Source organism: Oncorhynchus mykiss, chromosome 9, assembly GCF_013265735.2.
Source record: "Oncorhynchus mykiss isolate Arlee chromosome 9, USDA_OmykA_1.1, whole genome shotgun sequence".
Lineage (NCBI taxonomy): Eukaryota > Metazoa > Chordata > Actinopteri > Salmoniformes > Salmonidae > Oncorhynchus > Oncorhynchus mykiss.
This window is the reverse complement of record NC_048573.1, coordinates 78,342,443-78,414,531: the sequence shown is the minus strand read 5'-3', so window position 1 is coordinate 78,414,531 and position 72,089 is coordinate 78,342,443. Positions and strand designations below refer to the sequence as shown.

Here is a 72,089-nt window from a genome sequence, read left to right as displayed (position 1 = left end):
TCAGTCAGTGGGGACAGAGACAGGGTCAGTCAGCGGGGACAGAGACAGGGTCAGTCAGTAGAGACAGGGTCAGTCAGTGGGGACAGAGACAGGGTCAGTCAGTGGGGACAGAGACAGGGTCAGGCAGCGGGGACAGAGACAGGGTCAGTCAGTGGGGACAGAGACAGGGTCAGCTCAGTGGGGACAGAGACAGGGTCAGTCAGTGGGGACAGAGACAGGGTCAGTCAGCGGGGACAGAGACAGGGTCAGTCAGTGGGGACAGAGACAGGGTCAGTCAGTGGGGACAGAGACAGGGTCAGTCAGTGGGGACAGAGACAGGGTCAGTCAGTGGGGACAGAGACAGGGTCAGTCAGTGGGGACAGAGACAGGGTCAGTCAGCGGGGACAGAGACAGGGTCAGTCAGTAGAGACAGGGTCAGTCAGTGGGGACAGAGACAGGGTCAGTCAGTGGGGACAGAGACAGGGTCAGTCAGCGGGGACAGAGACAGGGTCAGTCAGTGGGGACAGAGACAGGGTCAGCTCAGTGGGGACAGAGACAGGGTCAGTCAGTAGAGACAGGGTCAGTCAGCGGGGACAGAGACAGGGTCAGTCAGTGGGGACAGAGACAGGGTCAGTCAGTGGGGACAGAGACAGGGGAAAGAGACAGGGTCAGTCAGTGGGGACAGAGACAGGGTCAGTCAGTGGGGACAGAGACAGGGTCAGTCAGTGGGGACAGAGACAGGGTCAGTCAGTGGGGACAGAGACAGGGTCAGTCAGCGGGGACAGAGACAGGGTCAGTCAGTAGAGACAGGGTCAGTCAGTGGGGACAGAGACAGGGTCAGTCAGTGGGGACAGAGACAGGGTCAGTCAGCGGGGACAGAGACAGGGTCAGTCAGTGGGGACAGAGACAGGGTCAGCTCAGTGGGGACAGAGACAGGGTCAGTCAGTGGGGACAGAGACAGGGTCAGTCAGCGGGGACAGAGACAGGGTCAGTCAGTGGGGACAGAGACAGGGTCAGTCAGTGGGGACAGAGACAGGGTCAGTCAGTGGGGACAGAGACAGGGTCAGTCAGTGGGGACAGAGACAGGGTCAGTCAGTGGGGACAGAGACAGGGTCAGTCAGCGGGGACAGAGACAGGGTCAGTCAGTAGAGACAGGGTCAGTCAGTGGGGACAGAGACAGGGTCAGTCAGTGGGGACAGAGACAGGGTAAGTCAGCGGGGACAGAGACAGGGTCAGTCAGTGGGGACAGAGACAGGGTCAGCTCAGTGGGGACAGAGACAGGGTCAGTCAGTGGGGACAGAGACAGGGTCAGTCAGTGGGGAGAGAGACAGGGTCAGTCAGTGGGGACAGAGACAGGGTCAGTCAGTGGGGACAGAGACAGGGTCAGTCAGTGGGGACAGAGACAGGGTCAGTCAGTGGGGACAGAGACAGGGTCAGTCAGCGGGGACAGAGACAGGGTCAGTCAGTAGAGACAGGGTCAGTCAGTAGAGACAGGGTCAGTCAGTGGGGACAGAGACAGGGTCAGTCAGTGGGGACAGAGACAGGGTCAGTCAGTGGGGACAGAGACAGGGTCAGTCAGCGGGGACAGAGACTGGGTCAGTCAGCGGGACAGAGACAGGGTCAGTCAGTGGGGACAGAGACAGGGTCAGTCAGTGGGGACAGAGACAGGGTCAGTCAGTGGGGACAGAGACAGGGTCAGTCAGCGGGGACAGAGACAGGGTCAGTCAGTAGAGACAGGGTCAGTCAGTAGAGACAGGGTCAGTCAGTGGGGACAGAGACAGGGTCAGTCAGTGGGGACAGAGACAGGGTCAGTCAGTGGGGACAGAGACAGGGTCAGTCAGTGGGGACAGAGACAGGGTCAGTCAGTGGGGACAGAGACAGGGTCAGTCAGTGGGGACAGAGACAGGGTCAGTCAGCGGGGACAGAGACAGGGTCAGTCAGCGGGACAGAGACAGGGTCAGTCAGTGGGGACAGAGACAGGGTCAGTCAGTGGGGACAGAGACAGGGTCAGTCAGTGGGGACAGAGACAGGGTCAGTCAGTGGGGACAGAGACAGGGTCAGTCAGTGGGGACAGAGACAGGGTCAGTCAGTGGGGACAGAGACAGGGTCAGTCAGTAGAGACAGGGTCAGTCAGTGGGGACAGAGACAGGGTCAGTCAGTGGGGACAGAGACAGGGTCAGTCAGCGGGGACAGAGACAGGGTCAGTCAGCGGGACAGAGACAGGGTCAGTCAGTGGGGACAGAGACAGGGTCAGTCAGTGGGGACAGAGACAGGGTCAGTCAGTGGGGACAGAGACAGGGTCAGTCAGTGGGGACAGAGACAGGGTCAGTCAGTGGGGACAGAGACAGGGTCAGTCAGTGGGGACAGAGACAGGGTCAGTCAGCGGGGACAGAGACAGGGTCAGTCAGTAGAGACAGGGTCAGTCAGTAGAGACAGGGTCAGTCAGTGGGGACAGAGACAGGGTCAGTCAGTGGGGACAGAGACAGGGCCAGTCAGTGGGGACAGAGACAGGGTCAGTCAGCGGGGACAGAGACAGGGTCAGTCAGCGGGACAGAGACAGGGTCAGTCAGTGGGGACAGAGACAATGTCAGTCAGTGGGGACAGAGACAGGGTCAGTCAGTGGGGACAGAGACAGGGTCAGTCAGTGGGGACAGAGACAGGGTCAGTCAGGGGGACAGAGACAGGGTCAGTCAGCGGGGACAGAGACAGGGTCAGTCAGTAGAGACAGGGTCAGTCAGTAGAGACAGGGTCAGTCAGTGGGGACAGAGACAGGGTCAGTCAGTGGGGACAGAGACAGGGTCAGTCAGTGGGGACAGAGACAGGGTCAGTCAGCGGGGACAGAGACAGGGTCAGTCAGCGGGACAGAGACAGGGTCAGTCAGTGGGGACAGAGACAGGGTCAGTCAGTGGGGACAGAGACAGGGTCAGTCAGTGGGGACAGAGACAGGGTCAGTCAGTGGGGACAGAGAAAGGGTCAGTCAGTGGGGACAGAGACAGGGTTAGTCAGTGGGGACAGAGACAGGGTCAGTCAGTGGGAACAGAGACAGGGTCGGTCAGCGGGGACAGAGACAGGGTCAGTCAGTAGAGACAGGGTCAGTCAGTGGGGACAGAGACAGGGTCAGTCAGTGGGGACAGAGACAGGGTCAGTCAGCGGGGACAGAGACAGGGTCAGTCAGCGGGGACAGAGACAGGGTCAGTCAGTGGGGACAGAGACAGGGTCAGTCAGTGGGGACAGAGACAGGGGAAAGAGACAGGGTCAGTCAGTGGGGACAGAGACAGGGTCAGTCAGTGGGGACAGAGACAGGGTCAGTCAGTGGGGACAGAGACAGGGTCAGTCAGTGGGGACAGAGACAGGGTCAGTCAGCGGGGACAGAGACAGGGTCAGTCAGTAGAGACAGGGTCAGTCATTGGGGACAGAGACAGTGTCAGTCAGTGGGGACAGAGACAGGGTCAGTCAGCGGGGACAGAGACAGGGTCAGTCAGTGGGGACAGAGACAGGGTCAGCTCAGTGGGGACAGAGACAGGGTCAGTCAGTGGGGACAGAGACAGGGTCAGTCAGTGGGGAGAGAGACAGGGTCAGTCAGTGGGGACAGAGACAGGGTCAGTCAGTGGGGACAGAGACAGGGTCAGTCAGTGGGGACAGAGACAGGGTCAGTCAGTGGGGACAGAGACAGGGTCAGTCAGCGGGGACAGAGACAGGGTCAGTCAGTAGAGACAGGGTCAGTCAGTAGAGACAGGGTCAGTCAGTGGGGACAGAGACAGGGTCAGTCAGTGGGGACAGAGACAGGGTCAGTCAGTGGGGACAGAGACAGGGTCAGTCAGCGGGGACAGAGACAGGGTCAGTCAGCGGGACAGAGACAGGGTCAGTCAGTGGGGACAGAGACAGGGTCAGTCAGTGGGGACAGAGACAGGGTCAGTCAGTGGGGACAGAGACAGGGTCAGTCAGTGGGGACAGAGACAGGGTCAGTCAGCGGGGACAGAGACAGGGTCAGTCAGTAGAGACAGGGTCAGTCAGTAGAGACAGGGTCAGTCAGTGGGGACAGAGACAGGGTCAGTCAGTGGGGACAGAGACAGGGTCAGTCAGTGGGGACAGAGACAGGGTCAGTCAGTGGGGACAGAGACAGGGTCAGTCAGTGGGGACAGAGACAGGGTCAGTCAGTGGGGACAGAGACAGGGTCAGTCAGCGGGGACAGAGACAGGGTCAGCTCAGTGGGGACAGAGACAGGGTCAGCTCAGTGGGGACAGAGACAGGGTCAGTCAGTGGGGACAGAGACAGGGTCAGTCAGTGGGGACAGAGACAGGGTCAGTAAGTGGGGACAGAGACAGGGTCAGTCAGTGGGGACAGAGACAGGGTCAGTCAGTGGGGACAGAGACAGGGTCAGTCAGCGGGGATAGAGACAGGGTCAGTCAGTAGAGACAGGGTCAGTCATTAGAGACAGGGTCAGTCAGTGGGGACAGAGACAGGGTCAGTCAGTGGGGACAGAGACAGGGTCAGTCAGCGGGGACAGAGACAGGGTCAGTCAGTGGGGACAGAGACAGGGTCAGCTCATTGGGGACAGAGACAGGGTCAGTCAGTGGGGACAGAGACAGGGTCAGTCAGTGGGGACAGAGACAGGGTCAGTCAGTGGGGACAGAGACAGGGTCAGTCAGTGGGGACAGAGACAGGGTCAGTCAGTGGGGACAGAGACAGGGTCAGTCAGCGGGGACAGAGACAGGGTCAGTCAGTAGAGACAGGGTCAGTCAGTAGAGACAGGGTCAGTCAGTGGGGACAGAGACAGGGTCAGTCAGTGGGGACAGAGACAGGGTCAGTCAGTGGGGACAGAGACAGGGTCAGTCAGCGGGGACAGAGACAGGGTCAGTCAGCGGGGACAGAGACAGGGTCAGTCAGCGGGGACAGAGACAGGGTCAGTCAGTGGGGACAGAGACAGGGTCAGCTCATTGGGGACAGAGACAGGGTCAGTCAGTGGGGACAGAGACAGGGTCAGTCAGTGGGGACAGAGACAGGGGAAAGAGACAGGGTCAGTCAGTGGGGACAGAGACAGGGTCAGTCAGTGGGGACAGAGACAGGGTCAGTCAGTGGGGACAGAGACAGGGTCAGTCAGTGGGGACAGAGACAGGGTCAGTCAGCGGGGACAGAGACAGGGTCAGTCAGTAGAGACAGGGTCAGTCAGTGGGGACAGAGACAGGGTCAGTCAGTGGGGACAGAGACAGGGTCAGTCAGTGGGGACAGAGACAGGGTCAGTCAGTGGGGACAGAGACAGGGTCAGTCAGTGGGGACAGAGACAGGGTCAGTCAGTGGGGACAGAGACAGGGTCAGTCAGTGGGGACAGAGACAGGGTCAGTCAGTGGGGACAGAGACAGGGTCAGTCAGTGGGGACAGAGACAGGGTCAGTCAGTGGGGACAGAGACAGGGTCAGTCAGCGGGGACAGAGACAGGGTCAGTCAGTAGAGACAGGGTCAGTCAGTAGAGACAGGGTCAGTCAGTGGGGACAGAGACAGGGTCAGTCAGTGGGGACAGAGACAGGGTCAGTCAGCGGGGACAGAGACAGGGTCAGTCAGTGGGGACAGAGACAGGGTCAGTCAGTGGGGACAGAGACAGGGTCAGTCAGTGGGGACAGAGACAGGGTCAGTCAGTGGGGACAGAGACAGGGTCAGTCAGTGGGGACAGAGACAGGGTCAGTCAGTAGAGACAGGGTCAGTCAGTGGGGACAGAGACAGGGTCAGTCAGTGGGGACAGAGACAAGGTCAGTCAGTGGGGACAGAGACAAGGTCAGTCAGTGTGGACAGAGACAGGGTCAGTCAGCGGGGACAGAGACAGGGTCAGTCAGTAGAGACAGGGTCAGTCAGTAGAGACAGGGTCAGTCAGTGGGGACAGAGACAGGGTCAGTCAGTGGGTACAGAGACAGGGTCAGTCAGTGGGGACAGAGACAGGGTCAGTCAGTGGGGACAGAGACAGGGTCAGTCAGTGGGGACAGAGACAGGGTCAGTCAGTGGGGACAGAGAAAGGTTCAGTCAGTGGGGACAGAGACAGGGTCAGTCAGTGGGGACAGAGACAGGGTCAGTCAGTGGGGACAGAGACAGGGTCAGTCAGCGGGGACAGAGACAGGGTCAGTCAGTGGGGACAGAGACAGGGTCAGTCAGTGGGGACAGAGACAGGGTCAGTCAGTGGGGACAGAGACAGGGTCAGTCAGCGGGGACAGAGACAGGGTCAGTCAGTAGAGACAGGGTCAGTCAGTAGAGACAGGGTCAGTCAGTGGGGACAGAGACAGGGTCAGTCAGTGGGGACAGAGACAGGGTCAGTCAGAAGGGGACAGAGACAGGGTCAGTCAGCGGGACAGAGACAGGGTCAGTCAGTGGGGACAGAGACAGGGTCAGTCAGTGGGGACAGAGACAGGGTCAGTCAGTGGGGACAGAGACAGGGTCAGTCAGTGGGGACAGAGACAGGGTCAGTCAGTGGGGACAGAGACAGGGTCAGTCAGCGGGGACAGAGACAGGGTCAGTCAGTAGAGACAGGGTCAGTCAGTAGAGACAGGGTCAGTCAGTGGGGACAGAGACAGGGTCAGTCAGTGGGGACAGAGACAGGGTCAGTCAGCGGGGACAGAGACAGGGTCAGTCAGTGGGGACAGAGACAGGGTCAGTCAGTGGGGACAGAGACAGGGTCAGTCAGTGGGGACAGAGACAGGGTCAGTCAGTGGGGACAGAGACAGGGTCAGTCAGTGGGGACAGAGACAGGGTCAGTCAGTAGAGACAGGGTCAGTCAGTGGGGACAGAGACAGGGTCAGTCAGTGGGGACAGAGACAAGGTCAGTCAGTGGGGACAGAGACAGGGTCAGTCAGTGGGGACAGAGACAGGGTCAGTCAGCGGGGACAGAGACAGGGTCAGTCAGTAGAGACAGGGTCAGTCAGTAGAGACAGGGTCAGTCAGTGGGGACAGAGACAGGGTCAGTCAGTGGGTACAGAGACAGGGTCAGTCAGTGGGGACAGAGACAGGGTCAGTCAGTGGGGACAGAGACAGGGTCAGTCAGTGGGGACAGAGACAGGGTCAGTCAGTGGGGACAGAGAAAGGGTCAGTCAGTGGGGACAGAGACAAGGTCAGTCAGTGGGGACAGAGACAGGGTCAGTCAGTGGGGACAGAGACAGGGTCAGTCAGCGGGGACAGAGACAGGGTCAGTCAGTAGAGACAGGGTCAGTCAGTAGAGACAGGGTCAGTCAGTGGGGACAGAGACAGGGTCAGTCAGTGGGTACAGAGACAGGGTCAGTCAGTGGGGACAGAGACAGGGTCAGTCAGTGGGGACAGAGACAGGGTCAGTCAGTGGGGACAGAGACAGGGTCAGTCAGTGGGGACAGAGAAAGGTTCAGTCAGTGGGGACAGAGACAGGGTCAGTCAGTGGGGACAGAGACAGGGTCAGTCAGTGGGGACAGAGACAGGGTCAGTCAGCGGGGACAGAGACAGGGTCAGTCAGTGGGGACAGAGACAGGGTCAGCTCATTGGGGACAGAGACAGGGTCAGTCAGTGGGGACAGAGACAGGGTCAGTCAGTGGGGACAGAGACAGGGTCAGTCAGTGGGGACAGAGACAGGGTCAGTCAGTGGGGACAGAGACAGGGTCAGTCAGTGGGGACAGAGACAGGGTCAGTCAGCGGGGACAGAGACAGGGTCAGTCAGTAGAGACAGGGTCAGTCAGTAGAGACAGGGTCAGTCAGTGGGGACAGAGACAGGGTCAGTCAGTGGGGACAGAGACAGGGTCAGTCAGCGGGGACAGAGACAGGGTCAGTCAGCGGGACAGAGACAGGGTCAGTCAGTGGGGACAGAGACAGGGTCAGTCAGTGGGGACAGAGACAGGGTCAGTCAGTGGGGACAGAGACAGGGTCAGTCAGTGGGGACAGAGACAGGGTCAGTCAGTGGGGACAGAGACAGGGTCAGTCAGCGGGGACAGAGACAGGGTCAGTCAGTAGAGACAGGGTCAGTCAGTAGAGACAGGGTCAGTCAGTGGGGACAGAGACAGGGTCAGTCAGTGGGGACAGAGACAGGGTCAGTCAGCGGGGACAGAGACAGGGTCAGTCAGTGGGGACAGAGACAGGGTCAGTCAGTGGGGACAGAGACAGGGTCAGTCAGTGGGGACAGAGACAGGGTCAGTCAGTGGGGACAGAGACAGGGTCAGTCAGTGGGGACAGAGACAGGGTCAGTCAGTAGAGACAGGGTCAGTCAGTGGGGACAGAGACAGGGTCAGTCAGTGGGGACAGAGACAAGGTCAGTCAGTGGGGACAGAGACAGGGTCAGTCAGTGGGGACAGAGACAGGGTCAGTCAGCGGGGACAGAGACAGGGTCAGTCAGTAGAGACAGGGTCAGTCAGTAGAGACAGGGTCAGTCAGTGGGGACAGAGACAGGGTCAGTCAGTGGGTACAGAGACAAGGTCAGTCAGTGGGGACAGAGACAGGGTCAGTCAGTGGGGACAGAGACAGGGTCAGTCAGTGGGGACAGAGACAGGGTCAGTCAGTGGGGACAGAGAAAGGGTCAGTCAGTGGGGACAGAGACAGGGTCAGTCAGTGGGGACAGAGACAGGGTCAGTCAGTGGGGACAGAGACAGGGTCAGTCAGCGGGGACAGAGACAGGGTCAGTCAGTAGAGACAGGGTCAGTCAGTGGGGACAGAGACAGGGTCAGTCAGTGGGGACAGAGACAGGGTCAGTCAGTGGGGACAGAGACAGGGTCAGTCAGTGGGGACAGAGACAGGGTCAGTCAACGGGAACAGAGACAGGGTCAGTCAGTAGAGACAGGGTCAGTCAGTAGAGACAGGGTCAGTCAGTGGGGACAGAGACAGGGTCAGTCAGTGGGGACAGAGACAAGGTCAGTCAGTGGGGACAGAGACAGGGTCAGTCAGTGGGGACAGAGACAGGGTCAGTCAGTGGGGACAGAGACAGGGTCAGTCAGCGGGGACAGAGACAGGGTCAGTCAGTAGAGACAGGGTCAGTCAGTAGAGACAGGGTCAGTCAGTGGGGACAGAGACAGGGTCAGTCAGTGGGGACAGAGACAGGGTCAGTCAGTGGGGACAGAGACAGGGTCAGTCAGCGGGGACAGAGACAGGGTCAGTCAGCGGGGACAGAGACAGGGTCAGTCAGTAGAGACAGGGTCAGTCAGTGGGGACAGAGACAGGGTCAGTCAGTGGGGACAGAGACATGGTCAGTCAGTGGGGACAGAGACAGGGTCAGTCAGTGGGGACAGAGACAGGGTCAGTCAACGGGGACAGAAACAGGGTCAGTCAGTAGAGACAGGGTCAGTCAGTAGAGACAGGGTCAGTCAGTGGGGACAGAGACAGGGTCAGTCAGTGGGGACAGAGACAAGGTCAGTCAGTGGGGACAGAGACAGGGTCAGTCAGTGGGGACAGAGACAGGGTCAGTCAGTGGGGACAGAGACAGGGTCAGTCAGTGGGGACAGAGACAGGGTCAGTCAGCGGGGACAGAGACAGGGTCAGTCAGTAGAGACAGGGTCAGTCAGTAGAGACAGGGTCAGTCAGTGTGGACAGAGACAGGGTCAGTCAGTGGGGACAGAGACAGGGTCAGTCAGCGGGGACAGAGACAGGGTCAGTCAGTGGGGACAGAGACAGGGTCAGTCAGTTGGGACAGAGACAGGGGAAAGAGACAGGGTCAGTCAGTGGGGACAGAGACAGGGTCAGTCAGTGGGGACAGAGACAGGGTCAGTCAGCGGGGACAGAGACAGGGTCAGTCAGTAGAGACAGGGTCAGTCAGTGGGGACAGAGACAGGGTCAGTCAGTGGGGACAGAGACAGGGTCAGTCAGCGGGGACAGAGACAGGGTCAGTCAGTGGGGACAGAGACAGGGTCAGCTCAGTGGGGACAGAGACAGGGTCAGTCAGTGGGGACAGAGACAGGGTCAGTCAGTGGGGACAGAGGACAGGGTCAGTCAGTGGGGACAGAGACAGGGTCAGTCAGTGGGGACAGAGACAGGTCAGTCAGCGGGGACAGAGACAGGGTCAGTCAGTAGAGACAGGGTCAGTCAGTAGAGACAGGGTCAGTCAGTGTGGACAGAGACAGGGTCCAGTCAGTGGGGACAGAGACAGGGTCAGTCAGAGGGGACAGAGACAGGGTCAGTCAGTGGGGACAGAGACAGGGTCAGTCAGTTGGGACAGGACAGGGGAAAGAGACAGGGTCAGTCAGTGGGGACAGAGACAGGGTCAGTCAGTGGGGACAGAGACAGGGTCAGTCGCGGGGACAGAGACAGGGTCAGTCAGGTAGAGACAGGGGTCAGTCAGTGGGGACAGAGACAGGGTCAGTCAGTGGGGACAGAGACAGGGTCAGTCAGCGGGGACAGAGACAGGGTCAGTCAGTGGGGACAGAGACAGGGTCAGCTCAGTGGGGACAGAGACAGGGTCAGTCAGTGGGGACAGAGACAGGGTCAGTCAGTGGGGACAGAGACAGGGTCAGTCAGCGGGGACAGAGACAGGGTCAGTCAGTAGAGACAGGGTCAGTCAATGGGGACAGAGACAGGGTCAGTCAGTAGAGACAGGGTTAGTCAGTGGGGACAGAGACAGGGTCAGTCAGTGGGGACAGAGACAGGGTCAGTCAGTGGGGACAGGGTCAGTCAGTGGGGACAGAGACAGGGTCAGTCAGTAGAGACAGGGTCAGCCAGTGGGGACAGAGACAGGGTCAGTCAGTGGGGACAGAGACAGGGTCAACTCAGTGGGGACAGAGACAGGGTCAGTCAGTGGGGACAGAGACAGGGTCAGTCAGCGGGGACAGAGACAGGGTCAGTCAGCGGGACAGAGACAGGGTCAGTCAGTGGGGACAGAGACAGGGTCAGTCAGTGGGGACAGAGACAGGGTCAGTCAGTGGGGACAGAGACAGGGTCAGTCAGTGGGGACAGAGACAGGGTCAGTCAGTGGGGACAGAGACAGGGTCAGTCAGCGGGGACAGAGACAGGGTCAGTCAGTAGAGACAGGGTCAGTCAGTAGAGACAGGGTCAGTCAGTGGGGACAGAGACAGGGTCAGTCAGTGGGGACAGAGACAGGGTCAGTCAGTGGGGACAGAGACAGGGTCAGTCAGCGGGGACAGAGACAGGGTCAGTCAGCGGGACAGAGACAGGGTCAGTCAGTGGGGACAGAGACAGGGTCATTCAGTGTGGACAGAGACAGGGTCAGTCAGTGGGGACAGAGACAGGGTCAGTCAGTGGGGACAGAGACAGGGTCAGTCAGCAGGGACAGAGACAGGGTCAGTCAGTAGAGACAGGGTCAGTCAGTGGGGACAGAGACAGGGTCAGTCAGTGGGGACAGAGACAGGGTCAGTCAGTGGGGACAGAGACAGGGTCAGTCAGCAGGGACAGAGACAGGGTCAGTCAGTAGAGACAGGGTCAGTCAGTGGGGACAGAGACAGGGTCAGTCAGTGGGGACAGAGACAGGGTCAGTCAGCGGGGACAGAGTCAGGGTCAGTCAGTGGGGACAGAGACAGGGTCAGTCAGCGGGGACAGAGACAGGGTCAGTCAGTGGGGACAGAGACAGGGTCAGTCAGTGGGGACAGAGACAGGGTCAGTCAGTGGGGACAGAGACAGGGTCAGTCAGTAGAGACAGGGTCAGTCAGTGGGGACAGAGACAGGGTCAATCAGTGGGGACAGAGACAGGGTCAGTCAGTGGGGACAGAGACAGGGTCAGTCAGTGGGGACAGAGACAGGGTCAGTCAGCGGGGACAGAGACAGGGTCAGTCAGTAGAGACAGGGTCAGTCAGTAGAGACAGGGTCAGTCAGTGGGGACAGAGACAGGGTCAGTCAGTGGGTACAGAGACAGGGTCAGTCAGTGGGGACAGAGACAGGGTCAGTCAGTGGGGACAGAGACAGGGTCAGTCAGTGGGGACAGAGACAGGGTCAGTCAGTGGGGACAGAGAAAGGGTCAGTCAGTGGGGACAGAGACAGGGTCAGTCAGTGGGGACAGAGACAGGGTCAGTCAGTGGGGACAGAGAATGGGTCAGTCAGCGGGGACAGAGACAGGGTCAGTCAGTAGAGACAGGGTCAGTCAGTGGGGACAGAGACAGGGTCAGTCAGTGGGGACAGAGAAAGGGTCAGTCAGTGGGGACAGAGACAGGGTCAGTCAGTGGGGACAGAGACAGGGTCAGTCAGTGGGGACAGAGACAGGGTCAGTCAGTGGGGACAGAGACAGGGTCAGTCAGCGGGGACAGAGACAGGGTCAGTCAGTAGAGACAGGGTCAGTCAGTGGGGACAGAGACAGGGTCAGTCAGTGGGGACAGAGACAGGGTCAGTCAGCGGGGACAGAGACAGGGTCAGTCAGTGGGGACAGAGACAGGGTCAGTCAGCGGGGAAAGAGACAGGGTCAGTCAGCGGGGACAGAGACAGGGTCAGTCAGTGGGGACAGAGACAGGGCTAGTCAGTGGGGACAGAGACAGGGTCAGTCAGTGGGGACAGAGACAGGGTCAGTCAGTGGGGACAGAGACAGGGTCAGTCAGCGGGGACAGAGACAGGGTCAGTCAGTAGAGACAGGGTCAGTCAGTGGGGACAGAGACAGGGTCAGTCAGTGGGGACAGAGACAGGGTCAGTCAGTGGGGACAGAGACAGGGTCAGTCAGCGGGGACAGAGACAGGGTCAGTCAGTAGAGACAGGGTCAGTCAGTGGGGACAGAGACAGGGTCAGTCAGTGGGGACAGAGACAGGGTCAGTCAGTGGGGACAGAGACAGGGTCAGTCAGTGGGGACAGAGACAGGGTCAGTCAGCGGGGACAGAGACAGGGTCAGTCAGTAGAGACAGGGTCAGTCAATGGGGACAGAGACAGGGTCAGTCAGTGGGGACAGAGACAGGGTCAGTCAGTGGGGACAGAGACAGGGTCAGTCAGTGGGGACAGAGACAGGGTCATTCAGTGGGGACAGAGACAGGGTCAGTCAGTGGGGACAGAGACAGGGTCAGTCAGTGGGAACAGAGAAAGGATCAGTCAGTGGGGACAGAGACAGGGTCAGTCAGTGGGGACAGAGACAGGGTCAGTCAGTGGGGACAGAGACAGGGTCATTCAGTGGGGACAGAGACAGGGTCAGTCAGTGGGGACAGAGACAGGGTCAGTCAGTGGGAACAGAGAAAGGATCAGTCAGTGGGGACAGAGACAGGGTCAGTCAGTGGGGACAGAGACAGGGTCAGTCAGTGGGGACAGAGACAGGGTCAGTCAGCGGGGACAGAGACAGGGTCAGTCAGTAGAGACAGGGTCAGTCAGTGGGGACAGAGACAGGGTCAGTCAGTGGGGACGGAGACAGGGTCAGTCAGCGGGGACAGAGACAGGGTCAGTCAGTGGGGACAGAGACAGGGTCAGCTCAGTGGGGACAGAGACAGGGTCAGTCAGTGGGGACAGAGACAGGGTCAGTCAGTGGGGACAGAGACAGGGTCAGTCAGTGGGGACAGAGACAGGGTCAGTCAGTGGGGACAGAGACAGGGTCATTCAGTGGGGACAGAGACAGGGTCAGTCAGTGGGGACAGAGACAGGGTCAGTCAGTGGGAACAGAGAAAGGATCAGTCAGTGGGGACAGAGACAGGGTCAGTCAGTGGGGACAGAGACAGGGTCAGTCAGTGGGGACAGAGACAGGGTCAGTCAGCGGGGACAGAGACAGGGTCAGTCAGTAGAGACAGGGTCAGTCAGTGGGGACAGAGACAGGGTCAGTCAGTGGGGACGGAGACAGGGTCAGTCAGCGGGGACAGAGACAGGGTCAGTCAGTGGGGACAGAGACAGGGTCAGCTCAGTGGGGACAGAGACAGGGTCAGTCAGTGGGGACAGAGACAGGGTCAGTCAGTGGGGACAGAGACAGGGTCAGTCAGTAGAGACAGGGTCAGTCAGTAGAGACACGGTCAGTCAGTGGGGACAGAGACAGGGTCAGTCAGTGGGTACAGAGACAGGGTCAGTCAGTGGGGACAGAGACAGGGTCAGTCAGTGGGGACAGAGACAGGGTCAGTCAGCGGGGACAGAGAAAGGGTCAGTCAGTAGAGACAGGGTCAGTCAGTGGGGACAGAGACAGGGTCAGTCAGTGGGGACAGAGACAGGGTCAGTCAGTAGAGACAGGGTCAGTCAGTAGAGACACGGTCAGTCAGTGGGGACAGAGACAGGGTTCAGTCAGTGGGTACAGAGACAGGGTCAGTCAGTGGGGACAGAGACAGGGTCAGTCAGTGGGGACAGAGACAGGGTCAGTCAGCGGGGACAGAGACAGGGTCAGTCAGTAGAGACAGGGTCAGTCAGTGGGGACAGAGACAGGGTCAGTCAGTGGGGACAGAGACAGGGTCAGTCAGTGGGGACAGAGACAGGGTCAGTCAGTGGGGACAGAGACAGGGTCAGTCAGCGGGGACAGAGACAGGGTCAGTCAGTAGAGACAGGGTCAGTCAGTAGAGACACGGTCAGTCAGTGGGGACAGAGACAGGGTCAGTCAGTGGGTACAGAGACAGGGTCAGTCAGTGGGGACAGAGACAGGGTCAGTCAGTGGGGACAGAGACAGGGTCAGTCAGCGGGGACAGAGAAAGGGTCAGTCAGTAGAGACAGGGTCAGTCAGTAGAGACAGGGTCAGTCAGTGGGGACAGAGACAGGGTCAGTCAGTGGTGACAGAAACAGGGTCAGTCAGTGGGGACAGAGACAGGGTCAGTCAGTGGGGACAGAGACAGGGTCAGTCAGCGGGGACAAAGACAGGGTCAGTCAGTAGACACAGGGTCAGTCAGTAGAGACAGGGTCAGTCAGTGAGGACAGAGACAGGGTCAGTCAGTAGAGACAGTCAGTCAGCGGGGACAGAGACAGGGTCAGTCAGTAGAGACAGGGTCAGTCAGTGGGGACAGAGACAGGGTCAGTCAGTGGGGACAGAGACAGGGTCAGTCAGCGGGGACAGAGACAGGGTCAGTCAGTGGGGACAGAGACAGGGTCAGCTCAGTGGGGACAGAGACAGGGTCAGTCAGTGGGGACAGAGACAGGATCAGTCAGTGGGGACAGAGACAGGGTCAGTAAGCGGGGACAGAGACAGGGACAGTCAATAGAGACAATAGAGACAGAGACCCTGTCTCTGTCCCCACTGACTAGCCCTGTCTCTGTCCCCACTGACTGACCCTGTCTCTGTCCCCGCTGACTGACCCTGTCAGTGGGGACAGAGACAGGGTCAGTCAGTGGGGACAGAGACAGGGTCAGTCAGTGGGGACAGAGACAGGGTCAGTCAGTGGGGACAGAGACAGGGTCAGTCAGTAGAGACAGGGTCAGTCAGTAGAGACAGGGTCAGTCAGTGGGGACAGAGACAGGGTCAGTCAGTGGGTACAGAGACAGGGTCAGTCAGTGGGGACAGAGACAGGGTCAGTCAGTGGGGACAGAGACAGGGTCAGTCAGCGGGGACAGAGACAGGGTCAGTCAGTAGAGACAGGGTCAGTCAGTAGAGACAGGGTCAGTCAGTGGGGACAGAGACAGGGTCAGTCAGTGGGGACAGAGACAGGGTCAGTCAGTGGGGACAGAGACAGGGTCAGTCAGCGGGGACAGAGAAAGGGTCAGTCAGCGGGGACAGAGACAGGGTCAGTCAGTAGACACAGGGTCAGTCAGTAGAGACAGGGTCAGTCAGTGGGGACAGAGACAGGGTCAGTCAGTGGGGACAGAGACAGGGTCAGTCAGTGGGGACAGAGACAGGGTCAGTCAGCGGGGACAGAGACAGGGTCAGTCAGCGGGGACAAAGACAGGGTCAGTCAGTGGGGACAGACACAGGGTCAGTCAGTGGGGACAGAGACAGGGTCAGTCAGTGGGGACAGAGACAGGGTCAGTCAGCGGGGACAGAGACAGGGTCAGTCAGTGGGGACAGAGACAGGGTCAGTCAGTGGGGACAGAGACAGGGTCAGTCAGCGGGGACAGAGACAGGGTCAGTCAGTGGGGACAGAGACAGGGTCAGTCTGCGGGGACAGAGACAGGGTCAGTCAGTGGGGACAGAGACAGGGTCAGTCAGTGGGGACAGAGACAGGGTCAGTCAGTGGGGACAGAGACAGGGTCAGTCAGTGGGGACAGAGACAGGGTCAGTCAGTGGGGACAGAGACAGTGTCAGTCAGTGGGGACAGAGACAGGGTCAGTCAGCGGGGACAGAGACAGGGTCAGTCAGCGGGTACAGAGACAGGGTCAGTCAGTGGGGACAGAGACAGGGTCAGTCAGTGGGGACAGACACAGGGTCAGTCAGTGGGGACAGAGACAGGGTCAGTCAGCGGGGACAGAGACAGGGTCAGTCAGTGGGGACAGAGACAGGGTCAGTCTGTGGGCACAGAGACAGGGTCAGTCAGTGGGGACAGAGACAGGGTCAGTCAGCGGGGACAGAGACAGGGTCAGTCAGTGGGGACAGAGACAGGGTCAGCTCAGTGGGGACAGAGACAGGGTCAGCTCAGTGGGGACAGAGACAGGGTCAGTCAGTGGGGACAGAGACAGGGTCAGTAAGCGGGGACAGAGACAGGGTCAGTCAATAGAGACAGGGTCAGTCAGTGGGGACAGAGACAGGGTCAGTCAGTGGGGACAGAGACAGGGTCAGTCAGTGGGGACAGAGACAGGGTTAGTCAGTGGGGACAGAGACAGGGTCAGCCAGTGGGGACAGAGACAGGGTTAGCTCAGTGGGGACAGAGACAGGGTCAGTCAGCGGGGACAGAGACAGGGTCAGTCAGCGGGGACAGAGACAGGGTCAGTCAGTAGAGACAGGGTCAGTCAGTAGAGACAGGGTCAGTCAGTGGGGACAGAGACAGGGTCAGTCAGTGGGGACAGAGACAGGGTCAGTCAGTGGGGACAGAGACAGGGTCAGTCAGTGGGGACAGAGACAGGGTCAGTCAGTGGGGACAGAGACAGGGTCAGTCAGTAGAGACAGGGTCAGTCAGCGGGGACAGAGACAGGGTCAGTCAGTGGGGACAGAGACAGGGTCAGTCAGTGGGGACAGAGACAGGGTCAGTCAGTGGGGACAGAGACAGGGTCAGCTCAGTGGGGACAGAGACAGGGTCAGTCAGCGGGGAAAGAGACAGGGTCAGTCAGTGGGGACAGAGACAGGGTCAGTCAGTAGAGACAGGGTCAGTCAGTGGGGACAGAGACAGGGTCAGTCAGTGGGGACAGAGACAGGGTCAGTCAGTGGGGACAGAGACAGGGTCAGCTCAGTGGGGACAGAGACAGGGTCAGTCAGTGGAGACAGATACAGGGTCAGTCAGTGGGGACAGAGACAGGGTCAGCTCAGTGGGGACAGAGACAGGGTCAGTTCATTGGGGACAAAGACAGGGTCAGTCAGTGGGGACAGAGACAGGGTCAGCTCAGTGGGGACAGAGACAGGGTCAGCTCAGTGGGGACAGAGACAGGGTCAGTCAGTGGGGACAGAGACAGGGTCAGTCAGCGGGGACAGAGACAGGGTCAGCTCAGTGGGGACAGAGACAGGGTCAGTCAGTGGGGACAGAGACAGGGTCAGTCAGTAGAGACAGGGTCAGTCAGTGGGGACAGAGACAGGGTCAGTCAGTGGGGACAGAGACAGGGTCAGTCAGTGGGGACAGAGACAGGGTCAGTCAGTGGGGACAGAGACAGGGTCAGTCAGTAGAGACAGGGTCAGTCAGCGGGGACAGAGACAGGGTCAGTCAGTGGGGACAGAGACAGGGTCAGTCAGCGGGGACAGAGAAAGGGTCAGTCAGCGGGGACAGAGACAGGGTCAGTCAGTAGACACAGGGTCAGTCAGTAGAGACAGGGTCAGTCAGTGGGGACAGAGACAGGGTCAGTCAGTGGGGACAGAGACAGTGTCAGTCAGTGGGGACAGAGACAGGGTCAGTCAGTGGGGACAGAGACAGGGTCAGTCAGTGGGGACAGAGACAGGGTCAGTCAGTGGGGACAGACATAGGGTCAGTCAGTGGGGACAGAGACAGGGTCAGTCAGCGGGGACAGAGACAGGGTCAGTCAGTGGGGACAGAGACAGGGTCAGTCTGCGGGGACAGAGACAGGGTCAGTCAGTGGGGACAGAGACAGGGTCAGTCAGTGGGGACAGAGACAGGGTCAGTCAGTGGGGACAGAGACAGGGTCAGTCAGTGGGGACAGAGACAGGGTCAGTCTGCGGGGACAGAGACAGGGTCAGTCAGTGGGGACAGAGACAGGGTCAGTCAGTGGGGACAGAGACAGGGTCAGCTCAGTGGGGACAGAGACAGGGTCAGTCAGTGGAGACAGATACAGGGTCAGTCAGTGGGGACAGAGACAGGGTCAGCTCAGTGGGGACAGAGACAGGGTCAGTTCATTGGGGACAAAGACAGGGTCAGTCAGTGGGGACAGAGACAGGGTCAGCTCAGTGGGGACAGAGACAGGGTCAGCTCAGTGGGGACAGAGACAGGATCAGTCAGTGGGGACAGAGACAGGGTCATTCAGCGGGGACAGAGAAAGGGTCAGTCAGTGGGGACAGAGACAGGGTCAGCTCAGTGGGGACAGAGACAGGGTCAGTCAGTGGGGACAGAGACAGGGTCAGTCAGTAGAGACAGGGTCAGTCAGTGGGGACAGAGACAGGGTCAGTCAGTGGGGACAGAGACAGGGTCAGTCAGTGGGGACAGAGACAGGGTCAGTCAGTGGGGACAGAGACAGGGTCAGTCAGTAGAGAAAGGGTCAGTCAGCGGGGACAGAGACAGGGTCAGTCAGTGGGGACAGAGACAGGGTCAGTCAGTGGGGACAGAGACAGGGTCAGTCAGTGGGGACAGAGACAGGGTCAGCTCAGTGGGGACAGAGACAGGGTCAGTCAGCGGGGAAAGAGACAGGGTCAGTCAGTGGGGACAGAGACAGGGTCAGTCAGTAGAGACAGGGTCAGTCAGTGGGGACAGAGACAGGGTCAGTCAGTGGGGACAGAGACAGGGTCAGTCAGTGGGGACAGAGACAGGGTCAGCTCAGTGGGGACAGAGACAGGGTCAGCTCAGTGGGGACAGAGACAGGGTCAGTCAGTGGGGACAGAGACAGGGTCAGTCAGTGGGGACAGAGACAGGGTCAGTCAGTAGAGACAGGGTCAGTCAGTAGAGACAGGGTCAGTCAGTGGGGACAGAGACAGGGTCAGTCAGTGGGGACAGAGACAGTGTCAGTCAGTGGGGACAGAGACAGGGTCAGTCAGCGGGGACAGAGACAGGGTCAGTCAGCGGGGACAGAGACAGGGTCAGTCAGTGGGGACAGAGACAGGGTCAGTCAGTGGGGACAGACACAGGGTCAGTCAGTGGGGACAGAGACAGGGTCAGTCAGCGGGTACAGAGACAGGGTCAGTCAGTGGGGACAGAGACAGGGTCAGTCAGTGGGGACAGAGACAGGGTCAGTCAGTGGGGACAGAGACAGGGTCAGTCTGCGGGGACAGAGACAGGGTCAGTCAGTGGGGACAGAGACAGGGTCAGTCAGTGGGGACAGAGACAGGGTCAGTCAGTGGGGACAGAGACAGGGTCAGTCTGCGGGGACAGAGACAGGGTCAGTCAGTGGGGACAGAGACAGGGTCAGTCAGTGGGGACAGAGACAGGGTCAGCTCAGTGGGGACAGAGACAGGGTCAGTCAGTGGGGACAGATACAGGGTCAGACAGTGGGGACAGAGACAGGGTCAGCTCAGTGGGGACAGAGACAGGGTCAGCTCATTGGGGACAGAGACAGGGTCAGTCAGTGGGGACAGAGACAGGGTCAGCTCAGTGGGGACAGAGACAGGGTCAGCTCAGTGGGGACAGAGACAGGGTCAGTCAGTGGGGACAGAGACAGGGTCAGTCAGCGGGGACAGAGACAGGGTCAGTCAGTGGGGACAGAGACAGGGTCAGCTCAGTGGGGACAGAGACAGGGTCAGTCAGTGGGGACAGAGACAGGGTCAGTCAGTAGAGACAGGGTCAGTCAGTGGGGACAGAGACAGGGTCAGTCAGTGGGGACAGAGACAGGGTCAGTCAGTGGGGACAGAGACAGGGTCAGTCAGTAGAGACAGGGTCAGTCAGCGGGGACAGAGACAGGGTCAGTCAGTGGGGACAGAGACAGGGTCAGTCAGTGGGGACAGAGACAGGGTCAGCTCAGTGGGGACAGAGACAGGGTCAGTCAGCGGGGACAGAGACAGGGTCAGTCAGTGGGGACAGAGACAGGGTCAGTCAGTGGGGACAGAGACAGGGTCAGCTCAGTGGGGACAGAGACAGGGTCAGTCAGTGGGGACAGAGACAGGGTCAGCTCAGTGGGGACAGAGACAGGGTCAGCTCAGTGGGGACAGAGACAGGGTCAGTTCAGTGGGGACAGAGACAGGGTCAGTCAGTGGGGACAGAGACAGGGTCAGTCAGTGGGGACAGAGACAGGGTCAGTCAGCGGGGACAGAGACAGGGTCAGTCAGAGGGGACAGAGACAGGGTCAGTCAGCGGGGACAGAGACAGGGTCAGTCAGCGGGGACAGAGACAGGGTCAGTCAGTGGGGACAGAGACAGGGTCAGTCAGTGGGGACAGAGACAGGGTCAGTCAGCGGGGACAGAGACAGGGTCAGTCAGTGGGGACAGAGACAGGGTCAGTCAGTGGGGACAGAGACAGGGTCAGTCAGTGGGGACAGAGACAGGGTCAGCTCAGTGGGGACAGAGACAGGGTCAGTCAGTGGGGACAGAGACAGGGTCAGTTCAGCGGGGACAGAGACAGGGTCAGTCAGCGGGGACAGAGACAGGGTCAGTCAGTGGGGACAGAGACAGGGTCAGTCAGTGGGGACAGAGACAGGGTCAGCTCAGTGGGGACAGAGACAGGGTCAGTCAGTGGGGACAGAGACAGGGTCAGTCAGTGGGGACAGAGACAGGGTCAGTCAGTAGAGACAGGGTCAGTCAGCGGGGACAGAGACAGGGTCAGTCAGTGGGGACAGAGACAGGGTCAGTCAGTGGGGACAGAGACAGGGTCAGTCAGTGGGGACAGAGACAGGGTCAGTCAGTGGGGACAGAGACAGGGTCAGTTCAGTGGGGACAGAGACAGGGTCAGCTCAGTGGGGACAGAGACAGGGTCAGTCAGTGGGGACAGAGACAGGGTCAGCTCAGTGGGGACAGAGACAGGGTCAGTCAGTGGGGACAGAGACAGGGTCAGTCAGTGGGGACAGAGACAGGGTCAGCTCAGTGGGGACAGAGACAGGGTCAGTCAGTGGGGACAGAGACAGGGTCAGTCAGTGGGGACAGAGACAGGGTCAGTCAGTTGAGACAGGGTCAGTCAGCGGGGACAGAGACAGGGTCAGTCAGTGGGGACAGAGACAGGGTCAGTCAGTGGGGACAGAGACAGGGTCAGTCAGTGGGGACAGAGACAGGGTCAGTCAGTGGGGACAGAGACAGGGTCAGTTCAGTGGGGACAGAGACAGGGTCAGCTCAGTGGGGACAGAGACAGGGTCAGTCAGTGGGGACAGAGACAGGGTCAGCTCAGTGGGGACAGAGACAGGGTCAGCTCAACATGTACTGCGGCTTCCCCATATTAAGAACTACAGTTCCCAGAGTACACCTGATGTTACCAAGCTATCTGTGTCAAATGGTGCTTATTCTGATTGTGTTAAACAGATATCATCCAACTGTCTCCTGAGGTGCACATCTAGAGCACAGTCCTCTTCGTCCTGAATAACTTACTTGCATACCCCATGTTCTTCATGTTTCCAATGGTTGTGTGTGTGGTGGTGCTTTGTGCGCATTTACCATCCCCCACTAATCAAATCCACGACCAGCTCGAGTTCGCGCTGGGCTCGAGTGCTAGTGCGCATGTATCAATGGGCTCCTGAGACCGGAACTAGCAAGATGTCAGCCCCCATGAATCTTTTTAAAATTATTTTTAAAATAATTTTTATTGACAACAAATCAATACATAAAGCACATGAGTGAACACAAGCATACATAGATTACAAACAATGGATAATCGAACTAGGGGCGGGGCTGGGGGCGGGGCTAGGGGGTACAATATCACATTACAATTACACAAGGACCTTAAGGAACATGCGTATACTTACAATTCTAACAGCTTTTTTGTTAGTAGAGCATTTAACCGTCTTAAAATAAAGTTCAATTTATTTTTATAGGGTGAGAAAATGTGGTTTTCTGTTTGTAAATTTACATTTCTGTATATGAAATTTGGCCAAAAGAATAATGAAATAAATTACATACAAATATTTCAGCTTATTTCTATTGTATGTAAAGAATCCAAACAGTACATCTCTCCACAATAGTGTAAAATCTTCATAAATGTGTTCAATTATAAACCTACTGATGTCTTGCCACAGTTTTCTTACATGCATACAATGCCCAAAAAGATGCTGTTTCTGGGTGGTCATTACAAAAGGAGCAATTTGAGTTTATGTTTTCCTTAAACTTCTTCATATAGTGGTTGGCAGGATAATATTTATGAATAATTTTAAAGGGAACTTCCTAAATTTTGTTAACAAGTAGATATGTGTGTGGCAACATCCAATCTTTTTTCCAACAGATATTATCAATAAATCCTGCTGAAACAAGGTTCGTATCGCTCTGTTGTTGAATGGACCAAAAGAGAAACAAATCTTTCCTACTGATGAGTCAACAGGGTCAATAGAAGGTAGGCTCTGAGGGTCAGGTCTTGACACGTTCCTGAAAAATACAGCAACACCTGAGGGAATGGTATCTAAAACAATTGCAAAATCTTTAGGTGTTACAGGGACCTTGTAAAGTGATAAGAATTCTTTATAACTGAGTAAAAGACCCTCTGCATTTACCAGTTGGCACCAATAGGATATTATTTAGAACCAATATTCTATAAACAAAGAAGTATTTTTATACAATATATCCCGATCATTCCATATATAATATCTGTGTGGAGAAAAATTGTGTTTATAAATTAAGGACCATGACAAGAAAACCTGCCGATTAAAAGTAGAAAGTTTCACTGGAATTTTGTCAATATTATAATTGCAAAACAACATGAAGTTAAGGCCACCAAAAGTAGAGAAGACACGATGAGGAATAAAAGTCCAGATAGAAGTGGGTCTTCTTAGGAATTGTTTTATCCAATTGATCATAAAAGTATTAAAGTAGTAAAGTCCAGAAAATTCAGTCCACCATTCTCATAAGTGTTCATTACAACAGTTTTCCTAATGTAATGGTTATGGTTTCTCCAAAGAAAGTTGAAAAGCATCTGGTCTATCTCCTTGCTTATTTTAATGTCACGATATAAAGATAGAGCACCATATGTTAGTCTAGAGAAACCTTCAGCCTTGGTTATTAGGACTCTACCTTTTAAAGATAAGTCCCTCTGTAGCCATTGATTTAGTTTCTTCTGGGATTTTTTAATAAGAGGGTTAAAATGTAGTAAGCCTCTAGACTTCTGATCCTTTGTAATGGTTATGCCTAAAATTGGAAGTTCTTATTTTACTGGAATACCATAATATGAAGGTGTCACACAATCTTTGACAGCTATGAGTTCACATTTATTAATGTTAAGATATAGACCAGAAGCTTTGGAAAAGGATTGTGTCACATTGATCGAAAAAGTGTAGTATCATCAGCCAGCTGGTTTATAATAATTTATTTACCAGCTATGGAAATACCTTGTACAGGACTATTATTTAAAGAATTTGCATGAAGTTGGGTGATTAATAAAAACAGGTACGGAGAGATAGGACAACCTTGCCGAATTCCTCTCTTTAACTCAAATCTAGGTGAGGTGCCATATTTCAATTTGATAGAGCTGTTACCATTTGCATAGAGTCTTAAATAGCCTTACAGAAAAAATCCCCAAAGCCAAGTCTCTCAAGGGAGTGGAAGAGAAACTGATGCTCTACTGTGTCAAATGCTTTATAAAAATCTAAAAATAATATGAAGCTATCCTCAGTTATTAGGTCTGAGTAGTCAAGTATGTCTAATACTAGTCTGACATTTTTAGAAATATGTCTGTTCCTCATGAAGCCAGACTGTGTTTCATCAATGATTGCATCCAGGACTTCTTTAATTCTTTTTGCAAGTAGTGAGGCTAATATCTTATAGAATATAATATAATATAATAATAATAATAATAATATAGAATAATATCTTATTAAGAAGACAAATTGGACACCAGTTATCGATGAACAGCACTTCTTTTTTAGGCTTAGGTATCAGTGTTATTAACCCCTGACTCATTGTAGGAGGGAGAACATTGTTTATAATACTCTCTAATAAGACTTCAAATAGGTAGGGAGCTACTTATTCAGAAAATAATTTGTAAAATTCTGATGTAACTCCATCAACACCTGGTGATTTATTGTTCTTTAGATGTTTGATAGACTCTATAATCTCTTCAACTTTGATGGTTTCATCACACTGTTTAGATTCTATATCACTGATAGAGTGAACATTATTCAGTGAGTTAAAAAACACATCTGTGGATTCCTGACAGAACGTAGAGCTATACAATTTTCTGTAAAAATTGCTACAGTATTTAGTGATTAATTTTTGGTCATCTGTAATAACACCATCAATGTTTAACTTTGGATAGTGTTATTTTTACAGTGAAATTTCTCAAGTCTAAAGAAATAGGATGAATTCTGTTCTCCCTCCTCAATCCGTTTTTTCCTTGATCTAGTAAAGGCTCCTTCTGCTTTTAATCTATATATATTATCCAGTTTGTTTTGTAACTCAATTAGTTCCATCTTCTCCTCTCACTAGAGGTCGGCTGGGGACCTCTGAGAAAGGGAAGTTATCTTAATGATCACCTTTTCCTCCTCAGCTCTACTGGTCTTAGCAAGATTACTACCATATTTTCTAAGGTATTTGGACACCTCAAATTTAATTAATTTAATTAATTAATTCTTGCAATACGATTTTTCTTTACAAGCCCTTTCCCAAAAGTGTGAGAGCAGATCTTTAACCTCAAATGTAACTATATCATTATTCAATAATGAGCTATTTAGCTTCCAGTAGGATGCTCTGCCAAGGTTAGTATCAGGGGTAAATATTTTGATATCAATGTAAATGGCCCTATGGTCTGTGAGGGGGGTAGTACAAATATCAGTAGTAACACACTCACCATCAATACATTTGGATATGAGCCCAAAATCTATTCTCGATTGTCTGGAACCTGTTTTGTTACTCCAAGTGAATGATCTGTTGGCCGGAAACCTCTCTCTCCATATATCAGTAAGATCAAACTTTTCCATAAAAAGTATTAAACCAAAAGTCTGATTGGTTGGCCTACCTGGGGGCCATCTATCAGTTGAATTATCTATTGTAATGTTAAAGTCCCCTCCTATCAATAATAACGAATTGGGAAATTTAGATAACCAATGAAGTATATGTTTCTCTACAGATTCAAGCAACTCATCATGTTTGGTGTTGTACCCCTAGAAGTTTACAGTAATGATGAGCGTAATGTCATTGTAACTGATCATTCTCATGTTTGGTGTTGTACCCGTAGAAGTTTACAGTAATGAGCGTAATGTCATTGTAACTGATCATTCTCATGTTTGGTGTTGTACCCGTAGAAGTTTACAGTAATGAGCGTAATGTCATTGTAACTCATCATTCTCATGTTTGGTGTTGTACCCGTAGAAGTTTACAGTAATGAGTGTAATGTCATTGTAACTGATCATTCTCATGTTTGGTGTTGTACCTGTAGAAGTTTACAGTAATGAGTGTAATGTCATTGTAACTGATCATTCTCATGTTTGGTGTTGTACCTGTAGAAGTTTACAGTAATGAGCGTAATGTCATTGTAACTGATCACAAGACAAATAAAGTGACCAAAGGGATCACAGAGTGTAGAATATTACCACCAAAGGGGTCACAGAGTGTAGAATATTACCACCAAAGGGGTCACAGAGTGTAGAATATTACCACCAAAGGGGTCATAGAGTGTAGAATATTACCACCAAAGGGGTCACAGAGTGTAGAATATTACCACCAAAGGGGTCACAGAGTGTAGAATATTACCACCAAAGGGGTCACAGAGTGTAGAATATTACCACCAAAGGGGTCACAGAGTGTAGAATATTACCACCAAAGGGGTCACAGAGTGTAGAATATTACCACCAAAGGTATTTTTCATTGTAGTGACACCAGCGGAGCGTAGAGATCCATGGGAAAGACAAATATCGTTGCCCCACTGTGACCTCCAGAAGTTGACATCAGCCGAAATTGAGTGAGACTCTTGAAAAAAGCTCAAATCTGTTCGAAATTGTTTAGCAAATACAAATAAGGCCTTGCGCTTCACATTGTTTCGTTACCCCCCTAGCATTAAGAGATAATATAGACAAAGACAAAACAACAAAGATTATATAAAAGTATAAACTGTAGTAGGATGAGTCAAGGACGTAGGAGCAGTGAACGTAAACGGTAAGGAACCGAGATCTGCACCATTTATGTCCATTTAAAGTGAGCCCCCACGAATCGACATATGCGATAGTGAGTGGATTACGTTGAAACAGTGGTCGGCCATCTTGGAGGCAGTCTCTAGTTCTTATGCCGTGTTCAAAACAACCTCGAAACTCTGTAATCTCAGACTTCCGAGCGTTCAAGGAAACTGGGAACTTGGAACTCCGACTGGGAAAAATGGTTTTGAACTGTCATCCAACTCGGAATTCCAATTTTGGGAACTCTGTCCTCTCTAGAGCTCCGACTTTCCGACCTGAAAATCACTGCCGTCATGATTAGACCACGTATTTTTCAGAGTTCCCAGTTGTCATGAAAGCATCATTCGATATCAAAATGATTATGGCATTATTCATGTAAACTCCTTACTCTGTTTATCTTCATCGGCGTAAGGTCATAATCGATGTAAGCAGATACCGATTAAAACAACTGGTTTTCTGAGCAATCTTTAGAATTGTTAGGACATGGAAACAGTTTAATATGCGCATGTGCCAGCACCAACGCCCCACTCTTTGCGCGAGTGAAGTGATTTCGGCAAAGGTGTTAGGATGCACCATATATTTCAAATGTACTGTATATGTCCGAACTCAGAATCAAAAAGTCTTAAGCAAAAATAACACTGTCACTGTGCCAGAACGTTCATTTTGATTGGCGATTTTCTGTATTTATTAATCAGTAGCTTGGTTATAGATGTGTCCATGTAAACAAACGGACTGTCCACGGTCGCATTATTGTGTATTTAACCGTGCTCACTTACAAGAAGCTGCCGTGTGGGGACTCGTTAGGTGGCTTGTTTCAACTTAATGATACCATGTCTTGACTGATGTCATCATGTCTATGCCAATATGGTTAAAATTCGCTAGCTAGCTAACCAACATCATTAACAATAAAGTATTTTTAAAATCAACTTCCATTATCCAACAGTTGCTGCTATTCTCATCTTATTTGTGTCTCTGTTCAGAGGGTTGGAAAGCGGGGCAGGCTGAAGCAGCCCGCGACAGACCGATCTTTTCCCAGGTCTCTCGGGTTAGAACGCGGTGATACATTTCAATATAAAATATGCCTTAATAGCAGGCACTTTTATCCTGTATGCATGCATACAGTACATCTTATGGATGGTCGCATGCGCCGTGCTCAACCAACTGATATACAGAAGACCAATATTCTAACGTATTCCACCATTAATCATTCTGTACCCCACTGTCCTAAAAAATATATTCATTTTAAATCACACACACACACAGGAAGTACCAAAGGGACAGAACAGTGAGTTGATGATCGGTTTATTGATTGTGAATTCTCCAGAAACACATAGCCAATGGCTGGAACCCAGCACATGAGCCCCACCCCCTTCCTGAGACAGACATCCACTCCGCCTGGCCCCATTGGCTGAGGTTTGGAAGGCGGAGCTTCATAAACAGGTAGGGGGGGCTTTGAGCTGAGCAGCCAGTCAGCTGGCAGAGGACATACCGGACAACCCCATTGGTCCAGAGAGAGCTGCTCAACCCTGCCTCTGAACCAATGGGTAGAGCCAGACATCCTTATAGACAAGCCAAATATCCAATAGAAACACATTAAATAAACATTTTTCCAACCACTCCCACAATGACAAAAGTTTCACCAGGAGAAAGTTCTGACCCACACTCTAAAATCACATACACAACTTGATCTATTTCCCATTCACTGATTGGAGGGAAAACTGTTGGAACGTTAATTTAATTTAAAAGAGGAACCATTTGGAGTGTTGTCCATTCCCTCTCCATGTTCGGTGTTTTGGCCTGTAGCTCCTGTGGCTAAACAAGGGAAAGAGATGGACAGCAACACACGTAAGAGGGAGTCTATGACAGCGTATCGCCAGGAGCTGGACTAGTAGAGGTGCTGTTCTCCTGATTGGCTGCAGCGGTCCCTCTCGGTTGGACTTCGATGATGCGTGGTTTGTCGATGATGCGAGCGCCGCGTTCTCCTTTCTCCACGATGCCGATGATCCAGGCTCCACCCCCAGACCCCTGACCCTTCACCTCCGCACAGAACCGGGCCGCCTGCTCTCTGGGCAGACTTACTAGAAGGCCACCTACAGGGTGAATGGGAAATAACGTCTTGTGTCATTTGGGAGTAACTTTTATTGTAAATAAGAATAAAATGTTTCTAAATACTTCAACATGATTAAAGATAACCCTGAATGAATTGCGAATAATGATGAGTGAGAAAGCTACAGAGCACAAATATCAAACCCCCAAGACATGCTAACCTCTCAACCTCTCCCCATTACAATAACAGGAGAGGTTAGCATTTTATATCATACCCCCAAAGACATGCTAACCTCTCACCATTACAATAACAGGGGAGGTTAGCATTTTATATCATACCCCCAAGACATGCTAACCTCTCACCATTACAATAACAGAGGAGGTTAGCATTTTACATCATAACCCCAAAGACATGCTAACCTCTCACCATTACAATAACAGGGGAGGTTAGCATTTTATATCATACCCCCAAGACATGCTAACCTCTCAACCTCTCCCCATTACAATAACAGGAGAGGTTAGCATTTTATATCATAGCCCCAAGACATGCTAACCTCTCACCATTACAATAACAGAGGTGGTTAGCATTTTATATCATACCCCCAAGACATGCTAACCTCTCACCATTACAATAACAGGGGAGGTTAGCATTTTATATCATAACCCCAAAGACATGCTAACCTCTCACCATTACAATAACAGGGGAGGTTAGCATGTTATATCATACCCCCAAGACATTGTAATGGTGAGAGGTTAGCATGTCTTGGGGGTATGATATATAATGCTAACCTCCCCTGTTACTGTAATGGTGAGAGGTTAGCATAACAGGGGAGGTTAGCATTTTGAGGGGGTATGATATTTATGGCTCTAACTTTCTCACTCGTTATTCATGATTCATTCAGAGTTACCCATAACCATGGTAACATCCACATTAAATGTAGAAGTGTTTAGAAACATATTCTATTCTTATTTGCAATAAAAGTGACTCCAAAACGACACAATACATTATTTATCATCTCATTTCTATTGGACACAAAATAATCTGAAACACAACCAAAACAAACAGCAAATGCATCCACCAGGTTTATAGAGTAACAAGTTTGATGTAGTCATTGTGTGATAGGAATATGGGACCAAATACTAAACTTCTGACTACTTTTATACACGTAAGTGAATCTGTCCCAATATTTTTGTACATAAAGTGCTGTAATTTCTAAAATGGTTCACCAGATATGGATGCAAATATCCTCAAATTAAAACTAACCACAGTCATTTTAATGTCATTGTATCATTTCAAATCCAAAGTGCTGGAGAACAGAGCCAAAACAACAACACATCCAAAGGGCTGGAGAACAGAGCCAAAACAACAACACATCCAAAGGGCTGGAGAACAGAGCCAAAACAACAACACATCCAAAGGGCTGGAGAACAGAGCCAAAACAACAACACATCCAAAGGGCTGGAGAACAGAGCCAAAACAACAACACATCCAAAGGGCTGGAGAACAGAGCCAAAACAACAACACATCCAAAGGGCTGGAGAACAGAGCCAAAACAACAACACTGTTCCAATACTTTTGGAGCACACTGTACATGTAATCCGAGTCAGAGCGTAGCTAATACAGCCGGATACCAGTGTTGGTGTCAGCATGTTGTTGTTTGTGCAACGATATCTTCTAAAATCAGATGAATAGAGAGCAATAGCAAGGATCCTTCCCTTTCAAGACGACTCGATACACGGGCAACGTTTTACTTTCAAATGATTGACTGTGATTTGGTTTGATTAGAGGAACAAATCGATGCGATTCAGTTTGATGCGATATGAAGCACAAACCACATTCATTTTCCATTAATTAAAATCGTCTGCTTATGGAGCTCATGAGCCGGATCCGTCTGAGCCGACTGGGAATGATGCAGGCGTGGCCAAAAGTTTTGAGAATGACACAAATGTTAATTTCCAGTCTGCTGCCTCAGTGTCTTTAGATATTTGTCAGATGTTACTATGGAATATTTGCAGTGTTGACCCTTCTTTTTCAAGACCTCGGCAATCCGCATGCTGGCATGCTGTCAATTAACTTCTGGGCCACATCCTGACTGATGGCAGCCCATTCTTGCATAATCAGTGCTTGGAGTTTGTCAGAATTTGTGGGTTTTTGTTTGTGCACCCGCCTCTTGAGGATTGACCACAAGTTCTCAATGGGATTAAGGTCTGGGGAGTTTCCTGGCCATGGACCCAAAATATCAATGTTTTGTTCCCCGAGCCACTTAGTTATCACTTTTGCCTTATGGCAAGGTGCTCCATCATGCTGGAAAAGCTATTGTTCGTCACCAAACTGGATGGTTCGGAGAAGTTGCTCTCGGAGGATGAGTTGGTACCATTCTTCATTCATGGCTGTGTTCTTTGGCAAAATTGTGAGTGAGCCCACTCCCTTGGCTGAGAGCCAACCCCACACATGAATGGTCTCAGGATGCTTTACTGTTGGCATGACACAGGACTGATGGTAGCGCTCACCTTGTCTTCTCCGGACAAGCTTTTTTCCCCAGATGCCCCAAACAATCGGAACAAACATCAGAGAAAGATGCCCCAAACAAACGTCAGAGAAAATGACTTTACCCCAGTCCAATCCCTGTACCTTTTGCAGATGCACTCACACCTGCCTGCTGTCATTCCTGAGCAAGCTCTGTAGTGGTGGTGCCCAGATCCCGCAGCTGAATCAACTTTAGGAGACAGTCCTGGCGCTCGCTGGACTTTCTTGGGCGCCCTGAAGCATTCTTCACAACAATTGAACCGCTCTCCTTGAAGTTCTTGATGATCCGATAAATGGTTGATTTAGGCGCAATCTTACTGGCAGCAATATCCTTGCCTGTGAAGCCCTTTTTGTGCAAAGCAATGATGACGGCACGTTTCCTTGCAGGTAACCATGGATGACAGAGGAAGAACAATAATTGCAAGCACCACCCTCCTTTTGAAGCTTCCAGTCTGTTATTCGAACTCAATCAGCATGACAGAGTGATCTCCAGCCTTGTCCTCGTCAACACTCACACCTGTGTTAACGATAGAATCACTGACATGATGTCAGCTGGTCCTTTTGTGGCAGGGCTGAAATGCAGTGGAAATGTTTTTGGGGATTCAGTTCATTTGCATGGCAAAGAGGGACTTTGCAATTAAATGCAATTCATCTGATCACTCTTCATAACATTCTGGAGTATATGCAAATTGCCATCATACAAACTGAGGCAGCAGACTTTGTGAATTATATTTGTGTCATTCAAAACTTTTGGCCACGACTGTATACTGAGTGTACAAAACATTAAGAACACCTACTATTTCCATGACATAGACTGACCAGGTGAGTCCAGGTGAAAGCTATGATCCCTTAATGTCACCTGTTAAATCCAATTTAAAATCGGGGAGGAGAAAGAGGTTAAAGAAGTATTTTTTTAAGCCTTGAGACATGGATTGTGTATGTGTGCCATTCAGAGGGTGAATAGGCAAGGCAAAATATTTAAGTGCCTTTGGTAGTTGCCAGGAACACTGGTTTAAGAACTGCAACGCTGCTAGATTTGTCACAATCAACATAGGGCTGGGCGATATGGCCTAAAAATCATATTGATTTTTCAAACTTGTGCGATTCAGGGTATATATAGATTTAACCTCTAAATAAGCGTTGTACAATTAAAGGTTAAATACACTGCATTTTACACAGTCAGCAATAATCTATTGAATTCAGGACTTAGTTGTACCTATTGAATTCAGGACTTAGTTGTACCTATTGAATTCAGGACTTAGTTGTACCTATTGAATTCAGGACTTAGTTGTACCTATTGAATTCAGGACATAGTTGTACCTATTGAATTCAGGACTTAGTTGTACCTATTGAATTCAGGACTTAGTTGTACCTATTGAATTCAGGACATAGTTGTACCTATTGAATTCAGGACTTAGTTGTACCTATTGAATTCAGGACTTAGTTGTACCTATTGAATTCAGGACTTAGTTGTACCTATTGAATTCAGGACATAGTTGTACCTATTGAATTCAGGACATAGTTGTACCTATTGAATTCAGGACTTAGTTGTACCTATTGAATTCAGGACTTAGTTATACCTATTGAATTCAGGACTTAGTTGTACCTATTGAATTCAGGACATAGTTGTACCTATTGAATTCAGGACTTAGTTATACCTATTGAATTCAGGACTTAGTTGTACCTATTGAATTCAGGACATAGTTGTACCTATTGAATTCAGGACATAGTTGTACCTATTGAATTCAGGACTTAGTTATACCTATTGAATTCAGGACATAGTTGTACCTATTGAATTCAGGACTTAGTTGTACCTATTGAATTCAGGACTTAGTTATACCTATTGAATTCAGGACTTAGTTGTACCTATTGAATTCAGGACTTAGTTGTACCTATTGAATTCAGGACTTAGTTATACCTATTGAATTCAGGACTTAGTTGTACCTATTGAATTCAGGACTTAGTTGTACCTATTGAATTCAGGACTTAGTTGTACCTATTGAATTCAGGACTTAGTTATACCTATTGAATTCAGGACTTAGTTGTACCTATTGAATTCAGGACATAGTTGTACCTATTGAATTCAGGACTTAGTTATACCTATTGAATTCAGGACATAGTTGTACCTATTGAATTCAGGACTTAGTTGTACCTATTGAATTCAGGACATAGTTGTACCTATTGAATTCAGGACTTAGTTGTACCTATTGAATTCAGGACTTAGTTGTACCTATTGAATTCAGGACTTAGTTGTACCTATTGAATTCAGGACTTAGTTGTACCTATTGAATTCAGGACTTAGTTGTACCTATTGAATTCAGGACTTAGTTGTACCTATTGAATTCAGGACTTAGTTATACCTATTGAATTCAGGACTTAGTTGTACCTATTGAATTCAGGACATAGTTGTACCTATTGAATTCAGGACATAGTTGTACCTATTGAATTCAGGACATAGTTGTACCTATTGAATTCAGGACATAGTTGTACCTATTGAATTCAGGACTTAGTTGTACCTATTGAATTCAGGACTTAGTTGTACCTATTGAATTCAGGACTTAGTTGTACCTATTGAATTCAGGACTTAGTTGTACCTATTGAATTCAGGACTTAGTTGTACCTATTGAATTCAGGACTTAGTTGTACCTATTGAATTCAGGACATAGTTGTACCTATTGAATTCAGGACTTAGTTATACCTATTGAATTCAGGACATAGTTGTACCTATTGAATTCAGGACTTAGTTGTACCTATTGAATTCAGGACTTAGTTGTACCTATTGAATTCAGGACTTAGTTGTACCTATTGAATTCAGGACATAGTTGTACCTATTGAATTCAGGACATAGTTGTACCTATTGAATTCAGGACTTAGTTATACCTATTGAATTCAGGACATAGTTGTACCTATTGAATTCAGGACTTAGTTGTACCTATTGAATTCAGGACTTAGTTGTACCTATTGAATTCAGGACTTAGTTGTACCTATTGAATTCAGGACTTAGTTGTACCTATTGAATTCAGGACATAGTTGTACCTATTGAATTCAGGACTTAGTTGTACCTATTGAATTCAGGACTTAGTTGTACCTATTGAATTCAGGACTTAGTTGTACCTATTGAATTCAGGACTTAGTTGTACCTATTGAATTCAGGACTTAGTTGTACCTATTGAATTCAGGACTTAGTTGTACCTATTGAATTCAGGACATAGTTGTACCTATTGAATTCAGGACTTAGTTGTACCTATTGAATTCAGGACTTAGTTGTACCTATTGAATTCAGGACTTAGTTGTACCTATTGAATTCAGGACATAGTTGTACCTATTGAATTCAGGACTTAGTTGTACCTATTGAATTCAGGACTTAGTTGTACCTATTGAATTCAGGACTTAGTTGTACCTATTGAATTCAGGACTTAGTTGTACCTATTGAATTCAGGACTTAGTTGTACCTAGGCTAAATAAGCTTTCCACAACCATCAGACCCACTAATAATTTAAAAAAAAAAGAAGTTTAACCTTTTTGTTGTTGCTTTTTTTTGCAATAATCACTAATCTGGCTTTCAATTCAGTCTATGAAAATTGCATTTTTTTTTTTTTTTTTTTTAACAAATGTCCCCAGAACCTAACGTTCACTAATAATGCTACCTTATTGTAGCAGGAATTAGGCTATAGAACATTAACACAGGTCTCATTAACAGCCTCTCAAGCCCACGTGCTCGTGAGTAGCCAGCTAATCTTTATATTTCAAGTTGAGCCAGCTTGGACCTATTTGCTAGCTAACAAGGTATAACAGCTGAGCCAGCTTGGACCTATTTGCTAGCTAACAAGGTATAACAGTTGAGCCAGCTTGGACCTATTTGCTAGCTAACAAGGTATAACAGCTGAGCCAGCTTGGACCTATTTGCTAGCTAACAAGGTATAACAGTTGAGCCAGCTTGGACCTATTTGCTAGCTAACAAGGTATAAGAGTTGAGCCAGCTTGGACCTATTTGCTAGCTAACAAGGGGTAACAGTTGAGCCAGCTTGGACCTATTTGCTAGCTAACAAGGTATAACAGTTGAGCCAGCTTGGACCAATTTGCTAACTAACAAGGGGTAACAGTTGAGCCAGCTTGGACCTATTTGCTAACTAACAAGGGGTAACAGTTGAGCCAGCTTGGACCTATTTGCTAACTAACAAGGGGTAACAGTTGAGCCAGCTTGGACCTATTTGCTAACTAACAAGGTATAACAGTTGAGCCAGCTTGGACCTATTTGCTAACTAACAAGGGGTAACAGTTGAGCCAGCTTGGATCTATTTGCTAACTAACAAGGGGTAACAGTTGAGCCAGCTTGGACCTATTTGCTAGCTAACAAGGGGTAACAGTTGAGCCAGCTTGGACCTATTTGCTAACTAACAAGGTAGAACAGTTGAATAATAATATACACCAATGGCACAACAAACTGAATATCCATTTTCCAGAATCAATGTTCATTAATACTTGTGTTTTAGTAGTGTCTGCTCTGAGCAGTTGAGACAGTAAAATAATGTCTCAACTTCTCTATTACAGTAAAATAATGTCTCAATGTGTTGGTGTCCATATGGCCGATTCAGTTGGACCAAACCTCAACAGCAAAGAGAGAGTTAAAACCGCTAGTCAGAGAGGAAGATGTGATCTCTCAACTACGTTGAAAAGTCTCCTTGACTTTTTCCACATTGTAATGTAAAACAGTCTTATTCAAAAATGTATAAACATTTTAACCCCCCACCCCTCGTCAATTTACACACAATAGACCATCATGACAAAGCAACTTTGTTGCACACTTATTAAAATAAAATAAAAACAGAAATATTACATTTACATAAGTATTCAGACCCTTTACTCAGTACTTTGTTGAAGCACCAGTGATTACAGTCTCCAGTCTTCTTGGGTATGAAGCTACAAGCTTGGCACACCTGTATTTGGGGAGTTTCTCCCATTCTTCTCTGCAGATCCTCTCAAGCTCTATCAGGTTGGATGGGGAGCATCGTTGCACAGCTATTTTCAGGTCTCCAGAGATGTTAGATTGGGTTCAAGTCCAGGATGACTTGAACCTGGCGGACTGCACTAACATCGAATAGTCCCCGCGATATGCAACTGTTCAGGGAAGTCAGGAACCAATACACACAGTCAGTCAGGAAAGCTAAAGCCAACTTCTTCAGGCAGAAGTTTGCATCCTGTAGCTCCAACTCCAAAAAGTTCTGGGACACTGAAGTCCATGGAGAACAAGAGCACCTCCTCCCAGCTGCCCACTGCACTGAGGCTAGGTAACACGGTCACCACCGATAAATCCATGATTATCGAAAACTTCAACAAGCATTTCTCAACGGCTGGCCATGCCTTCCGCCTGGCTACTCCAACCTCGGCCAACAGCTCCGCCCCCCCCCCCGCAGCTACTCGCCCAAGCCTCTCCAGGTTCTCCTTTACCCAAATCCAGATAGCAGATGTTCTGAAAGAGCTGCAAAACCTGGACCCGTACAAATCAGCTGGGCTTGACAATCTGGACCCTCTATTCCTGAAACTATCCGCCGCCATTGTCGCAACCCCTATTACCAGCCTGTTCAACCTCTCTTTCATATCGTCTGAGATCCCCAAGGATTGGAAAGCTGCCGCAGTCATCCCCCTCTTCAAAGGGGGCGACACCCTGGACCCAAACTGTTACAGACCTATATCCATCCTGCCCTGCCTATCTAAGGTCTTCGAAAGCCAAGTCAACAAACAGGTCACTGACCATCTCGAATCCCACTGTACCTTCTCCGCTGTGCAATCTGGTTTCCAAGCCGGTCACGGGTGCACCTCAGCCACGCTCAAGGTACTAAACGATATCATAACCGCCATCGATAAAAGACAGTACTGTGCAGCCGTCTTCATAGAGCTTGCCAAGGCTTTCGACTCTGTCAATCACCGTATTCTTATCGGCACTCAGTAGCCTCGGTTTTTCGGATGACTGCCTTGCCTGGTTCACTAATTACTTTGCAGACAGAGTTCAGTGTGTCAAATCGGAGGGCATGCTGTCCGGTCCTCTGGCAGTCTCTATGGGGGTGCCACAGGGTTCAATTCTCGGGCCGACTCTTTTCTCTGTATACATCAATGATGTTTCTCATGCTGCGGGCGATTCCCTGATCCACCTCTACGCAGACGACACCATTCTATATACTTCCGGCCCGTCCTTGGACACTGTGCTATCTAACCTCCAAACGAGCTTCAATGCCATACAGCACTCCTTCCGTAGCCTCCAACTGCTCTTAAAACGCTAGTAAAACCAAATGCATGCTTTTCAATCGTTCGCTGCCTGCACCCGCACGCCTGACCAGCATCACCACCCTGGATGGTTCCGACCTTGAATATGTGGACATCTATAAGTACCTAAGTGTCTGGCTAGACTCTAAACTCTCCTTCCAGACCCATATCAAACATCTCCAACCGAAAATCAAATCAAGAGTCGGCTTTCTATTCCGCAACAAAGCCTCCTTCACTCACGCCGCCAAACTTATCCTAGTAAAACTGACTATCCTACCGATCCTCGACTTCGGCGATGTCATCTACAAAATTGCTTCCAACACTCTACTCAGCAAACTGGATGCAGTTTATCACAGTGCCATCCGTTTTGTCACTAAAGCACCTTATACCACCCACCACTGCGACCTGTATGCTCTAGTCGGCTGGCCCTCGCTACATATTCGTCGCCAGACCCACTGGCTCCAGGTCATCTACAAGTCCATGCTAGGTAAAGCTCTGCCTTATCTCAGTTCACTGGTTACGATGGCAACACCCATCCGTAGCACGCGCTCCAGCAGGTGTATCTCACTGATCATCCCTAAAGCCAACACCTCATTTGGCCGCCTTTCGTTCCAGTTCTCTGCTGCCTGTGACTGGAACGAATTGCAAAAATCGCTGAAGTTGGAGACTTTTATCTCCCTCACCAACTTCAAACATCTGCTATCTGAGCAGCTAACCGATCGCTGCAGCTGTACATAGTCTATTGGTAAATAGCCCACCCATTTTCACCTACCTCATCCCCATACTGTTTTTATTTATTTATTTTTCTGCTCTTTTGCACACCAATATCTCTACCTGTACATAACCATCTGATCATTTATCACTCCAGTGTTAATCTGCATAATTGTAATTATTCGCCTACCTTCTCATGCCTTTTGCACACAATGTATATATAGACTCCCCTTTTTTCTACTATATTATTGACTTGTTAATTGTTTACTCCATGTGTAACTCTGTGTTGTCTGTTCACACTGCTATGCCTTATCTTGGCCAGGTCGCAGTTGCAAATGAGAACTTGTTCTCAACAAGCCTACCTGGTTAAATAAAGGGGAAATAAATAAAAATTTTTAAAAAAGGCTCTGGCTGGGCCACTCAAGGACATTCAGAGACTTGTCCTTAGGGTGGATGTCCTGTTGGAAGGTGACCCTTTGTCTGGAGCAGGTTTTCATCAAGGATCTCTCTGTACTTTGCTCCATTCATCTCTCCCTCGATCCTGACTAGTTTCCCAGTCCCTGCCGCTGAAAAACATCCCCACAGCATGATGCTGCCACCACCATGCTTCACCGTAGGGATGGTGCCAGGTTTTCTCCAGACGTGACACTTGGCATTCAGGCCAAAGAGTTCAATCTTGGTTTAATCTGAACAGAGAATCTTGTTTCTCATGGTCAGAGTCTTTAGGTTCCTTTTGGCAAACTCCAAGTAGGCTGTCATGTGCCTTTTACTGAGGAGTGGCTTCCGTCTGGCCACTCTACCATAAAGGCCTGATTGGTGGAGTGCTGCAGAGCTGGTTGTCCTTCTGGAAGGTATTCCCATCTCCACAGAGGAACTATAGATCTCTGTCAGAGTGACCATCGGTGACCTCCCTGACTAAGACCCTTTTCCCTCAATTTCTCAGTTTGGCCGGGCGGCCAGCTCTAGGAAGAGTCTTCTTACATTTAAGAATGATGGAGGCCACTGTGTTCTTGGGGACCTTCAATGCTGCAGAAATGTTTTGGTACCCTTCCCCACATTTGTGTCTCGGAGCTCTACAGACAATCCCGTTGACCTCATGGCTTGGTTTTTGTTCTGAAGTACTGTCAACTGTGGGAGCTTATATAAAAAAGGCGTGTGCCTTTCCAAATCATGTCCAATTAATTGATTTTACCACAGGTGGACTCCAATCAACTTGTAGAAACATCTCAAGGATGATCAATGGAAACAGGATGCACCTAAGCTCAATTTCAAGTCTCCCAGGAGAGTCTGAATACGGATGTAAATAAGCTATGTTGTTTTATTTTTAATACATTTTAGAATAGATTGATGGACATTATTTATTTAATAAATTTTAGAATAAGGCTGTAGCGTAACAAAATGTGGAAAAAGTCAAGGGGTCTGAATACTTTCCGAAGGCACTGTATAGACCAGCCGTAGCGCAACAGTTTGCTTGCTGTGTGTATCAAAAATGGTCCACCACCCAAAGGACATCCAGCCAACTTGACACAACTGTGAAAAGTCAACATGGGCCAGCATCCCTGTTTTGTACACAATGTATGCGTGTGTAAATGTGTGCGTGTGTAAATGTGTGCGTGCGTATGTATGTAGTGAGCCATAAGGGGAAGTGAACATCTACCACCGCATTATCAGCAATATTTGCCTTATACATATTTGATCTGAAACCGCTAATTAGTCATTTTAATTAGTCATTTTAATTAGTCATTTTAATTAGTCATTTTAATTAGTCATTTTAATTAGTCATTTTTGCAGAGTTAAAAAAAAAGGGTCTTAATGTTAGCGAAGAGAACCAATGCAACAGACCATAACATTAAGCTTCAAACGGTGAAGTATTATTTCACTTTAAGTGCAGCACAAGGCTACACACGAATGTTCGTTTCATTAAGAAATTGATGGGAAAACTCCATTGCCAAAAGCGCACTGCACATGCAGGCGTGACAGATAGGAAAATATCAATTAGAAATGTAGAGATCTAAAGATGCAACAACTAGCATGGGATGCTAATATGACTAGGGTTATCATCAACTAGCATGGGATGCTAATATGACTAGGATTATCATCAACTAGCATGGGATGCTAATATGACTAGGATTATCATCAACTAGCATGGGATGCTAATATAACTAGGATTATCAACAACTAGCATGGGATGCTAATATGACTAGGGTTATCATCAACTAGCATGGGATGCTAATATGACTAGGATTATCATCAACTAGCATGGGATGCTAATATGACTAGGATTATCATCAACTAGCATGGGATGCTAATATGACTAGGATTATCATCAACTAGCATGGGATGCTAATATAACTAGAATTATCAACAACTAGCATGGGATGCTAATATGACTAGGGTTATCATCAACTAGCATGGGATGCTAATATGACTAGGCTTATCATCAACTAGCATGGGATGCTAATATGACTAGGATTATCATCAACTAGCATGGGATGCTAATATGACTAGGATTATCATCAACTAGCATGGGATGCTAATATGACTAGGATTATCATCAACTAGCATGGGATGCTAATATGACTAGGACTGGTTGGGCTACTGGACAATGAAAGAAAGTTGATTTGAAAACTAACAGCATGGGAGAAATAGGCTACTGATTTCAATGGCATTTGAAAGTCTTTACAAAATAATTTTGACTAGGCTACTTTGAAGCAAGGTAAAACATGCCTCATAATATGAAATAAATAAAAAAAAAACTTTCAAACAACGAAGTATACGTTTTCAAATGTGTGACATGCTCAAGCCTGGCTAAGCACTTGAATGGAGAATGGGAAGCCTCAATTACCAGCTGAGAAATAAAAATAGCTTCTTTTTTTTTTTAATCGTGGCCATCAAAACACGAGATTGCAGTTAGAATTGTTGAGCATTGATTGGGCACGTTGATTAAAGCACGTTTAGTTCCAATAGCAAAGAAAGAGCCATTTGAAGAGCTGTAGCAACAGCTCTTGCACTTCGACAGACTTTCCACTCAAATATAGGATCTGTATGTTGTGTGCTGAATAAGATGGGCTACATAACCACTAACGAAAATACGCACCAATTTAATTCCACAAAGTTATGCAAATTAACCTATATACATAAGCATGACAAGTCAAATGTATAGGGTCCCTTTAAACTGACCAACACTTTGGTTCCTACCCTGTCACAATAGTGCCTCCATAGAGACCCTACTAGTATTCTAATTCCTATTTCTATGAACGCCTCCCTGGCTTTTTAATTCGCTGTCGTGTCAAAAACTGTTTTCAAAGTGCCCAGGATTACATTCTGACTACAGAATAATCATTCTATTTCCATGATTCCAACAATTCACTTGTGTTTTGATCTAATGGCAATATTTGGTCAAAATTAAGGCCTAGATACTTTTGGCCACACTGTGGCAGTGTAGAAATCTCAAATTAGAAACCTTTGGTTGAAGTTTGATTAAACAGTATAAAACAGGCCTCCCAAGTGCATCGCAGTGCTAACTGTGCCACTAGAGATTCTGGGTTCGAGTCCAGGCTCTGTCGCAGCCGGCCGGGACCGGGAGACCCATGGGGCGGCGCACAATAAGCCCAGCGTCGTCCGAGTTAGGGGAGGGTTTGGCAGGCAGGGATGTCCTTGTCCCATCACGCACTAGCGACTCCTGTGGTGGGCCTGGGCGCAGTCCACGCTGACACGGTTGCCAGGTGCACAGTGTTTCCTCCGACACATTGGTGCGGCTGGCTTCCGGGTTAAGCAGGCATTGTGTCAAGAAGCAGTGCGGCCTGGTTAGGTTTCGGAGGATGCACGGCTCTCGACCTTCGCCTCTCCCGAGTCCATACGGGAGTTGCAGCGATGAGACAAGACTGTAACTACCAATTGGATACCAGGACATTGGGGCGAAAACAGGGTAAATAGATTAATGAAAACACTATGAAACCATCAGAATGGAGAAAGACCCAATAAAATCACTTCGAATGTGTGTGTTGACACCCTGGGTTCACTCATAAAGCAAATGAAGAACTTTGATTACTCAAAAACATCAAATAAATATGAAACATATTGTGAGATGATATTTTGGCCAAGCTCTAGTCTCCTACCAGATGTCTCCGAGGACGTCCCCCCCAGCAGGTTGAAGATGTTTCCATAGGCCTTGCTGATGGCGGCCATCTTGGCAATGATGGGGAGGTTGTGGATGACGAAGGCTACCTCATCACGTTGCATCGTCGCTAGGTTACGGGCGTGCCCTAGCAACCCAAACCCAGTCACGTCTGTTGCAGCGTGGGCCTGGAACCTGTGCATGAGGCCTGCCGCTGTGATCGCACACAAACACACAGTGGGTTGTTACAGACTAGGTTGTGGTGTGTGTTATGTTAATGTGTGTGTGTGTGTGTGGGAGGGGGGGGTGGGGGGGGGGCTCGTCAGTTTTTTTAACTGAATGCAATCAACTGAAATGTGTCTTCCACATTTAACCCAACCCCTCTGAATCAGAGAGGTAGGTGCGGCGTTGCCTTAATTGATGGCTCGGGGATTTGAATCAGCGGTTACTGGCCCAAAGCGCTTAATCGCTAGGCTACCTGTTATATTAGTGTGTGTGTGTGTGTGTTACCTGTGCGGTTGAGCGTTGCCATGGAGAACATGGCTTCCTGGTAGGCCTGCTCCACTTCCTCCTTAGAGACCACTAGCTTGATCTTATTCCACCTCTCTGGCTGCGCGCGCACACACACACACACACACACACACACACACGAGAGAGAGAGAGAGAGGTAGGGATCGAAAGAGGAGAGATTATTTACCTATTTCAATAAGACATCCTAATTTTTGGACACTACAGAAAAATCTAAAAGAAGTCTCTGACTTCCCCAGAGAGAAAGTGAAGACAGACCAGGAAGCTAGAATATCACCTACCTGGTCCAGCCACCAGAAAAATATTCTAGCATCCTGGTCTGTTTATCACCTATCTGGTCCAGCCACCAGATAGACAGTATTATGGTATAGTACCTGGTCCAGCCACTGGTGAGCGTTGACAGCTACCTGGGTTCCTAGAGGCTTGGTCAGCACCAACACGTCCCCCGGTACTGCACTGTCTGGCCTACACACACAGTAAGACACAGTATTGACAAGGAAACTCCCCATTAGAATTGATCCTGTTTGGCCCGACTCTCTAACATCAAGGTTACCAACAAGAACTGATAACACCCTGACCCCAGTCTGAACAGAACACCCTGATCCCAGTCTGAACAGAACACCCTGATCCCAGTCTGAACAGAACACCCTGACCCCAGTCTGAACAGAACACCCTGATCCCAGTCTGAACAGAATACTCCCTCTCTTACATGATGAACTCGTTGGGTTGGCAGACGACCGAGGCCACACCCCCTATGATGATCCAGGGGTTGACCACCGTCTGGCCGCCTGTCACCGAAGTCCCGCCCTCCTCCGCCGCGTCACGGAAACCACGGATCATCAGAGGCATCACACGCTCACGATCCTGCACACACACACGCGGTTATCATTTCATCACGACCAACTAGCTCCCAGTTTTGCAAGTTACACTGACTAGGCACAACTTCAGGAACACACACACACACAGAGGTTGCGTCACATGAAGTCAGTCTAAAGTCTTATATTTGTAGATTAGTGGGTTTATGAATTAACAGGCAACTGTTCTGAATCCCCTCCAGACACCCTGCTACACACAGCATCAGGTTAACAACAAATCCATTTATTGATCACATACACATATTTAGCAGATATTATTGTGGGTGTAGTGAAATGCTTGTGTTCCTAGCTCCAACAGTGCAGTATTATCTAACTAAATGCTTGTGTTTCTAGCTCCAACAGTGCAGTATTATCTAACTAAATGCTTGTGTTCCTATCTCCAACAGTGCAGTAATATCTAACTAAATGCTTGTGTTCCTAGCTCCAACAGTGCAGTATTATCTAACTAAATGCTTGTGTTCCCAGCTCCAACAGTGCAGTAATATCTAACTAAATGCTTGTGTTCCTAGCTCCAACAGTGCAGTATTATCTAACAATTCACAACAATACACACATCTAAAAGTAAAATAACAGAATTAAGAAATATATAAATATTAGGACAAGCAACGCCGAAGACCGGAGTGTGTGTGCACGCTCACACTGTAGCAGCACAAAACATGGTACACACATTATTGGGCGGAGACAACGACACACACAGGGCAAGAAGGTGGAGACAACGACACACACACAGGGCAAGAAGGTGGAGACAACGACACACACAGGGCAAGAAGGTGGAGACAACGACACACACACAGGGCAAGAAGGTGGAGACAACGACACACACACAGGGCAAGAAGGTGGAGACAACGACACACACACAGGGCAAGAAGGTGGACACAACGACACACACACAGGGCAAGAAGGTGGAGACAACGACACACACAGGGCAAGAAGGTGGAGACAACGACACACACAGGGCTAGAAAGTGGAGACAACGACACACACAGGGCAAGAAGGTGGAGACAACGACACACAGGGCAAGAAGGTGGAGACAACAAATAGGGCTGCAAAGGGTCGGAAACTTCACGGTAAATTTCAATGGGAAGTTAATTTGGGGAGCTTTGCTTAAATTCATCAAAAAAGTTAACTTATAACAGTGAACCTTTTTTTGTGGGATACACATAAGGCAAAACTACGTCTTGTGGCATATTTTGGATAAATTGCAACCCGATTGCAACCCTCTGCATGCACAGTGCATTCTTCCATCACATGTACAGCTGATTCTGGGGCGGCAGGTAGCCTAGTGGTTAGAGTGTAGGGGAGGCAGGGTAGCCTAGTGGTTAGAGCGGAGCGGCGGCAGGTAGCCTAGTGGTTAGAGCGTAGGGGCGGCAGGTAGCCTAGTGGTTAGAGCGTAGGGGCGGCAGGTAGCCTAGTGGTTAGAGCGTAGGGGGGGCAGGTAGCCTAGTGGTTAGAGCATAGGGGGGGCAGGTAGCCTAGTGGTTAGAGCGTAGGGGGGGCAGGTAGCCTAGTGGTTAGAGCGTAGGGGGGGCAGGTAGCCTAGTGGTTAGAGTGTAGGGGGGGCAGGTAGCCTAGTGGTTAGAGTGTAGGGGGGGCAGGTAGCCTAGTGGTTAGAGTGTAGGGGGGGCAGGTAGCCTAGTGGTTAGAGTGTAGGGGGGGCAGGTAGCCTAGTGGTTAGAGTGTAGGGGGGGCAGGTAGCCTAGTGGTTAGAGCGTAGGGGGGGCAGGTAGCCTAGTGGTTAGAGCGTAGGGGGGGCAGGTAGCCTAGTGGTTAGAGCGTAGGGGGGCAGGTAGCCTAGTGGTTAGAGCGTAGGGGGGCAGGTAGCCTAGTGGTTAGAGCGTAGGGGGGCAGGTAGCCTAGTGGTTAGAGCGTAGGGGGGCAGGTAGCCTAGTGGTTAGAGCGTAGGGGGGCAGGTAGCCTAGTGGTTAGAGTGTAGGGGGGGCAGGTAGCCTAGTGGTTAGAGCGTAGGGGGGGCAGGTAGCCTAGTGGTTAGAGCGTAGGGGGGGCAGGTAGCCTAGTGGTTAGAGCGTAGGGGGGCAGGTAGCCTAGTGGTTAGAGCGTAGGGGGGCAGGTAGCCTAGTGGTTAGAGCGTAGGGGGGCAGGTAGCCTAGTGGTTAGAGCGTAGGGGTGGCAGGTAGCCTAGTGGTTAGAGCGTAGGGGTGGCAGGTAGCCTAGTGGTTAGAGCGTAGGGGGGCAGGTAGCCTAGTGGTTAGAGCGTAGGGGGGCAGGTAGCCTAGTGGTTAGAGCGTAGGGGGGCAGGTAGCCTAGTGGTTAGAGCGTAGGGGGGCAGGTAGCCTAGTGGTTAGAGCGTAGGGGGGCAGGTAGCCTAGTGGTTAGAGCGTAGGGGGGCAGGTAGCCTAGTGGTTAGAAGGTAGGGGGGGCAGGTAGCCTAGTGGTTAGAGCGTAGGGGGGCAGGTAGCCTAGTGGTTAGAGCGTAGGGGGGCAGGTAGCCTAGTGGTTAGAGTGTAGGGGTGGCAGGTAGCCTAGTGGTTAGAGTGTAGGGGGGCAGGTAGTCTAGTGGTTAGAGTGGAGGGGCGGCAGGTAGCCTAGTGGTTAAGAGTGTTGGACTAGTAACCGAAAGGTTGCTGGATCGAATTCCGAACTGAGAAAGTACAAATCTGTCGTTCTGCCCCTGAACAAGGCAGTTAACCCACTGTTCCCCAGTAGGCCGTCATTGTAAATAATAATTTGTACTTAACTGACTTGCCCAGGTAAGGTTAAATAAATAAAAATACAATTCTCAAGATCTTGCAAACTAATGAGATGCTATTGAACCCACTGCACTGTCTGAGCCATGCTTTCTGGTAGGTTTTGATAACAATACTGGGTAGGGTGTAGATATTTCCTATGACATACATTATATTTTTTAAACTAGTAAATAGTAGCCTACAGCAAAGTGTGTTTAAATCATTTTCTAACTCGTTAAGAATTTCTTCTAGTTAGTTTCTGCTACCATGTGGGGTTTTAGCTTGCTTGAGCCTGCTAACTGAGGAGTGTTAATTCACCTGTTTCCATACGTTTCATTTTAAAACATTCACACAAAGGAGTTGTTCTAACTGCTTAACAATCTGTACATGGAATTGTATGTTGTTTTTTTTTAACACATTTTTTCTAATCTTTACAGGAAAATGCCACGGGCACTTTTCTGATGTGTGGAGACATTTCACTGCAGCCAATGTAGAAGGAAAAGCTGTGTACATTTGCAAATACTGTGCCAAATCATGTGTGAAGAATGCAACAAAGATGCAGAATCATCTGGCCAAGTGCATAAAGTTCCCTCAGCGTTCACAACAAGCAACCTCTGACAAAAGTCCCTCTACATCTATTTGAAGTGAAAATGATGAATCAGACACCTTATCGACAGCAACAGCTCATCGTCCTCCTAGTTTGTTTTGACTCAATTGAGGAATGTAGTCAGAGAAATGCTGATGAATGTCTTGCTCGAGTTGTGTATGCAACTGGTTCACCTCTGATGCTCACAGGCAATGTGTATTGGAAGAGATTTCTGAATGTTCTTCGCCCAGCATACACCCCTCCAACCAGACAAGCATTATCTACTCATTTGCTGGATGCAAAGTTTAACCAGTTCAAGTGAAGGTCAAGCAAATCATAGAGAAAGCAGACTATTGCAATCATCTCTGATGGGTGGTCAAATGTTTGTGGGCAAGAAATAATTAACTACATCATCTCAACCCCTCAACCAGTATTCTACAAGAGCGCAGGCCCCAGGGACAACAGACACACCGGTCTCTACATTACAGATGAGCTGTAGGCAGTCATCAATGACCTTGGACCACAGAAGGTATTTGCACTGGTGACAGACAATGCTGCGAACATGACGGCTGCTTGGTCTAAAGTGGAGGAGTCCTACCCTCACATCACACCCATTGGCTGTGCTTGCTCATGCATTGAATCTGCTCCTCAAGGACATCATGGCACTGAAAACAATGGATACACTCTACAAGAGAGCCAAGGAAATGGTTAGGCATGTGAAGGGTCATCAAGTTATAACAGCAATCTACCTCAGCAAGCGAAGTGAGAAGAATAAGAGCACCACATTGAAGCTGCCCATCAGCACCCGTTGGGGTGGTGTTGTCATCATGTTTGACAGTCTCCTGGGGGGGGGAAGGAGTCTCTCCAAGAAATGGCCATATCACAGTCTGCCGATATGGACAGCCCCATCAAGAGGATCCTCCTGGATGATGTATTTTGGGAGAGAGTGGAAAGCAGTCTGAAACTCCTGAAACCTATAGCAGTAGCCATTGCACGGATTGAGGGAGACAACGCCATCCTGTCTAATGTTCAGACTCTGCTTGCAGATGTAAGATAATAAATCCGTAAATCCGCCCACTTCATTACACTTCACTGTTGCTCCAAGCAGAGGAAACTGCAGTTCTGAAATACATCAAAAAGTGTGAAGACTTCTGCCTGAAGCCCAAACACACCGCAGCGTACATGTTGGACCCCAAGTATGCTGGCAAGAGCATCCTGTCTGGTGCAGAGATCAACAAGGCCTATGGTGTCATCACTATCGTGTCTCGCCACCTCGGCCTGGATGAGGGCAAGGTTTCTTTGCAGTCTGGCGAAGTACACTTCCAAGGGCTTTGAGACGCAATATGGCAGTCATGCAAAAACACAGTGGCAAGAAAAAGTGTGTGACCCTTTTGGAAATACCTGGACTTCTGCATAAATTGGTCATAACATTTGATCTGATCTTCATCTGGGTCACAACAACAGACAAACACACTGTGCTTAAACCAATAAAACACACACACACAAATTGTATTTTTCTTGTCTATATTGAATACATAATTTAAAACATTCACAGTGTAGGTTGGGAAAAGTACGTGAACCCACTAGGCTAATGACTTCACCAAAAGCTAATTGGAGTCCAATCAATGAGACGAGATTGGAGATGTTGGTTAGAGCTGCCTTGCCCTATAAAAAAAACCTCACAAAATTTCAGTTTGCTATTCACAAGAAGCATTGCCTGATGTGAACCATGCCTCAAACAAAAGATCTCAGAAGACATAAGAATTGTTGACTTGCATAAAGCTGGAAAGGGTTACAAAAGTGTCTCTAAAAGCCTTGATGTTCATCAGTACACGGTAAGACATATTGTCTATAAAATGGAGAAAGTTCAGCACTGTTGCTACTCTCCCTAGGAGTGGCCATCCTGAAAAGATGACTGCAAGAGCACAGCACAGAATGCTCTATGAGGTTAAGAAGAATCCTAGAGTGTCAGCTAAAGACTTACAGAAATCTCTGGAACATGCTAACATCTCTGACGAGTCTACGATACGTAAAACACTAAAAAAGAATGGTGTTCATGGGAGGACACCATGGAAGAAGCCACTGCTGTCCAAAAAAAACATTGCTGCACGTCTGAAGTTTGCAAAAGTGCACCTGGATGTTCCACAGCGCTACTGGCAAAATATTCTGTGGACAGATGAAACTACAGTTGAGTTGTTTGGAAGGAACACACAACACTATGTGTGGAGAAAAAAAAGGCACAGCACACCAACATCAAAACCTCATCCCAGCTGTAAAGTATGGTGGAGGGAGCATCATGGCTTGGGGCTGCTTTGCTACCTCAGGGCCAGGACAGCTTGCTATCATCGACGGACGAATGAATTCACAAGTTTATCAATAAATTTTGCAGGAGAATGTAAGGCTATCTGTCCGCCAACTGAAGCACAACAGAAGTTGGGTGATGCAACAGGACAACGACCCAAAACACAGAAGTAAATCAACAACAGAATGGCTTCAACAGAAGAAAATACGCCTTATGGAGTGGCACAGTCAGTGTCCTGACCTCAACCCGATTGAGATGCAGTGTCCTGACCTCAACCCGATTGAGATGCAGTGTCCTGACCTCAACCCGATTGAGATGCAGTGTCCTGACCTTAACCCGATTGAGATGCAGTGTCCTGACCTCAACCCGATTGAGATACTGTGGGATGACCTCAAGAGAGTGGCTTACACCAGACATCCCAAGAATATTGCTGAACTGAAACAGTTTTGTAAAGAGGAATGGTCCAGAATTCCTCCTGACCGTTGAAAACGGATGATTGTTTGTGTGTTATTAGTTTAAGCAGACTGTCTATTGTTGTGACCTAGATGAAGATCAGATCAAATTTGATGACCAATTTATGCAGAAATCCAGGCATTTCCAAAAGGGTCACACTTTTTTTTTTTTTTTTTACACCATCTCATCAGCCACCTGAAGGGAAGGGACTTTGTGGATGTGAGACTCTTTCCCCTGTTGCCTCATCATCCTCCTCCTCCAAATCCCACCAATATCAGCTGCCTCAGAGTGCAACTGGTCCTTGTTTGGGAACACACACACACACCAAAGCCCGCAACAGGCTGACCAATATAAGGGTTGAAAAATTGGTGGCCATCCGTGCAAATTTGAGGCTTTTTGAGCCTGACAATGAGTTATCCTCAACAAGGTTGGAAAGTGACAGTGAAGATGAGGCCTCAGAGTCTGATGTTCAAGAGGTGGACATTGAGGAGGTCCAGGGAGAAGACATGGAAGCCTGAGAGGAAGTCAACCAAAGCTTTAGTTTATAGATTATCATTTTACAGATGCATGTTGAAAACGTTTTTGGGAGATACGATGGATCATTGGGGATCATTCAATATTCCCTTTTGTTGTACAGTGAAATCATCCCATGTGAAGAGTCAACTCATTTAATTAAAGTTAATTCCCACCTCTGTATATTTACCAAAATGTGCAACCCTAACAATACGTCACACAAAGCAGTTGCAACTGTCAGTAAGAGTGTCCATGATGGAGTCTTTGAATGAAGAGATTGAGATAAAACTGTCCAGTTTGAGTGTTTGTTGCAGCTCGTTCCAGTCGCTAGCTGCAGCAAACTGAAAAGAGGAGCGACCCAGGGATGTGTGTGCTTTGCGGACCTTTAACAGAATGTGACTGGCAGAATGGTTGTTGTATGTGGAGGACGAGGGCTGCAGTAGGTATCTCAGGGGGAGTGAGGCCTAAGAGGGTTTTATAAATAAGCATCAACCAGTGGGTCTTGCGACGGGTATACAGAGATGACCAGTTTACATTGGTGGCAAATCTGATTGCAGAATGGTAAAGAACATCTAGCCACTCGAGAGCACCCTTACCTGCCGATCTATAAATTACGTTTCCGGAATCTAGCATGGGTAGGATGGTCATCTGAATCAGGGTTAGTTTGGAAGCTGGGGTGAAAGACGGATTGAGAAAACCAAGTCTAAATTTAACTTTAGCCTGCAGCTTTGATATGTGCTGAGAGAAGGACAGTGTACCGTCTAGCCGTACTCCCAAGTACTTGTATGAGGTGACTACCTCAAGCTCTAAACCTTCAGAGGTAGTAATCACACCTGTGGGGAGAGGGGTATTCTTCTTACCAAACCACATGACCTTTGTTTTGGAGGTGTTCAGAACAAGGTTAAGGGATTAAGGGAAGAGAAATCTTGTTGGACACTAAGAAAGCTTTGTTGTAGAGCGTTTAACACAAAATCTGTGGAGGGGCCAGCTGAGTATAAGACTGTATCATCAGCATATAAATGGATGAGAGAGCTTCCTACTGCCTGAGCTATGTTGTTGATGTAAATTGAGAAGAGTGTGGGGCTAGGATCGGGCCTTGGGGTACTCCCTTGGTGACAGGCAGTGGCTGAGACAACAAACGCATTTTGATTTTATTAAAGTTTACGTTCAAACGGCTCTTAAACCCGCGACATCCGTTTAAGGAAACTAAGCGTGTCACAATTTAGGTAATACGCTTCTAGTGTTACCGTGCAGAATACCCAGGCTTTTACGACAGCAGAAATCAGTTAAACAGATAGAGCATAAGTCAGAATTGGGGTTAGCAATTGTAGATGGGCCAGGGTGTACATGCACATTTCCGGATATCATCAGCAGTAATACAATCAGGGCACGGCAGAAGACAGGGAGAGCTCTGCAGAGTTGATTTATAACATTTGAATGTGCATTAGGATGGCAACAACATCATATTACACAACAATACCTACCTGCTCTGACATCTTCTGGCTGACACTGAGTAGCATCAGCATGTTGTCACACTCTGTGATGCCCATAGCATAGAGATCACTGAGGACATTAGCACACGCTATCCTTCCCTGGGGGGGGCGAGAGAGAGAGAGAGCAATGTGGGGAAGGAGAGAGAGCGAGAGATGGTGTAGAGATGTGGGGAAGGAGAGAGAGCGAGAGATGGTGTAGAGATGTGGGGAAAGAGAGAGAGCGAGAGATGGTGGAGAGATGTGGGGAAGGAGAAAGAGCGAGAGATGGTGGAGATATGTGGGGAAGGAGCGAGAGCGAGAGATGTGGGGAAGGAGAGAGAGAGAGACATACAATCTCGTAAAGGATGGGTCACCAACTGGCGATTTGACAAGAAAATTAAATGTAATTCACTCATACAGATGATATAAGTTGGGGCATAAAGCATAAATCATGCCCTAAGAAATGTTAGGAGATGAGAGGTTACAATGGAGGTCAGGGGTTAAAGGTCAGGTGTCAGAACTCACCATCATGTAGGGGTCCTCCACCAGAGGGTAGAAGAAGTCTGTAGTTTGGACCAATGAGAGGCCTCCATGTCGCAGAGGCACCACACAGGAGTCCATGCCTATACCTTCACACACACACACACACACACGCACTTTAACAATATTCATGCTACCATGGTATGCAATGATTGACTGATTGATTTATGAATGGGGATGAAAGTAAGGAAATAAATTCCACAAATGTACTTTTAACAAGGCACACCTGTTAATTGAAATGCATTCCAGGTGACTACCTCATGAAGCTGGTTGAGAGAATGCCAAGAGTGTGCAAAGCTGTCATCAAGGCAAAGGGTGGCTACTTTGAAGAATCTCAAATATGAATTCTATTTTTTTGGTTACGACATGATTCCATATGTGTTATTTCATAGTTTTGATGTCATCACTATTATTCTACAATGTAGAAAATAGTAAAAAATAAAGAAAAATCTGGAATGAGTAGGCGTGTCCAAACTTTTGACTGGTACTGTATGTTGCAAGTAGATGAACATGAGTGGGTAGCCTAATGTTGCAACCTGGTCTCAAAGCATTATATTATTCTGTATGTAATGGGGCAGCAGGTAGCCTAGTGGTTAGAGCGTTGGACAAGTAACCAGAAGCTTTCTGGATTGGATCCCAGAGCTGACAAGGTAAAAATATGTTGTTCTGTCTCACTGAACAAGGCAGTTAACCCACTGTTCCCCGGTCGTCCGTCATTGTAAATAAGAATTTGTTCTTAACTGACTTGCCTAGTTAAATGAAAGGTTAAATTTTAAATTTAAAAAAAGTAAATCCGAGACACTCCATTTAGTATGATACGTTAAGTTTGGTTTGGTTACTTAAGGCAAAAATGAAAGTATGGTGGCTGGCTAAATGGGGGGGTCGTTAAAACGTCTAGCAGCCCAAAGGTTGCTAGATGTTCACGTTATACGCCCACATCAACATCGAATCACGGACAACTTTAGCTACTTTGCAGCTAGTTAGCATGTTAGCTAATCCTTCCACTAACCCTTTAACCCTAACCCTAACCCTAACTATCTAATGTTAGCCACCTAGATAGATTTTGTACCATAATGTATATTTTGCCAAACATAGCACATATTGGAATTTGTAACAAATCTTATGAAATGGATCTGGGACAGTGTTTCTTAATCCTGATCCCGGGGACACAAAGCGGTGCACGTTTTAGTCGTTGCCTTAGTGCTAAACCGGATTCAAATCATCAAAGCTTGATGATGAGTTGATCATTTGAATTAGGCAAACACAAAAACATGCACAGCCTTTGGGTCCCCAGGACCAGGATTAACAAACACTGCTCTAGGCCATCCACAAACTAATACATACCATAAGAAACGTAACATATCACACTAAATGGAGTGTCTCGGATGTACGTGCAGAATAATACGAAATGATCTGAGACCAAGTTGAGTAAAGGAGCCCTTTTGAAGTGATTGATAAAAAAATATATAAAAAAATAATAATAATGACTGGTTGTTTATGCCACAATTAAAAATGTAATACATTTTCAAAGTTAAATTACATTTTTATGAATAGGCCCACAGAGATCCTATTGAATTAATAGGGGTTCTATATGGAATTCTATGATTAGGCCCATCATTTCTGGAGGTCCAGTACCGGAAATAAATAATACTTTCACCCCTGTTTATTACCTAGACAACGTTATTCATTTACTAAACAGCAGTTAGCTAGACACCATCAAGAGTCAGCTATCTGGCCTTGCATCAGAGATGCTAAGAGATAAGGCGCACCGGGACAGCCCTACCTTCAGCTAGCATACATACTGCTAGTTGGCTCGAGAAGGGACTTGATTGTTAGCAGGCTTATATGGCTACATTGCTAACTTAGCCACGACATAGTTAACTAATCAGCTTATGTTAGTTTGATAATAATAATATAAAACAAGTTAGCTACATTAAATAACTTGACAAGTTTACTTGAAAACGAATATAATTTTGCTAGCTATGCTAACGAGCTAGCTACCTAGTCGGGGGCCAGCGGAGGTGTTGTTGGGAGTGAGTTGTCCGAAATCGGTGCCTTGGTCCCCGGTTTCCCCGGGCCGGTGAGGCTCCAGTCCCGCCAGGAGTTTGAGCAGCGTCTCCTGGGGGACCTTGCATCCTCATCCCTTCATATCCGAGAAGCCCGTCAGGCGGAAGCCGGCGTCCAGGCCATGCTCTTCGGGACGGAAAGGCTTGTATCCCGGGGGGAAGCATGATTCTGTCCCCGCCGAAGCATCAGCCGGTGGGGTGGGAGGAGAGGTAGCTGACATTGCTAGGTAGTTAGCGGTCTGTTTGGAGGATAGCTCGACTAGCTAGTTCAGATCCCAGCAACAGAGAAGAGGAAAGCGTGTGTGTGATGAATAGATACAAAGATTATGGATATACTGACAAGATACATGTATCTCCGTCCCACCAATGGGAGTTCGTTGTCCACAAAGCGGCCCGGCGGGCTGTCTAGCTCCCGCCTATCCTTTCTTTGGATTGGTGGATACATGTCCTTATTGTAATCCTATTTTTAATATTTGAATAGGGTTGTTGACGTCACCGCCTGTATCCAATGGTGAGAGCCGTTATCTCATGAATATGCATAGCCATCTTGATTCAACGTTGCATGAGATGTCACGTGTCCTACTTCTTTCAGTTCAAGAGTAACAGCTAATGCACTACGAAACTTATTTTCGGTCAAATAAATATCACTTAGCTAATAAGCAATTCATTGTATTGTCGACCAAATTCGACACTCTCATTGACTTCTATACAAAAACTCATTGCTTGGTGAGCGAAACAACACAAAAAAACGCCACATGCTGGAGGGAGAGAGATTTTCCACCGAGTTGGCCTCTCTCGTCCTCTTCCTCTCTGGTAGATATGAATGGAGAGAGTGACGATCTGTGCGTAGTGACATCACTGACACACACCGCGTTCAAGACAGCTGGGAACTCGGAACACTCGGACATCAAATCAAATGTGATTGGTCACATACACATGGTTAGCAGATGTTAATGGTCACATACACATGGTTATCAGATGTTAATGGTCACATACACATGGTTAGCAGATGTTATTGCGAGTGTAGCGAAATGCTTGTGCTTCTAGTTCCGACAGTGTAGTAATATCTAACAAGTAATCTAACAATTTCACCACACATACCCAATACACACAGATCTAAGTAAAGGAATGGAATTAGAACGTATATAAATATATGGATGAGCAACGTCAGAGCGGCATAGACTAATATACAATAGATAGTATAGAATACAGTATATACATATGAGATGAGTAATGCAAGATATGTAAACATTGTTAAAGTGGCTAGTGTTGACAGTGTGTTTGGGACAACTGGGAATTTGGGAAAACAAGCTCCGACTGGGAAAAATCATTTAGAACAGTCATCCACCACGGAACTCTCAGTCAAAAACTCTGGGATCACATTAGAGCTCCAACTTGAAAATCACTGACGTCACTATTTGACCTCGTTTTTTCCAAGTTCCTGAAAACACACACACACACACACACACACACACACACACACACACACACACACACACACACACACACACACACACACACACACACACACACACAGGGCTTGTTCGAAATTGCAGCCAACAGTGCAGGCGACTACTAACTGATCTACAAATCACCTTGCATCATAAATAACAATTCATTCATATTTGTGGATCAATAAGTCAGTCACCATTTACCCACAATGCATCATGGATTTGACTGCTCTCTAGAACATAGCTAACGAGAAGGGTGCAATTTCCTGAATTAGCAGGAACCCCTCTTTATAATTCTATTGGTCAATTTTTAGGCTATGACTCCGGTACACAGGCGGGTAACCTAACGTACAGTAGCAGGCATAAAAGAAAATGCCTGAGCGGAGTTCCCACATCTGTTTTTCAGAGGAAAAGGAAGCCTAGATTATGGTTGATTCAAATCTCTTATTTCTGTCGCACCCAAACCGTTTCAGGCCCCGTATTAATTTATTTATCTGTTTACACAGTGGAGTTATTGGCCATACTATTGGCTGCAGAGTGGGAGGAGGTGGTGGACGTTATCACCAACAGGCTCTCAAGCATCCTAATGTTGAGATGGAAAAGTTAATCAGTAAAGCAGAAGCCAAGAGTTGTGGAACAGGTTGGGAAAGGGAAGACACCTGTATAAGATCCAGGAAAGGGTAGGGGCAGGGAGGGAAAGGGAAGACACCTGTATAAGATCCAGGATAAGGTAGAGGCAGGGAGAGACAGGGAAGACACCTGTATAAGATCCAGGATAAGGTAGAGGCAGGGAGAGACAGGGAAGATACCTGTATAAGATCCAGGATAAGGTAGGGGCAGGGAGAGACAGGGAAGACACCTGTATAAGATCCAGGATAAGGTAGAGGCAGGGAAGATACCTGTATAAGATCCAGGAAAGGGTGGGGGCAGGGAGGTCCTGAGGCTGAGAGAGAAAGGAGGAAAAGTGTAGTCACACGGCTGAGACTGGGAAAAACAAGGCTGAGACTGGGAAACACAAGGCTGAGACTGGGAAACACAAGGCTGAGACTGGGAAACACAAGGCTGAGACTGGGAAACAATAAATTGTTGTGGAAATATCCGCTTGGGAGATGTGATCATTATCAGGAGGAGATGGAGACTATTTCAGGGTGATATGGGATGGAAAGGGAGCGATTGTTATTAGATTTGAGGAGTTATGGGGTGGAAGAGTCTTTTTCTACATTGCAGAATAATAGTGAAGACATCAAAACTATGAAATAAAACACATGGAATCATGTATTAACCACATATATTTTATGTTTTAGATTCTTCAAAAAACCACCCTTTTCCTTGATGACAGCTTTGCACACTCAATGATGATGGCCTGAAGCCCAAAGGGCTGATGATGGCCTAAAACCCAAAGGGCTGATGATGGCCTGAAACCCAAAGGGCTGATGATGGCCTGAAGCCTAAAGGGCTGATGATGGCCTGAAGCCCAAAGGGCTGATGATGGCCTGAAACCCAAAGGGCTGATGATGGCCTGAAACCCAAAGGGCTGATGATGGCCTGAAACCCAAAGGGCTGATGATGGCCTGAAGCCTAAAGGGCTGATGATGGCCTGAAACCTAAAGGGCTGATGATGGCCTGAAACCCAAACGGCTGATGATGGCCTGAAACCCAAACGGCTGATGATGGCCTGAAGCCTAAAGGGCTGATGATGGCCTGAAACCCAAACTGCTGATGATGGCCTGAGGCCCAAACTGCTGATGATGGCCTGAAGCCCAAACGGCTGATGATGGCCTGAGGCCCAAACTGCTGATGATGGCCTGAAGCCCAAACGGCTGATGATGGCCTGAAGCCTAAAGGGCTGATGATGGCCTGAAGCCTAAAGGGCTGATGATGGCCTGAAACCCAAACTGCTGATGATGGCCTGAGGCCCAAACTGCTGATGATGGCCTGAAGCCCAAACGGCTGATGATGGCCTGAGGCCCAAACTGCTGATGATGGCCTGAGGCCCAAACTGCTGATGATGGCCTGAAGCCTAAAGGGCTGATGATGGCCTGAAGCCCAAACGGCTGATGATGGCCTGAAGCCCAAACGGCTGATGATGGCCTGAAACCCAAACGGCTGATGATGGCCTGAAGCCCAAAGGGCTGATGATGGCCTGAAGCCCAAAGGGCTGATGATGGCCTGAAGCCCAAACGGCTGATGATGGACTGAAGCCCAAACGGCTGATGATGGCCTGAAGCCCAAACGGCTGATGATGGCCTGAGGCCCAAACTGCTGATGATGGCCTGAGGCCCAAACTGCTGATGATGGCCTGAGGCCCAAACTGCTGATGATGGCCTGAGGCCCAAACTGCTGATGATGGCCTGAGGCCCAAACTGCTGATGATGGCCTGAAGCCCAAAGGGCTGATGATGGCCTGAAGCCCAAACTGCTGATGATGGCCTGAGGCCCGAACTGCTGATGATGGCCTGAAGCCCAAACGGCTGATGATGGCCTGAGGCCCAAACTGCTGATAATGGCCTGAAGCCCAAACGGCTGATGATGGCCTGAGGCCCAAACTGCTGATGATGGCCTGAAGCCCAAACTGCTGATGATGGCCTGAGGCCCAAACTGCTGATGATGGCCTGAGGCCCAAACTGCTGATGATGGCCTGAAGCCCAAAGGGCTGATGATGGCCTGAAGCCCAAACTGCTGATGATGGCCTGAGGCCCAAACTGCTGATGATGGCCTGAGGCCCAAACTGCTGATGATGGCCTGAAGCCCAAAGGGCTGATGATGGCCTGAAGCCCAAACGGCTGATGATGGCCTGAAGCCCAAACGGCTGATGATGGCCTGAAACCCAAAGGGCTGATGATGGCCTGAAAGCCAAAGGGCTGATGATGGCTTGAGGCCCAAACTGCTGATGATGGCCTGAAGCCCAAACGGCTGATGATGGCCTGAAGCCCAAACTGCTGATGATGGCCTGAAGCCCAAACTGCTGATGATGGCCTGAAGCCCAAACGGCTGATGATGGCCTGAAGCCCAAAGGGCTGATGATGGCCTGAAGCCCAAACGGCTGATGATGGCCTGAAGCCCAAACGGCTGATGATGGCCTGAGGCCCAAACTGCTGATGATGGCCTGAGGCCCAAACTGCTGATGATGGCCTGAAGCCCAAACTGCTGATGATGGCCTGAAGCCCAAACGGCTGATGATGGCCTGAAGCCCAAAGGGCTGATGATGGCCTGAAGCCCAAAGGGCTGATGATGGCCTGAAGCCTAAACGGCTGATGATGGCCTGAGGCCCAAACTGCTGATGATGGCCTGAGGCCCAAACTGCTGATGATGGCCTGAGGCCCAAACTGCTGATGATGGCCTGAGGCCCAAACTGCTGATGATGGCCTGAGGCCCAAACTGCTGATGATGGCCTGAGGCCCAAACGGCTGATGATGGCCTGAGGCCCAAACTGCTGATGATGGCCTGAGGCCCAAACTGCTGATGATGGCCTGAGGCCCAAACTGCTGATGATGGCCTGAGGCCCAAACGGCTGATGATGGCCTGAAGCCCAAACGGTTGCATTTTCTATGGGCACCATGATATATTCTATAGGCACCATGATATATTCTATGGGCACCATGATATATTCTATGGGCACCACGATATATTCTTTGGGCACCATGATATATTCTATGGGCACCATGATATATTCTATAGGCACCATATTATATTCTATGGGCACCATGATATATTCTATAGGCACCATGGTATATTCTATGGGCACCATGATATATTCTATAGGCACCATGATATATTCTATGGGCACCATATTATATTCTATGGGCACCATGATATATTCTATAGGCACCATGGTATATTCTATGGGCACCATGATATATTCTATAGGCACCATGATATATTCTATGGGCACCATATTATATTCTATGGGCACCATGATGATTCAATAAATATCTTTATTTTGCATTCTGTATACTTCTTGCCCTTTGGAATGTGTTAACTAACCTCCAGACGAGCTTCAATGCCATACAACTCTCCTTCCGTGGCCTCCAACTGCTCTTAAAAATGCAAGTAAAACTAAATGCATGCTCTTCAAACAGATCGCTGCCCACTCCTGCCCGCCCGTCCAGCATCACTACTCTGGACGGTTCTCACTTAGGATATGTGGACAACTACCTAGGTGTCTGGTTAGACTGTAAACTCTCCTTCCAGACTCACATTAAGCATCTCCAATCCAAAATGAAGTCTAGAATCAACTTCCTGTTTCGCAACAAAGCATCCTTCACTCACGCTGCCAAACATACCCTCGTAAAACTGACTATCCTACCGATCCTTGACTTCGGTGATGTCATTTACAAAATAGCCTCCAACACTCTACTCAGCAAATTGGATGCAGTCTATCATAGTGCCATCAGTTTTGTCACCAAAGCCCCATATACTACCCACCACTGCGACCTGTATGCTCTCGTTGGCTGGCCCTCGCTTCATATTTGTCGCCAAACCCACTGGCTCCAGGTTATCTACATGTCTCTGCTAGGTAAAGCCCCACCTCATCTCAGCTCACTGGTCACCATAGCAGCACCCGCCCGTAGCACGTGCTCCAGCAGGTATATTTCACTGGTAACCCCAAAGCCAATTCCTCTTTTGGCCACCTTTCCTTCCAGTTCTCTGCTGCCAATGACTGTAACGCACTGCAAAAATCACTGAAGCTGGAGACTCATATCTCCCTCACTAGCTTTAAGCACCAGCTGTCAGAGCAGCTCACAGATCACTGCACCTGTACATATCTCCTCTGTAAATAGCCCCTCCAACTACCTCATCCCCATACTGTATTTATTTATTTTGCTCCTTTGCACCCCAGTATCTCTACTTGCACACTCATCTTCTGCACATCTATCACTCCAGTGTTTAATTGCTATATTGTAATTATTTTGCCACTATGGCCTATTTATTGCCTTACCTCCATTATCCTACCTCATTTGCACACACTGTATATAGACTTTTTCTATTGTGTTATTGACTGCATGTTTGTTTATTCCATGTGTAACTCTGTGTTGTTGTATGTGTTGAACTGCTTTGCTTTACTTTGGCCTAGTTGCAGTTGTAAATGAGAGCTTGTTCTCAACTGGCCTACCTGGCTAAATAAAGGTGAAATATTATAATTTATTTTAAATTCAGTTTTGTATCTACTCCTTGTTTTGACGTTGTGCCGGTCTCCATCTCCTCCAACATAAAATTACATCAAATTTGATTTATTCTAAAATGATAATGATTTAAAATTTACTGGTCAATAACTTAATTGTATTAGCCAAAATCTTTATACACAAATGTAGATTTTTGAAGATGCCCTGAACTTCTCTGCTGCCTTTGAGACATACAAGCTGATATACACTGCTCAAAAAAATAAAGGGAATAAAAATATAAAAAAACACATCCTAGATCTGAATTAATTAAATATTCTTATTAAATACTTTTTTCTTTACATAGTTGAATGTGCTGACAACAAAATCACACAAAAATTATCAATGGAAATCAAATTTATCAACCCATGGAGGTCTGGATTTGGAGTCACACTCAAAATTAAAGTGGAAAACCACACTACAGGCTGATCCAACTTTGATGTAATGTCCTTAAAACAAGTCAAAATGAGGCTCAGTAGTGTGTGTGGCCTCCCTAGAACGCCTGGGCATGCTCCTGATGAGGTGGCGGATGGTCTCCTGAGGGATCTCCTCCCAGACCTGGACTAAAGCATCCGCTAACTCCTGGACAGTCTGTGGTGCAACGTGGAGTTGGTGGATGGAGCGAGACATGATGTCCCAAATGTGCTCAATTGGATTCAGGTCTGGGGAATGGGCGGGCCAGTCCATAGCATCAATGCCTTCCTCTTGCAGGAACTGCTGACACACTCCAGCCACATGAGGTCTAGCATTGTCTTGCATTAGGAGGAACCCAGGGCCAACCGCACCAGCAATGGTCTCACAAGGGGTCTGAGGATCTCATCTCGGTACCTAATGGCAGTCAGGCTACCTCTGGCGAGCACATGGAGGGCTGTGCGGCCCCCCAAAGAAATGCCACCCCACACCATGACTGACCCACCGCCAAACCGGTCATGCTGGAGGATGTTGCAGGCAGCAGAACGTTCTCCACGGCGTCTCCAGACTGTCACGTCTGTCACATGTGCTTAGTGTGAACCTGCTTTCATGTGTAAAGGGATAGGCCTAAATTAAATATTGAATTATTAAAAGGGATAGGCCTAAATTAAATATTGAATTATTAAAGGGATAGACCTAAATTAAATATTGAATTATTAAAGGGATAGGCCTAAATTAAATATTGAATTATTAAAGGGATAGGCCTAAATTAAATATTGAATTATTAAAGGGATAGGCCTAAATTAAATATTGAATTATTAAAGGGATAGGCCTAAATTAAATATTGAATTATTAAAGGGATAGGCCTAAATTAAATATTGAAATATTAAAGGGATAGACCTAAATTAAATATTGAATTATTAAAGGGATAGGCTAAAGAACCTTGGAAAATGTAGAGAAGTTTGAATACACACATGGATTTCAATGAACAAATGGATATTCTGTTCTCTTTGGTTTAGTTCCTATTGCAACTCAGACAAATGACTGAACGGATGACTGAACTGAATGAAGGATGAATGAAATGATAAAATATGTTGGAATGATGAGTTGCAAGCATTATGCATGATCTGCACTTTATTTGGCTCGAAGGCACAGGCCTACATAAGGGTATAAGGACTGTATGGCTGCATGCCTTCAGAAGGGCATCTTCTGAGGCTGAGGGGGGCTTTTCTGAAGGAGCATGGTGCTGTGGTGCTGCATGGAGATCACAAGCTCTTCAACTGGGCAGCAGCTGGATGGAGGGAATAGCCTATACGGATGTTTGAGTCTCATAGCAAAGGGTCTGAATACTTGTGTCAATAAGGTGTTTTTTATTTTGAATACATGTGCAAACAAATCTGAACCTGTTTTCGCTGTCATTATGGCTATTGTGTGAGGATTGATGAGGATTGATGAGGATTGATGAGGATTGTGTATATATTTTTTTTATTTAATTCATTTTAGAACAAGTCTGTAACGTAACAAAATGTGAAAAAAGGGAAGGGGTCTGAATACTTTCCGAATGCGCTGTAAATACTACTGGTTATTATTGCAGACAGAGACCAGAGAATGGGGTGGTGCAATATTGAATTAGTCATATTTTGATACGGTGCATGCATGGGGATGTCCACATCTCCCAGAGAAATGTCCATGCTGGAGAGAGACACCTCTAGAGGACTGAAACTTGACTGCTGTAGGCATAATACGGCTAGTGCTATCTAGAATTGCGCTGGTAATCAACTCCATTAGCTATCTAAACTCAGTTGAAGTGTAATAGAGAACGGAAGCTCAACTTCAAAAGTGCAGGATACCTCTTTCCGGTTTCCCTGACTTCTGTGTTATGCTTGTTCACAGGCCGTTTGGTGTACATTTTTTTAGTTGAGATGAAACTGCCAAGTCTCTGAAAGGTATTATTGTACGTCAGAATTACAAGATTTGTCCTAAAATGTCAGTCCGTAATCGAGCCCACTGTGCTTGATTGACATGTCTAACATCGAAAATGTAAATGAGCAATGAGGAAATGGAATGGCAAAATTAAGCATTTATCGAATTTGATTGTCAAAATTATAATGATCAGTCTTAAACCACACAGAGTATACCATTGAGAATACAGTTCTTGCTCTCACAACAAGGAAATGAAATAGAAAACAGGATAAACGATTTGTAATTGAAGCATTCACATTTAGGTTGTAAATGTGTCAGTGTTGTACTGGATAGTGCCATGGAAATTAAATATAAACACTTTGCTATGTTTTTCAGATTGGCAGACTTTATGCATTCTCAATCATGAAAATGATCATTTAGTATGTATTTCTCATTTTAATTTTGTCACAAAACATGCATACCCATTTAGGAAAAGGAATAGCAAACATAATATTGATGTATCATTTGCCCATGGTAAACACTTCCATAGTCACCAAGCAGTGTAGAATATCCTGGTAAATGAAAACCTCATCTGATTGATTAGAAGAAACCGACTGGTCCCACCTCCAAGAGAGCTCTTGCTCTCTCCCCCATTCTTATTATACTAGTGATGGAGCATTGAGTCTTCCCCATTCTTATTATACTAGTGACGGAGCAATGAGTCTCCCCCATTCTTATTATACTAGTGATGGAGCATTGAGTTTTCCCCATTCTTATTATACTAGTGACGGAGCATTGAGTCTTCCCCATTCTTATTATACTAGTGACGGAGCATTGAGTCTTCCCCATTCTTATTATACTAGTGACGGAGCAATGAGTCTTCCCCATTCTTATTATACTAGTGACGGAGCATTGAGTCTCCCCCATTCTTATTATACTAGTGATGGAGCATTGAGTCTTCCCCATTCTTATTATACTAGTGATGGAGCATTGAGTCTTCCCCATTCTTATTATACTAGTGATGGAGCATTGAGTCTTCCCCATTCTTATTATACTAGTGACGGAGCAATGAGTCTTCCCCATTCTTATTATACTAGTGACGGAGCAATGAGTCTTCCCCATTCTTATTATACTAGAGATGGAGCAATGAGTCTTCCCCATTCTTATTATACTAGTGACGGAGCATTGAGTCTTCCCCATTCTTATTATACTAGTGACGGAGCATTGAGTCTTCCCCATTCTTATTATACTAGTGACGGAGCATTGAGTCTTCCCCATTCTTATTATACTAGTGACGGAGCATTGAGTCTTCCCCATTCTTATTATACTAGTGACGGAGCATTGAGTCTTCCCCATTCTTATTATACTAGTGATGGAGCATTGAGTCTTCCCCATTCTTATTATACTAGTGATGGAGCATAGAGTCTTCCCCATTCTTATTATACTAGTGATGGAGCATTGAGTCTTCCCCATTCTTATTATACTAGTGATGGAGCAATGAGTCTTCCCCATTCTTATTATACTAGTGATGGAGCAATGAGTCTTCCCCATTCTTATTATACTAGTGACGGAGCATTGAGTCTTCCCCATTCTTATTATACTAGTGACGGAGCATTGAGTCTTCCCCATTCTTATTATACTAGTGATGGAGCATTGAGTCTTCCCCATTCTTATTATACTAGTGATGGAGCATTGAGTCTTCCCCATTCTTATTATACTAGTGACGGAGCATTGAGTCCACTAAGCACCAACTGTCTGTCATGGTTGGCAGATAGCCTAGAGGTTAAGAGCGTTGGGTCAGTAACCTGAAAGGTCACTGGTTCGAATCCCTGAGCTGACAAGGTGAAAAAACGGTCAATGTGCCGTACCGGTGTCCGGCTAGCTAGCTACCGTAGTCGCCCGCACCCCTTCTTCTGTGAGGTTTATCGGCGGCTGGCATCCAACCTAATTGTGCATTAACGCCACCTACTGTACTGGAGCGTAAAAACGGACCAATAGAAGCAAAATGAGGGGTTCCTGCAGAACGGCCTGAATTGCGACCCCAATCACACGATTGGACACATTACCGCACTCAAAACAACTGGGAACTCATAAAAACAAGCTCCGACTGGGGCCATCCAAGATGGCGTAGCAGTCAGACGTCTTGTCGTGTCCCTTGTATATATCGTTTTTTTACATATTTTTCTTTGCATATCTTTTAAAACATTTTGCTATACCTCAACATCTAAATACTCTCCTGCAACCCGCCTCACCCAATGTAGCGCGGATCTGCTTTTTTTTCTAAAGTATTTATATTTACTTCGGATCCGGAACCTTTCAACTGAAGCTAGCCAGCTAACTACCAGCAAACCATTGCTAGAGGTCATCAGCTAACCTTTAGCTCGGAAAGCTCTAACCAGAGCATAACGGACCTATTATTTTTATCCCCGGATTCCCACCGGATTCCCACCGCAAACGGAACATTTTCAGCTGGATCTTCACAACTAGCTAACTAGCTAACCGCAACCCCGGATGATTACTCCTAGCGTTTCCATCCACTTAGCTTGAAGCTAGCCCGGCCAGAGCTCCTGTGCTACCACCGAAGCATACTCCTGGGCTACAATATCCGGACCCACGACAGGTCTATCGATGTCACCGCATGAAGAGGCATAAACAGACTCACCCCATCGCGACGTCCCCCAAAGACTAACTTTACATTGGTGCCGTGACCCGGATTACTGGTTGCTGCGGAAAAAGGAGGAAGGTCAAAAGGGGGGTGAGTGTAACGGATGTGAAACGGCTAGCTTAGTTAGCGTGGGCGCTAAATAGCGTTTCAATCAGTGACGTCACTTGCTCTGAGACCTTGAAGTAGTAGTTCCCCTTGCTCTGCAAGGGCCGCGGCTTTTGTGGAGCGATGGGTAACGATGCTTCGAGGGTGACTGTTGATGTGTGCAGAAAGTCCCTGGTTCGCGCCCGGGTATGGGCGAGGGGACGGTTTAAATTTATACTGTTACATTTAGCCCCGGCCTACTAACTGTTAGCTTGTTAGCACAGGCCTGCTAACTGTCTGAATCGCCGCGTCCCAACCACTCACTGGACCCATATTTACTTTCAATGTCTTTTCGATTTTTAATTCGATTATACCTTCCGGTAACCTGCCTCACCCAATGTGATACGGAATCGCTATTATTTGTAATTTTTAGAACACATTCAAGAACCTCCAGAAGCTAACCAGCTAACTAGCTACAAGCTATTTAGTCATTGTTAGCCACTGCTAGCGGCTTTACCTTCTGCACAGCCAGCCAGTTTTTTTAACCTGGATAATACTCACCTGTTTAGCTTCCCTGCCCCATCCACCGCTGCCCCCTTGACACTGATCACTTGGCTACATAGCTGATGCATGCTGGACTGTCCATTAATCACAGTACTCCATTCTGCTTGTTTATGTTTTATCTGTCGGCCCCAGCCGCACTCAGGCTCTGTGTGTAGTTAATCCGACCCTCCCTGCCTAGTCAACGCCATTTTACCAGCTGTTGTTGTGCTAGCTGATTAGCTGTTGTTGTCTCACCTACTGTTTAGCTAGCTCTCCCAATTCAACACCTGTGATTACTGTATGCCTCGCTGTATGTCTCTCTCAAATGTCAATATGCCTTGTTTACTGTTGTTCAGGTTAGTTATCATTGTTTTAGTTTACAATGGAGCCCCTAGTTCCACTCTTCATACCCCTGATACCTCCTTTGTCCCACCTCCCACACATGCGGTGACCTCACCCATTACAACCAGCATGTCCAGAGATACAACCTCTCTCATCATCACCCAGTGCCTGGGCTTACCTCCGCTGTACCCGCACCCCACCATACCCCTGTCTGCGCATTATGCCCTGAATATATTCTACCATGCCCAGAAATCTGCTCCTTTTATTCTCTGTCCCCAACGCTCTAGGCGACCAATTTTGATAGCCTTTAGCCGCACCCTCATCCTACTCCTCCTCTGTTCCGCGGGTGGTGTGGAGGTAAACCCAGGCCCTGCATGTCCCCAGGCACCCTCATTTGTTGACTTCTGTGATCGAAAAAGCCTTGGTTTCATGCATGTCAACATCAGAAGCCTCCTCCCTAAGTTTGTTTTACTCACTGCTTTAGCACACTCTGCTAACCCTGATGTCCTTGCCGTGTCTGAATCCTGGCTCAGGAAGGCCACCAAAAATTCTGAGATTTCCATACCCAACTATAACATTTTCCGTCAAGATAGAACTGCCAAAGGGGGAGGAGTTGCAGTCTACTGCAGAGATAGCCTGCAAAGTAATGTCATACTTTCCAGGTCCATACCCAAACAGTTCGAACTACTCATTTTAAAAATTACTCTCTCCAGAAATAAGTCTCTCACTGTTGCCGCCTGCTACCGACCCCCCTCAGCTCCCAGCTGTGCCCTGGACACCATTTGTGAATTGATCGCCCCCCATCTAGCTTCAGAGTTTGTTCTGTTAGGTGACCTAAACTGGGATATGCTTAACACCCCGGCAATCCTACAATCTAAGCTAGATGCCCTCAATCTCACACAAATCATCAAGGAAACCACCAGGTACAACCCTAAATCTGTAAACAAGGGCACCCTCATAGACGTCATCCTGACCAACTGGCCCTCCAAATACACCTCCGCTGTCTTCAACCAGGATCTCAGCGATCACTGCCTCATTGCCTGTATCCGCTACGGAGCCGCAGTCAAACGACCACCCCTCATCACTGTCAAACACTCCCTAAAACACTTCTGTGAGCAGGCCTTTCTAATCGACCTGGCCCGGGTATCCTGGAAGGACATTGACCTCATCCCGTCAGTTGAGGATGCCTGGTCATTCTTTAAAAGTAACTTCCTCACCATTTTAGATAAGCATGCTCCGTTCAAAAAATGCAGAACTAAGAACAGATATAGCCCTTGGTTCACTCCAGACCTGACTGCCCTCGACCAGCACAAAAACATCCTGTGGCGGACTGCAATAGCATTGAATAATCCCCGCGATATGCAACTGTTCAGGGAAGTCAGGAACCAATACACGCAGTCAGTCAGGAAAGCTAAGGCCAGCTTCTTCAGGCAGAAGTTTGCATCCTGTAGCTCCAACTCCAAAAAGTTCTGGGACACTGAAGTCCATGGAGAACAAGAGCACCTCCTCCCAGCTGCCCACTGCACTGAGGCTAGGTAACACGGTCACCACCGATAAATCCATGATTACCGAAAACTTCAACAAGCATTTCTCAACGGCTGGCCATGCCTTCCGCCTGGCTACTCCAACCTCGGCCAACAGCTCCGCCCCCCCCCCCGCAGCTACTCACCCAAGCCTCTCCAGGTTCTCCTTTACCCAAATCCAGATAGCAGATGTTCTGAAAGAGTTGCAAAACCTGGACCCGTACAAATCAGCTGGGCTTGACAATCTGGACCCTTTATTTCTGAAACTATCCGCCGCCATTGTCGCAACCCCTATTACCAGCCTGTTCAACCTCTCTTTCATATTTTCTGAGATCCCCAAGGATTGGAAAGCTGCCGCAGACATCTCCCTCTTCAAAGGGGGAGACACCCTGGACCCAAACTGTTACAGACCTATATCCATCCTGCCCTGCCTATCTAAGGTCTTCGAAAGCCAAGTCAACAAACAGGTCACTGACCATCTCGAATCCCACCGTACCTTCTCCGCTGTGCAATCTGGTTTCCGAGCCGGTCACGGGTGCACCTCAGCCACGCTCAAGGTACTAAACGATATCATAACCGCCATCGATAAAAGACAGTACTGTGCAGCTGTCTTCATCAAACTTTTGACTCTGTCAAAATCACCATATTCTTATCGGCAGACTCAGTAGCCTCGGTTTTTCTGATGACTGCCTTGCCTGGTTCACCAACTACTTTGCAGACAGAGTTCAGTGTGTCAAATCGGAGGGCATGCTGTCCGGTCCTCTGGCAGTCTCTATGGGGGTGCCACAGGGTTCAATTCTCGGACCGACTCTTTTCTCTGTATATATCAATGACGTTGCTCTTGCTGCGGGTCGATTCACTGATCCACCTCTACGCAGACGACACCATTCTATATACTTCCGGCCCGTCCTTGGACACTGTGCTATCTAACCTCCAAACGGGCTTCAATGCCATACAGCACTCCTTCCGTGGCCTCCAACTGCTCTTAAACGCTAGTAAAACCAAATGCATGCTTTTCAACCGTTCGCTGCCTGCACCAGCACGCCTGACTAGCATCACCACCCTGGATGGTTCCGACCTTGAATATGTGGACATCTATAAGTACCTAGGTGTCTGGCTAGACTGTAAACTCTCCTTCCAGACTCATATCAAACATCTCCAATCGAAAATCAAATCTAGAGTCGGCTTTCTTTTCCGCAACAAAGCCTCCTTCACTCACGCCGCCAAACTTACCCTAGTAAAACTGACTATCCTACCGATCCTCGACTTCGGCGATGTCATCTACAAAATTGCTTCCAACACTCTACTCAGCAAACTGGATGCAGTTTATCACAGTGCCATCCGTTTTGTCACTAAAGCACCTTATACCACCCACCACTGCGACCTGTATGCTCTAGTCGGCTGGCCCTCGCTACATATTCGTCGCCAGACCCACTGGCTCCAGGTCATCTACAAGTCCTTGCTAGGTAAAGCTCCGCCTTATCTCAGTTCACTGGTCACGATGGCAACACCCACCCGTAACACGCGCTCCAGCAGGTGTATCTCACTGATCATCCCTAAAGCCTGACCTCATTTGGCCGCCTTTCGTTCCAGTTCTCTGCTGCCTGTGACTGGAACGAATTGCAAAAATCGCTGAAGTTGGAGACTTATCTCCCTCACCAACTTCAAACATCTGCTATCTGAGCAGCTAACCGATCGCTGCAGCTGTACATAGTCTATCGGTAAATAGCCCACCCATTTTTACCTACCTCATCCCCATACTGTTTTTATTTATTTACTTTTCTGCTCTTTTGCACACCAATATCTCTACCTGTACATGACCATCTGATCATTTATCACTCCAGTGTTAATCTGCTAAATTGTAATTATTCGCCTACCTCCTCATGCCTTTTGCACACAATGTATATAGACTCTCTTTTTTTCTACTGTGTTATTGACTTGTTAATTGTTTACTCCATGTGTAACTCTGTTGTTGTCTGTTCACACTGCTATGCTTTATCTTGGCCAGGTCGCAGTTGCAAATGAGAACTTGTTCTCAACTAGCCTACCTGGTTAAATAAAGGTGAAATAAATAAAATTAAAAAATTAAAAATTAAAAAAAGTATAGTTTTAAATGGTCAACTCGGAAATTCGGGCATCTTCCTAGAGCTCTGACCTGAAAATCCCTGACGTCATGATTTGACCTTGTTTGTTCCAGAGATCCCAGTTCTCTTGACAACAGCGTCAGGTGCAGCAGGAACACCAACATCCGTACGTTGTCTCTCCAACCCCAGTTGTCTCTCCAAACCCAGTTGTTTTATTTTCCCCAGATTTTATCAGTGTATTTCAGATGAATCAGAAGTAATGTATGTTATAATAGTGTAAGGACCCTGGGTTTATAAGCGCGGATATCGACTCCACCACTCGAGCTTTTGGGGCAGTCGATAGCGCGCTGGACTTCGGACTAGAAGGTTGAGGGTTCGAGACCTTCTCCCTGCCTGTTTCATTACAATACTTTATCTCGTATAATATTTCTTAGCTGACATTAGGATTTGACCTGTGGATGGGTTGGTTACCTGACAATGTCAGGAAAACGATGCATTTTCTTCAATGGGGCAGAAGATAGATAGATACCAACAATGACTTTAAACTGCCCTGATTCTGGGTGGCCAGATAGATACCAACAAGGACTTTAAACTGCCCTGATTCTGGGTGGCCAGATAGATACCAACAAGGACTTTAAACTGCCCTGATTCTGGGTGGCCAGATAGATACCAACAAGGACTTTAAACTGCCCTGATTCTGGGTGGCCAGATAGATACCAACAAGGACTTTAAACTGCCCTGATTCTGGGTGGCCAGATAGATACCAACAAGGACTTTAAACTGCCCTGATTCTGGGTGGCCAGATAGATACCAACAAGGACTTTAAACTGCCCTGATTCTGGGTGGCCAGATAGATACCAACAAGGACTTTAAACTACTGCCCTGATTCTGGGTGGCCAGATAGATACCAACAAGGACTTTAAACTACTGCCCTGATTCTGGGTGGCCAGATAGATACCAACAAGGACTTTAAACTACTGCCCTGATTCTGGGTGGCCAGATAGATACCAACAAGGACTTTAAACTACTGCCCTGATTCTGGGTGGCCAGATAGATACCAACAAGGACTTTAAACTACTGCCCTGATTCTGGGTGGCCAGATAGATACCAACAAGGACAAGAAACTACTGCCCTGATTCTGGGTGGCCAGATAGATACCAACAAGGACTTTAAACTGCCCTGATTCTGGGTGGCCAGATAGATACCAACAAGGACAAGAAACTGCCCTGATTCTGGGTGGCCAGATAGATACCAACAAGGACAAGAAACTGCCCTGATTCTGGGTGGCCAGATAGATACCAACAAGGACAAGAAACTGACATGTGGGGAATCGTGACTCCTTGCAGCTCGTTTCATCTTGTTCTTGATACCATGTCTTGTTTTGAGTTGTTTTGACTGATTTCATATTCATGCTAATATGGATAACATTTTCTAGCTCGCTAACTCACAACTATAACCATGTATTTGACAGACAAGTGCTCATTCATTCTGGAGACTAAATACAGTTTACATGTCAACAATCTGAGCCAACTCTGTCTGTTTCGCTCCATGGTTGTTCACCGTGTCTGTTTTGTTACTAAGCAACCAACCCATCTTGACTCAAGTGGTCTCATCCCAGTGTTCCTTCATGCTCTCAGCGCCCCCTGGTGGATGACACTGGCAAAGTAGGGAACTGAAACACTAAATTCACTTTGTGATATGTTAAATATTTATTACCTCTCCAATACAACAATATAAAACACTATCTGGCCTGAAAGACCTACAACTACAGATAATATTCACACAAATGGGAATGGTGGATTACCATGTGCTTATATTCTACTAGACACCACTAGGGTTAGAGGTCAGGTAGACTCATTCCCACATGCTCTTCCAGTCTACCATCTGAAAGGAGATGGAGGGATGGAGAAAGGGCGAGATGGGGAAAAGAGAGGGCGAGAAAGAGGGAGAGATGGAGGGATGGAGAGATATATATAGAGGGAGAGATGGAGGGATGGAG

The 72,089-nt window shown here is 48.2% G+C and overlaps 1 protein-coding gene across 1 annotated transcript; it reads right to left on the bottom strand.

Moving 5' to 3' along the window:
- Nucleotides 1-27,531: 27,531 nt before the first annotated feature.
- LOC110532863 (selenide, water dikinase 3) lies at nt 27,532-54,327 on the bottom strand. The gene is made up of 8 exons (XM_021617016.2): nt 53,863-54,327; nt 51,847-51,950; nt 51,334-51,441; nt 43,146-43,300; nt 42,811-42,901; nt 42,419-42,518; nt 41,910-42,122; nt 27,532-28,336 (listed from the first exon to the last, which is right to left on the bottom strand). Exons 2-8 carry the CDS (start codon nt 51,940-51,942, stop codon nt 28,104-28,106), a joined length of 996 nt encoding a protein of 331 aa, XP_021472691.2. The 5' UTR covers nt 51,943-51,950; nt 53,863-54,327; the 3' UTR covers nt 27,532-28,103.
- Between the last annotated feature and the right edge of the window lie 17,762 nt (nt 54,328-72,089).

Excerpts from the sequence above, each read along its gene's own strand:
- LOC110532863 (XM_021617016.2), bottom strand. The coding sequence starts at position 51,942 with ATGGACTCCTGTGTGGTGCCTCTGCGACATGGAGGCCTCTCATTGGTC. Across the intron at positions 42,519-42,810 it reads CTCACCAGTGGCTGGACCAG|CCAGAGAGGTGGAATAAGAT; the intron begins GTACTATACCAT and ends GTGCGCGCGCAG. Across the intron at positions 28,337-41,909 it reads GACGTCCTCGGAGACATCTG|GTGGCCTTCTAGTAAGTCTG; the intron begins GTAGGAGACTAG and ends TTCACCCTGTAG.